The sequence below is a fragment of the Lytechinus pictus genome, chromosome 4 (assembly GCF_037042905.1).
Source record: "Lytechinus pictus isolate F3 Inbred chromosome 4, Lp3.0, whole genome shotgun sequence".
NCBI classification, from domain to species: Eukaryota; Metazoa; Echinodermata; class Echinoidea; order Temnopleuroida; family Toxopneustidae; genus Lytechinus; species Lytechinus pictus.
In genome coordinates this window covers 10,880,677-10,941,624 of record NC_087248.1, presented here as the reverse complement: position 1 = coordinate 10,941,624, position 60,948 = coordinate 10,880,677, and the positions used below count along the sequence as shown (strand labels likewise).

Here is a 60,948-nt window from a genome sequence, read left to right as displayed (position 1 = left end):
ACATATTAATATAGATTAGTCACCCATCCACCTATTATATTAGTAGGTCCTACAAGATTAAACATCTTCGAGGAATAACACTTCAATACAAATAAACAAATTAAATATCGCGCGTGCTAAATGATTGTTCGTGAAAAAGGGCACACCAGCTAACCAATCGGCTACTAGTTATATATTTATAGAATTTCTTAAAATAAGGACACACACCTAACTGTAAAAACGGTTAGTGGCATATATAAAACATAGTAGTTCCCGTGTATAATCGGGATTAATTAACAATTGTTTAAGATTCGGGTCATTCATCTTAAGTTTATTAAACATAATGCGTCTCTCCTTTACATATTTTGAACAAAATAAAACATAATGTTCAATAGCACACCTCACAGAGGCCGGAAGAGTGCTGTTTAATTTGAAACTGTGATTTGATGAAGGAGGCATTCCTCTTTCCGAGAAAAACCTTTTCTATATGCCTGCTTAAAAACATTATCATGAATAGCATATAAAAATCTACCATTTCTAGACGCATTCCAATCTGCTTGCCAGACACTTTTATAAAATGTCATGCGTGAGCATGTGAGTTCATTTATAGTGTTTGGTAAAACGATGTCTACAAAATTTTTCGCGGCTCCTTTCTTGGCAGCTTTATCGACGATCTCATTGCCGTTAACATCACAATGTGAGGGAATCCATTCAAAATTAATACAGATATCTTTCAAACTGAGTTTATGAATTTTGAATAAAATTTCATTAACAATGGAGCATTTAATGAAATATGAATCAATCACATTCAGTGCTGACAAAGAGTCGCAAAAAATTACAACTGAACATGGTTTATCAAAGGAGTCTAACCACTCAAGTGCCATTAAAATGGCCAGGAGTTCCGCTCTCATGACACTTACATTGGATAACCTGAAATACTTTTTTATTTTATATTGAGGAACATAATATGCTGCCCCCGTTCTAAAATTTTCCTGTTTGGATCCATCAGTATATATATGTAAATAACCATTCCACACAATTCCAATTCTTTCTAGAACGATAGCTTTCATCTCGGCCGTTAGCATATCTTTTTTTCTAATTATACGATGAGCACAAAACGACACAGGAGGGCGGGACAAACGCCATTCCGGGATTCTTGTTAATAAGTTGTCTTGCTTCTCTACAAGTACCTCATCACTACAGGCTCGAAGTTTGAAAGGTCTTTCCCCTTCCTTCCATTCGTGTCTGTTCATATGTTCAATGAATAAGTAATTCATAGAGACTTATCACGTATAGAGGGCGCTGGTTTCAATATTTACGAATACGAAATTTATTTCAGTACTTTCTACCCATCATCATGACTGTGTTATTTTGATATATCTATTTGCATTCGTTTTGATGAAAAAGTCTGAGAGTGAGAGCATGTTGTATGATATTTGTTCGCAGTTTATATAACATTCGTCAGCAAACGTCCTTGTGAAATGTTTTAAATTTTGTTTTTTTTGGCGAATACAGTTGCTATATCCATCCATCACAGTTGTCATTAGTTATGTTACAATTAAGTGGAACCAAAACCATATATCAGATGGGCCAGGACTGTGTGTCTGTTTGTTTTTAAAGGACAAGTCCACCACAACAAAAAGTTGATTCGAATGAAGAGAGGAAAATCCAACAAGCCTAACACTGAAACTTTCATCAAAATCGGATGTGAAATAAGAAAGTTATGACTTATTAAAGTTTTGCTTAATTTCGCAAAACAGTTATATGCACATCCTGGTCGGTATGCAAATGAGGAGACTGATGACGTCATCCACTCATTATTTCTTTTGCATTTTATTATGAAATGTTAAATACTCTAATTTTCTTCTAAGTTGTCAAGAGAAACAACGATCAATTTCTACCTGAACATGTGGAATTATCATTTTTTAATACTATGTTGTTCAGTCAGATGGGTCCTTATTGTCAAATCTGTAAAAAAAAATGATAATATTGTATAATTCAAACAATAAAGAAAAAAATAAATAGTGAGTGAAGGACAGGACATCATCGACTGTCTTATTTGCATGTCACCTAATTGTGCATGTAACTGTTTTGTGGAAAATAAGCGAAACTTTAAAATGTCATAACTTTCTTGTTTTACATCCGATTTTGATGAAATTTTCAGCGTTGTGCTATAGTTTGATATTTCTCTATTTATTCAAATGAACATTTCTCTGGGGTGGACTTGATCTTTAATTCTTTTGAACGAAGTCGATCCAGAGTGCAGTGGTTTCACGGTACACCCTTAAGCCCCCATCACACTTATTTCGAATCAAGCAGAATTGGCCTGAATGAAAGGACTATTGTTTGACCACCAGTTGGTCATTTAAATCTACTTCGAACACCGTTCAAAAATATCCCTCGAATGTTTTGAACATGACCAAAACCTTCGGGACGGCCAAAAGAAATGACAAAAATATTTCGAATGCACTCAGAATGCAGTCAGGATATTTAGAATGCCCCAAGAATGTCCAAGAACGTAGCACGAATTATCAATCTGACTCCATTGCAGTTCATTTTGACTAGTGTATGATGATACACCCGGTCAATTTACTGAATTTCAACTCCAGTTTGGTGAATTCATAAGTTCCTCCCAAAAATTTATAGATTTTTTGAATATTTTTTTCTTTCCAGCTTCTGCTTGATTCCTGCTGATTCCGAATAAGTGTGATGGGGGCTTAAACGCCGAGTTTGGGTGGCCCTTTTCAATACATGGTGTATACCCTGTAACCACCACACCCTTCTTCTTCGCCACAGAATTCTTTAGAAGATGTAGATCCAATATTTTCGACGACCGACAAAGATTATGTTATTCTTTCATGACTACCTGATGACCACTTTTAAGTGGGTGATTAGCTGAAAACATAAAATAATGATGACGAACCTTCAGGGATCACTTTCCTATAATATTTTGTCTTGATTAAACCTTATTATTGCTTTTTTTCACTACAGCATGGATCGGTGCCGTCTGCGCAGGACTCACATTCTTCATGGCCCCTTTCGCCAGTATCATCACGGACAAACTCGGTTGCCGACCCGCGGCTGTCATAGGTAGCGCCCTCGCTCTTGCTGGTGTCTTAGCCAGTTCGTTCGCAACCAAAATAGAACACATGTACATTACGTATGGATTTGCTATGGGTCTAGGCTTTGCCATCGCCTATCAACCCTCCCTTTACATCCTTGGGATATACTTTCAGAAGCGCTTAGGTGTCGCAAACGGCCTGGTCACCTTCGGCAGTGCCATCTTCACCATTGTCTTACCCATTGCCATGAAGGAGATCCTCAACAACCATGGACTTGGACCTTGCCTTTGGTTCCAGAGCTCCATCATCTTCGTCATGCTTGTTGGCAGTCTGACTTTTCGACCTCGACCGGAAGCGGTTGAGGTCCTGGACCTGAAGGAAGACTATACTTCCGTCCAGAGGACAGATGATGATAGTGACCTTCAGGAAAGTAGAGGATGCTGTAGGAGGCTGTGCAGGAGATTGAAATGTAGCAAGTGTTCTTGTAGCAGTATAATTGACGTCAGTATATGGAAGGAGAGAAACTACAGAATATGGGCCATAGGGGTCCCGCTAGGACTCTTTGGATATTTCGTGCCTTTCTTTCATTTGGTTAGTATAACATCACTTTGTGTGTCGATTGCTAAAGATGAATAAGTGGAAATTATTAAATTGCAAAAAATTGTAATAATACAAATAACATGGAGACACTCTGGCTGAAAACGAATTGATACGAGTCTTTGTGAAATCATTAATAAACTGACGATGGTGGAGACGAGGATGATATAATTAATATTAATTCCACGACACTTCTGAATTATCTACTTTCTGATTTTAGGTAAAGTCAAAAGTGTACCTTTTTAGTTAAAAAGATTTGGCGATTATTCCAAACACCATCTTGAAAATTCGCACTGAATAACGCATCGTAATAATGATAAAGCTATGGTGTACACTAGGTCGTCAACTCACTTTTGATTTCGAATGATTTTTCAGACCGTATAGTTTCTCAGCATTCCTTGACCTACACTTGGTGCAATTTTTTGTTCTGATATAGGAATCTGTTACCTCAACAGTCTATTCATCCCTTACAATTACAGTATGAACCAGTTTTTTTGTTCCTAATCGCAGGTGAAACATGTCAATGACACACTTCCTGAAGCCAGAGCAGAGGTTCTTATCATGTGCCTTGGTGCTACGTCGGGAATCGGTCGACTTGTCTCAGGATTCTTAAGTGACCATCCAAAGGTCAACCCCGTCTATATCCAACAGGTATGAACACAATGTTATTTCTACTAACCTACCTTTGTTAAATTATTTAAATAAACATTGTAAGTGTGCGCTTGACAATTGATTTGGAAATTTGCAAATTCTCAAAATCAGCCATTCGTCATCCAAGTTCGTATAACTCCATTCAGGGCAGAAGCTTGGAAATGTGTTGAGTGTGCTAAGAGCGGCATCCGAGCTGTTTATACAATCAACTGGTTTAATGCTCTTTTGGGGTACCACACGGCCAAGATCTCCTTCTTGGTATTCTTCTCTCTTAATTATTTCCTTTCCCTTTCTCTTACTTTGCTCTTCCTTTTCTCTTCTTGAAAAGCCATCGGTGGCGGGGGGCTGCCCCCTGTTGAGCCGCCCTGATTTGAAGCAATATAAATCAAGTATAGCTAAACCCGTCGCATATTTCTTATTACCCAAATCAATATGCAACATGATGTGGACCTACATTTTAATCCGCCGATTTTATTGCTTTATGAAATGAGGATTCTCCCTATAAATCGTACCGTAGAGTATTTTCCGAATTCCACATTGAAGAATAACAGTATTCATCAAAACACCGCCAACATGATAATCGCTTTTAATTTATCTTTTGTTTCATCAGATCGCCTTCCTTGTCATCGGCGTCTCGACAACGCTGATGCCCGTCATTCGAAACTTCATTGGTCTTTGCATTCTCATCCTCATTATGGGAGTTTTCGATGGTGCGTTCGTCTCGATGATGGGTCCCATTGCCTTCAATCTAGTAGGCCCGCAGAGGGCGTCCCAAGCCATCGGAAGTGTCCTAGGTCTCATGTCCATTCCGATGATGATTGGTCCTCCGGTAGCAGGTGACTACCTGATTTTTCTTTCTAAACACGTTTGGGTGTTTTCTCATATCAGGGTTCACTTAACCTTAGCCCTGTACTTAGAATAAATGTAGAGCAATGATGAAGTTTAAGATCACTTAGAAACAGCTGCTACTTTGTATATGATAACATGCAATATTGCCAGACTGTGTATGCTTGTATTCTCAATTTTAGACTGGAAAACAACGTACGAAAATATCTTACTGTGGTCATGATGGTCGTCACTTGTCAAAATATTATGGTGTCATTGACATAGAGGACAAGTTTTTTTTTTTTTTTTTAATATGAGTGTTCTGAAGATTCTCTGTCATAATTCAATTGAAATCGAGACGTAAGCAGCAGTCAATCCCAAACCTTACTGCAATGTTAGAGCGCCACCTTCATTACTGTTTTACTGATAAGTATTTTGAATAGAATGTAAATAATGAGCCTTTCTCCATTCCTTCTCCCAAGATTTGATTTAAAAAAATACGACATTGGAATTCTCCATTGTTGATACACAGATGAATATTTTCAGAGTAATGATGATAATAATAATAGCAGCTGGATTTATATATCGATTTAAGGATTACAAAGCGCAATAACACCGACTTTATAGCTCGTGCTGCTAATTTATCAGCAGCAGTCAGTGTGTCTATTCACAAGTACTCATTTCGCATGACGGGCTCTAGAACATTGGAAATCTATTGATAAATGCCCTTCATGACAATGAGCAACCAAGAAGTCTAGACAGCATTTTCCTCATGGACTCTGGACAAACGACATAATTTTTCGTCTGCTCCGAAACTTTGGACGAAACTGCTATTCCGGTTCACTAATTTTCGACAAAGACCTCCCAACAGTTTATTGTCATTTGACAGGCATTTTCAGTAAATTTACTGGATTCTTTAATCCGTCGTGCTTCGCGGAAGCGAACACATTCTGTTGATTGTTCTTAAACCAGACGGCCCTACTGAACGACAGTCCATGGACTGAGGTAGGTTCCGGTTTGAATTTAAAAAAATGAAATGAAAAGTAAAGTAAAATGATACACTTATGGTCCTTCAAATGAACTCAGTGCGTCTTTACTTCCAAAGCCCCGGGATGATTAAAATTAATCTTCTGATTACTTGAAATAATTCCAACGATTCACTTCCGATACGCGATAATATTCATCTCCCTCTCTTTCACGCCACAGGTTTGATTTACGACATGACCGGTACATACACAATCGCCTTCATCTGCTCAGGTGTACCTCCTATCGTCACCGCCTGCATCCTCTTTCTCCTTCGACCCGACTCGAACGAAAAGGACGTCGACGGCGAGAAGATCGACGCTGCCACAGAGAAAGAGCGAGAGGCAATGATGCCCCAGGGGGCAACATCGGCGATGGCGACTAAGGAGATGGAAGCAATGATGGGCAATGACTCCAGTGATGAGATAGCTGGGATAGGTAGGCTTCGAGGAGGGAGCACAGATGCAGGCTTCGATGACAGACGTGGTTTAGAGGATGACCGCGGAAGGAGGAGGAGTTACAGGAGAGATATTTTGTCACCAAGCGACACTCGCATCATCATGGAAAAACATGATTCGCATAGCAACGGTAATCATCATCCAAACGGCGTCCGTAGCAACGGAGAAATCTACAGATACGCTGGGGTCTTTACAGAGGGGTTCGACAGGAAAGGCGTTCCAGCCAATGCGTATGGACTGGAAGAGGAGGGGAGTAGATCGCCGTATGCGCAGCGGAATCGAAACCAAAGCAATCACCATGGTAATCAGAATGGGCGTGTCCACAAAGCCAAGGGTAACAAATTCGAGATGAATGGAATCGTTCACAGATTAGACTCTCACACAGATGAACTTGGGACTATGATCAACATCATGGACAGGGAAACTACTGTATAGACTTTCATCTTTGAAACCAAGGCACTGGTCCTTAACGTTGGTCCTTACTGCCAAGTTGTCATTGACTGACTGTTACTATAGTAACAGGTCAATGACCGGTTCTTTTCAGCAATCAGAATCAAGGATTTCATTGAAACCTTCAGGGAGTAACGAGTTGTTAGTGGTGACAGCAGTCATGAAAGGTGATCTTATGAAGATCTTATTCGCTTTCTTTCCATACAGCTTTATTATTTTGCCAAAAGTTGTACATGTATTTATGAACATAATCACAGAAACTGAGAACTGAGAGATTTGTATATAAAATAATATATGCCTGTGAATCGTGAGTAAAATGTATATATGTAATCATTAAGTATTTTAATTAGATTACGACGATGTGTACATTAAAGGGAATTTGATTGTAAATATATGCAAGATGCCTTAGATGGATACGAATACCTCCACCGCGCTTCTGTCGAAAATGATGCAAAAAAGGGATAGTGTGTGAAATCGTGAAGCAATGCGTCATCATTACGTTAGAAGTACCACCGAATAAAGCAAACTTGACAATTTGCTGCCTTGTCTCTTCATGGTATTCTGAAGGTTTAAATATTATACATGACTATTGTAGGAACATCTGGGATGTAGTAGCGGTATGACGGGCCGTTCATGCCACAAGCTGTCATTCACTCACTCGAATGGGTGAATGGTTACCATCACTCACTCGGGAGAGTGAATGATTGATGAGTTTTATCCAATCAGAGAGCTAGAGTCGTTATCGAGACCCCCCTCACTGAAGTGTTTGTACATTCACTCAAGTGGTTGTACATCCACTCGAATTGTGGATCCACTCGAGTAGATTTAAATCCACTCGAATGGATGTAAAACCACTTCAGCAAGGGGGATCTCTATAACGATTCTAGCTCTCTGATTGGATGAAACTCTTCAATCATTCACTCTCCCGAGTGAGTGATGGTAAAATATGTACAAATCATTCACTCACTAAGCATGCTCGAGTGAGTGATTGAATGACGGCTTATGACATAAACGGCCCGTCATATAGCGGGGCTGTTTTCCTTTTTTTTTTGGGGGGGGGGTGTATGATACTGATGAACAAGAAAGGACAAGAAAACCTAGAGGGTCCAAAGTTAATTTCAGCATTATTTGCTCCTCACAGTATATTCAAAATTCTTGAATTTCCACAATATGCAGTATACCACGTAATGAGTTAGTTATAAAATAACGTTAAGGAGGCGCGTATTCTGAAATGCCCCATGTTTCCTTTCCCTTATTTATCATATCAAAATGTACACAAGGTGTATATGGGATTTAAAATGTGTTTTAACAAATCCTTAATACTTGGAATTTATATCACTCCGGTAATTATTTATCTTTACTGCATAGTAATTAGTTTGAGTGTAAGTACTAATACCGACTTACACTTCATGGGTCACAATTTTTCTCTAATCTATAGGGCAATTATTCCTCGAGGGTTTTGTGCTATGAAGACATTATATTGTAAACATGACAGGAATGTTTGGAATAATTATTATTCCATGTGACAGTGTTCAAAGAAGATATAGAGACAAAAATTCATGTAGGATTTAAACGACTTTTATCATATATGTACATGGAATATCCATAATGAGCTATTTGCCATTTTCAATACAAGCGGGATATTTTTTAAAGTAGGCCTATATCTTTCGTCGAAATTAATCAGCAATGATTATTGCTCGTCCCACCGAACATAATCTGATGCTTCTGAATACCCTTCTTGTGACCATATATCTAAAAGAGATATGCTGCATTTGGGTTGGAATCCAATCACTTTGTGATAAGTTGTCTATATTACAGTGGTACTTGTATAGCATTAGTTACTTTCTTCGGAGACCGGAAGTTGTATTACATTTCGTCTAAAAGTAAAGAGAAGACGTTTTATTAAGTTATAGGCATAACAAGTGTATTGATCATTCTGTCGTATATCTACAATGTGCCTTCAGATGTTGTTTGAAGGTTTGCATGGTGGTTCTTCAGGAGATGAAGAAGACGGACAGTCAACCTGCCCGAAACGTCGAGTCTCTCTACTACTCATCATCTCTACTCGCCGACTCAAGCCAGCATCTCCTCATTAGCTCTACTACTCAAGCTGTTCTCAACTCATCAATCTTTCCTGGTTTACAGTCCTTTTCCGGACTACTTTCAAGAAAGAATACTCTACTCTCAAATCTCCACTTTCTCGCCTATCCATTTCTTCTCTTCTTCTATCCACTGTTTCTATAACACTTCACATTGTGTACCGTAAACCACATCAGCGAATGTGCCTTCAGTTATAATGAAATCGTATACTGATCTTCCATGTTGTATTTAGCTAGAGATGCTTTTAAATACATTTCCTATACAATGTGCAATAAAGAAATTCAGTCAAAAATATTTATTGCTTTCCGTAGCGTCTTCTGTCACGAATATTGAATTCAATAATCTTGAAAAGTTAGCGAGTGAGACACGAAGCATCATTTTTTTTAAGTTGGATTTCGATTGATTTGGATAGTCAGTGCGAGCTAGTGGAAACGTTATTGTTATCGCCTGACGAGTTACAAAAGATGAATAGGAAGACATATATATTATTTTAGATTATATAGATAGATGATAGATAGATAGATAGATAGATAGATAAAAAAAATACATATCTTCATTTAATATCAACAAGAATATACAAAAATATTTACCAAAAAAATGAAGCAAATACGGATGGAATGAAATACCTTAAAATATATACTGTAATACCATAAAAAACAACTAACTTTGCCCCCAACCATCTAATGATGTAACTTAATAATACTCAATATTGAATGATTTGCAGAAAAAAAATCACCATTATCATTGCATCCCTAATTCCATTTTACATCGAGCTACAACATTCATTTACATAATTATACACTTCACACACACCCTCACACTCCAAACACACACACACACACATGAGCAAACATACATGTATAAATATGTTTATGAACATTTATTGTTTTTCGCGAAATAGGGTACAAAAAAGAAGAATCTGCAAATCAGATTGATACAAGAGAGAGGGAAATTGAAAATAACTGGTACAAAATCAATCATGAACATTCACACCACGATATACACTCGCACCACACTAGGCACATCCTACCTGTTCACACTCAAATCTTTATTCACCTTCATTTCATCCCATTTCTGTAAATGTAAACTGAACTTGCCTGATTTCGTTTCCAGGCGATTTTCTTCCTCTATACAACCCGTAATATATTTCAGTGTATTTTAATGAATGAGGGTACCAGGCCCTCAGCTCTGGAATTAAAAATTGCATATTTTATAAATAAAATAACAGAATCAACTCATTTATTTCTATTAGAATTTCCAGGTAATCCTAAGAATATATATCCCTCCAATCCATAGTTCTCAATTCAACTAAACAAAAATGATCAATACAAAATGGCCACAGAGGTTTAACTTTCATGCATGATTCCGGTTCTGTACAACAAAACGAGCAGCAATTGAAACCAAATCTCTGCAAAAGTAATTATCCCCATGCACGAAATCAAATCTCTTAATTAAATGTCAATTAATTTCATTTTCAACAGAACAAAGTAAAGTGGTCGAAATAATTACAATGAACTTATACAGACAATATAAATTAAGGCATGCACACTCACTCACATGTGCTTATGTGTGAGCGCATATAGGCCTTCATCTAATTATTAAAAATCATATAAACATTGCAAGATTGGTCGATATATATTAGATGACTAGATAATGTGAGTGAGGGGGAGAAAGATTTGATATTTTTTGTTAAGCTCATAAATAAATAAAATAGTAATAAACACTCCATCACTTGCCAGACATAATCATTCTATCAATCTCACCTGAGAGGTAATGTAAGAGGATATATAAGAGGATAGGCCTATACAATGATTTTCTATTTGCAGGTCGCAGACCATTCATTTCCTAAGATTCTGGATACATAACACTCTATAAACACTTACCAAATTAGATGATAAAAAAATCTTTATTTGAACCAATGATTTTATGGATGAATACATGGGTAATGTTTATTCCTTTCTTTCTTAGCAATAACTATGTATCGAATTGCCTTAGAAACAGATTAAAAAAATAAGGAATAATACAAGGTGATTAAATACAGTCTCAAGTGCCTGGGGAAAACAACAACTTACATTATTTTCAAGTACTTCGTATAAGAGGCTCAGACGTTACTCGATTAACCGCATTGCAGATTGACAAAGTATTCTATATAGCTCATATGAGTCGGCAAATATCTTAAGAAGTAAACTTCTTATTAAGACTGTTATGTGAAACTATTCCAAGTAGTTTACAAATAAGTTTTAACCGGGCCTTTTCCAGTTCACAGATGTTTCTCTCTCGAAGATTGTATCCTTGTAATTGAAATACGTTGGTAAACCATGTAAACGGTCTGTTATACAACATTGATAACGTTTAAAAATAGGTCATTAATGTTGTGTCTTGGATCTATACACACTATCTATTACCTGGTTGGATTCAATGCTGTAGTACTTTAGTATAGTGTTTATTTTTTTCAAAATGTCAATATTTGTGAAATTTCTTTTAAAAACCTAAGGTTGTTTCATACGGAGCCCGGGAAGGGACATGGTAAAAATATTTTCATCTCGTTAAAACGAGATAGTTATCTCGTTTTAATGAGATAGTATCTCGTTAAAACGACATAGTATCTCGTTAAAACGACATAGTATCTCGTTAAAACGACATAGTATCTCGTTTTAATGAGATAGTTATCTCGTTTTAATGAGATAGTATCTCGTTTTAATGAGATAGTATCTCGTTAAAACGACATAGTATCTCATTAAAACGAGATACTATCTCATTAAAACGAGATACTATCTCATTAAAACGAGATACTATCTCATTAAAACGAGATACTATCTCATTAAAACGAGATAACTATCTCATTAAAACGAGATACTATGTCGTTTTAACGAGATACTATCTCATTAAAACGAGATACTATCTCATTAAAACGAGATACTATCTCATTAAAACGAGATACTATGTCGTTTTAACGAGATAACTATCTCATTAAAACGAGATACTATGTCGTTTTAACGAGATACTATCTCATTAAAACGAGATACTATGTCGTTTTAACGAGATAAAAATATATTTACCATGTCCCTTCCCGGGCTCCGTAGTTTCATACCACCAAAAGGCTTGCAAACAAAGCATTGATCAATACATGCGATTGAAGTTCACAGTCATGGATCCCATCTTTATAAAATAATGCCTGCATATATAGGCATGGACATGCAATATCTCGTGAGCAAATAAACTGATTTGAAGCTGAAAGTCACGGTGCAGAGAGCTAGAGAGAAGTAAGTTTCGCGGTTTTCAGGCCAAACCCTCCACCCTCAATCACCCTGATGGTTTATTTCCAATTCGTCTAATGCCAATTCGTCCAATTGCCAACTCGTCTACTATAATTTTGTCTATCATCAGTTCGTCTACTCACAAGATTGTCTACTTTCATCTAGTCCAATGCCATTCCGTCTAATAACCAGATGGTCCAATTGCCATTTAGTCCATTTATCATTTGGTCTGATTAAACTTAAGTGTTAATTGTGCAAACTGAATGAAAAGGAAATGGGTATTAGACCAACTGGTTATTAGACGAAATGGTAATAGACGAATTGGTGATTAGACGAAGTGATGATTGAACCAAATGGTTATTGGACCAAATGGTTGTTAGACGAAATGTTGATAGACGGAATGGCATTACACTAAATGAAGGTAGACCATGTGGTGAGTGGACGAATTGGCAATTTACCACACGATCACCGGGCTCAGTCCCTTTACAATGACGTCATAAAGAAAAAGTGAATCTGGACATAACGTACCTTGAAAATAATGACAAGTGGAATTACTAACACGGGTATTTTTAGTACAACTTTGTGGTGATAATTATGATCGTTTACATATCTGTTGTTTGGATTGATAACAAATCGAGCATGAATCTGTACAACATGTACGAGGAAGTATAAACATACAATGAAAACCATACGGCATTGCAAATATATTTGGTAATATTGATTTCGAAGACCAACCCGATTTTTTAATGTTATTTTGGTTCCCTCCCTCAATCATTCTTTTCCTTTTTAGAACCCAACCCCTATGTGAAACAGAATTCCAAGATCATTTTTAATTCATGATTTTGCCTCATAGTGTTTAGATCAAAATTTCTAATTGGGGCCCATTACAAAAAGTTTAGGTTATAGTTACAGCACACGATTATCATATTACGCCTATAGGGAGTTTTCGATCCCACGAAGCACGACGAATTCAAGAACACCGTAAACATATTCAAAATGCCCGTCAAATGACAATGAACAGCTAGAGAGTTTTTGTCGATAAATATGTGAATCGGAACAGCAGTTTCGTCCTATATTAGTTTCGGAGCTGACGAAAAATTGCAAATATGTCGTTTGTCCAGAGCCGAGGGCGGAACTGCTGTTTTGATTCACAACTTCTTCGACAAAGACTTCTTGGTTGCTCTTTGCCATGGACGGCATTTGGCAATACATTTCTTGAAGGACAAGTCTACCCTAACAAAAAGCTTATTAGAATAGAAAGAGAAAAATCAAGCAAGCATAACACTGACAATTTCATCAAAATCGGATATTAAATAAGAAAGTTATAAAAATTTAAAGTTTCGGCGCTTAATTTCTCAAAACAGTTATATGCACATCCTGTTCAGTATTCAAAAGAGGGGACCGATGCCATCACCCACTCACTATTTCTTTTGTATTTTATTATATGAAATATGAAATATTTTGATTTTCCTGTCATTGTCATGTGAAACAAAGTTTCATTCCTCCCTGAACACGTGAAATTCCATTATTTTAACATTTGTGGTTCAAGCAAAGGGGTCCCAATTGTCAAATTCGTAAAAATTGAAATATTGTATAATTCAAACAATAAAAAACAAAAGAAAAAGTGAGTGAGTGACATCATCGACTCTCTCATTTACATATAACTGAATTGAGCATAGAACTGTTTTGTGAAAAATAAGCGAAACTTTAAAATGTCATAACTTTCTTATTTTACATCCGATTTTGATGAAGTTTTCAGCGTTATTCATGCTTGATTTTTCTCTATTTATTTTAATCAACTTTTTTCTGGGGTGAACTTGACCTTTAAAACCGTTCTGAGTCGCGATGCGAAAACTCATTTTGTCGCAAGAGCAAATGTCTTGTTACCAACTTCAGTGCTCTACAACTTATGTTATTTAGATTGCCTTTATCGTTTATGTAATGTAAAGTTAGAAGAGTCAATTATTGAGCATGAAGGCCCCTACCATGATTTCCTTTCTGCATTTCTCTTTGAAACTGTACTTTCACTTGCCAGGACCATGGATACATTAACGGATGCTTTGTTTTGTAGTAGTGTTTATTATTATTTTATTATTCACTTCAAGTTCATACATACATAGTCTAGAAAATATTATAGAAAATAATATAACAAATTGATTGCATCTGAGTAGACACGAAGTCAAATAACATTATAGAAAATGACATTTTCGATGACCTTGCAGCTGAGCAATTAGGAAAGATAACATAACATTAAAAAATTAACATTGGAGACATTTAATTGGCATTTGTTCTTAATTTATCCTCTGCAGCATTAACATAATGAAAATACAGAAAATCATTCGATAAGTACCTCTTAAAGGACAAGTCCACCCCCAACACAAAGTTGTTTTGAATAAAAAAAAATCACACAAGCATAACGCTAGATATTTCATCAAAATCGGAGGTAAAATAAGAAAGTCATGACTCTTTTTTAATTTCGCTTAATTTCAAACAACAGTTATATGCAAATCTGGTCTGTATGCAAATAATGACTGCTGGTGTCCCACACTCACTATTTATTTTGCATGAAGGCCTATATGGCAGCGGTGTGATAATTAAATGCGTATCAAACCGATGGATGCATTTGTGTCAGTCAGGTCAAAAACTTGAAAGCGTCATTCTTTGGTAGCCACAATGGTCACGTGTTCACTTCTACCCATGTCACCATAGAAGACATTGCCACTTCTCTTAGGTGTGACGTCACGCATATACTTATATACGTCATCGATGAATTCATCGTGGTGTTCCGCAGGGATGTACTTTATCGGGTAAAATAGGCAACGTAATTGTTCTGTGTGTATTGCATATATAAAAGGTGAGAAATAAAATTCAATTAGGAGACAATTCAAATAACCATATTCAGCTTACATTAATTCAACCATTGTAAAAGAACAATTATAAAGACAAAAAGAAATGCAGTCTTCCTACGAGATCGAGGATTACGTTTGTCGACATAAATCATTTTTTCTGTTGAGCCTAATCTTATAAACATTTCTTTCAGTTACACACGATGCCGACCGAGGTGTATGGTTGACTTATACGTGGTTAAAATGACTACGGTTTATATTCCAGATTACATTTAAGTTCAGGCTCAGGTCCAGAGCAAATGTCGTATCATCTAGGTAACACTGTGGAATGATCCCCCCCCCAAAAAAAAAAAAACTGATGTGGACATGATATCCAGCATGCATGGCCTTTGAATCTGCTCCTGTCCGTACGCAGAATTTTTTCGGGGGGAGGGCAGGACTCGTAAAATTTTTCGAAGAATCTCAAAAGCGAGGGAGCAAAGCGACCGAGCTTGTCATTGAGGCGATTTTGCACTTTCCAAACTGAAGTTGAAGGATTTCTTGCACACTTTTGGTGATTTTTCTTTACAATTATCAGTAAAAAAAAAATAATAATAAGTTTTCTGGAGGGCAAGTGCCCCGCCCCCCCTTCCTTGCTGCGTACGGCCACAAGGCAAACTACTAGCTGAACTTACTTTTGATGTCACATTCCTTCCATTCAACCCAAGGGGATTGCTTCACCTCTGAATGTCTAATGGTGAAACCCACTGATCTCATAATGTCTAGAAAGCTCTCAGTGCTTTTTATTGGAAATACCTCGTAGTTGCACTCCTTGATACATATTTCGTGTGACAAAAAAGAAAGAAAAACAAATTCTTACAATGCAATTTGCAAGTGGGTAATCCACTCTAACTGTGTTTGATTTCGCAGGATCATATTCTCCTTTAATACTGTAGTAAGTTAAATAATTGGCGTACAGCCGAATGTATAATTGCGATTCCGATTTAAAAAAAAAGAAGATTTTAGCATCAAATCAAAGTGGAAGTCCATTTGATAATTGTGGCCACAGTGATAATAATTTTTTACTTCAAGAATGGAATCACGGTCGATTGGGAACTAATTTATGCAGATTCTCATTTCTAAAGAAGTACTGAAAAAAAATACACAGGTGCAATGCAGACTTTGATGGCGATGTGTGATGCCGGCAGTTATGGGAAAACTAAAAAGTGATTTGTGTTGAAAATGGATAATTGGTAATATATATTATATCCTATTTAATTTGATCATAAAAGATGGATATCATTATGGTGACATTGTGTCTTGAAATTTATTTTAGAATAAATAGTGTTAGATTAGACCAAATGGATAGGCCTGTTAGACGAAATGGGTATAGCCTAAGTGGAAATTTGACAAATAAACTAAATGGCATTTAGAATAAATGATTAGTAGACGAACTGGTGGTAGTCAAGTAGAATTAGACCGACCATGTTGGATGAGACGAAAAGGACTAGACGAAGCAGGCGTAGACCAATTATTGGCAATTTACCTACTGATCATTATTTCCAGAGAAAAAGTAATAATTTTGACCCTGTAGGCCTATAGGACGGGATTCTAATTAATATACCTGTAGATATTGCCCCCATTGTGCATGCTTTCGAATCCAAGCATCGCAAGTTTCACCGTAGGAACTATATTCCGTTAGGAGTTGACACCGTGTAACAAAGCCAAGGAGGAATAAACCACCAGGTTTAAGGCACTGGTAGACGTTCTTCAGTACATTATTCTTGTCGAAACACCAATGAAGAGTAGTCATGCTCAGGATTTTGTTGAAACTTTCCCGCCAATGCGTAAGATGAGCACCAAACGTCTGCGCGTCTTCTTGAAAGAATTGAATGTTGGGCCCCGAGTTTTCCAACTTTGCGTATTCTATCATGCCAGGAGAATGTCTAAACCTGCAAGAAACCAATATCACGGAAGCTTTTAAGGGCCATCGACTTGACGAGATGGCTATAGATATTTCATCTTGCCATGTCCACATATTAACGTTACTATGTCGACTCGGCGAGTTACGCTATCTCGCCAAGTTGACTTATAAATAGTTGTATGTCGACTTGGCGACTAAGTGAGATACAGTCTATCTCGCCAAGTCGGCCCCCAAAAAGTTGTATGTCCACTTAGCGAGTCAAGTAGACTTATAAAAGGTTATATGTTGTGGTGGCAAGATACGTCCACCACGTATCTCAACATGTTGACATACAACTTTTTAAAAGTCAACTTGGCGAGAGAGTGTATATCTCGCCAAGTCGATGGTACGTACTTCAAAGCTTCCGTGCAATATAAAAGTATCTCAATGGTAAACATGTTAATCACCTAACAGAGTCATATATTGTTTTAAGATGGGGCAAAATCCCCATGTTAGGTATTCAATGAAAATGAAACTATTAACGTGTAAAAAACAAAAACAAAAAAGCGACACCAAAGGAGAGAAACACATAAATTATTATCAAAAATGTAATAAATATAAACTCAATGTTAGATAGGGCGTCTACGGAAGCTTAAAAGCTTCCGTAGACGTCACATTTCTGTTTGTGGCCATGTTTTACTCAGGCGTGGGGGGGGGGGAGGGGGCTGCTTGTCCTGAGACACACAAGTTGCAACCTGAATTGGCCTACCCCCGTTTTGAGTCCGTACTGTAACATGAATGGCAGAAGTAAGTCTGATCGCTACCATGTTCATTTATTAATAGTAATTGTGTAAAATATGCTGCAATACACATCTTCCTTATTTCTGAACTCAGGTTTATTTGGTCTAAATTTGCGGTTGTAACTAATGATAACCAATTATTTTGACGCAAATCTTTAATAATACAGAATATATTAATCAGCTCATCTGACACCCCTATCATAACGGTTCGGTGTAAAAATGGTAGAGGTAATCATGGTAGAGGTAATCATGGCAGAGGTAAAAATGGCAGAGGTAATAATGGCAGAGATAAAAATGGCAGAGGTAATAATGGCAGAGATAAAAATGGCAGAGGCAATAATGGGAGAGGTAAACATGGCAGGGGTTATAATGGGAGAGGTAAAAAGGCAGAAGTAAAAATGACAGTATATATATATTGCCAGTCTTAAACCCCCAAGTAATGAATTGTCAAAAAGCCCCCGCATGTACATAGATCAAATAAGAAGTGCATGTCACCATTATGCATTGATGGTATCATTATGTCTTCATCGGCCTAACGAATCCGGTGGGGGTGTAACGTTCGGGCTTTTAAAAAAGAAATCAAAGGACATATATTTTTCATTCAAATTATCAGAAGAAAAATGATACTGCACTGTTCTCATTCATCTTTTCATAACATTCCTTTTTGTCTGGCTGGTTCTTTTGATCTAAACTTTGCAGGTTTACCGATAAAAAAGGAGGAAGATTAGACACGAGAGATGTGGAGAGACAGAGAGGGTTTTGGAGTGGGGAAAAAACAGGGAACATAGAGGGGATGCTTAGACGTTGAAATTGTCACGAACGATTGTGGTTAAATATTTTGTCATTGTTTCTATGTCGTCTGTACTACTGTATTCTTTTTAAATATTTGAATGACAATTAATAAGCATGCATTCCCAGGTTCGGCACTGAATTTGTAACTTATGAAAATCAATAATAATCTTGATTTGCCTGGTAAACCACTTTGGGGTCGATCGATGGTCTGGTTCAGATTCTTTAAATAAAATAATACCTTGGACCTTTACCACTGCTTCCAATATGATATTGAATATAAACGCCTTGATGATCATAACCCTTGGAAGCGGGAGTGATGTTTGGTATTTTGTACACCATAAGCAGCACCCCCTGGAAATTAGGCTGGTACAATAAAATGCAGAGATTTGACAGAAGAGGAAACTTTGTTTCTAATTTTTATTATTTTTCAGACCTAAATGAACTTCATTTATTGGAATAAATCCCTTTTTGTCATTTCCCCCCTTCTGAACCAAATCCCTTTTCATTTTGGAGTGAAAACTTTTTTCTCAGTTGGCTTTCTAACAAACCAGAACTGCGTATCTCTTTCATTTTTTCCTCTGCGATCTTTACCTTTGACATTTTTAACTCCGCCATTTTTACACTGTAAGAAAATTTCTACTTAAAAAAATAAAATTCCTGCAGAATCTCGAGAACACCTGTAATCTTACTGCACTGTGTAATCTTACATACATTTGTGTAAAGTTACAGAAAATTGGTATTTGGTGTTCGTAACCTTACAAATTGCAATAGAACTGTTTCCCCTTGTTTAAACAGACCTGTTCTGTAAAATTGTAGAAAAAAAAATTGTTTAAAAAATCTTCCTGTTATAAAATGATTTTGTTATTCTTTTTCTGTAAAATCTGTTTTTTAATTTTTCTTCTGTAAAATCTTGTTTTTTCCCAACAGTGTACCTCTGCCATTTTTATCTCTGCCATTTATGCCTCTGCTATATACTTCCGCAATTTTTACCTCTGCCATTTTTATCTTCGTCATTTTTACCGTTGCCATTTTTACCTTTGCCATTTTTACCTGGCACCATATCATAACTATCTGGGAAGAACAGCCATGATAGAATGCTGAAAGACATGAAAGAGCATATTATATATAAAGAAATTTACAACGGTAACACAATTTTAGCACAGAGTTAGTTGAACTAAGCTAAAGGTCAAGTCCTTACCAGAAAAATGTCCCGCGGGGGGCACTTCCATTAATATTGACGAGTGGATACCATGCGCGACCATGGGATCTCGAAAAGCACCCTAAACAAGTATTTTCCATATTCTGAAAATGCACCCCTTAACAAGTACTGGCGTGTGAAACCCTACCCTTAACAAGTATTGGAACCAAAACGATACTCTTCGCAAGTATTCCTTGAATTGAATTCGTAAACAAGTACAGCGATATTTTAATCGTTATGTCACGGACGTCGGTTTTACCTTTACCTACATCATCAGTGATCATTGGGTTTAGTACGGCCCCACCTCCCACACCTCGTGCAAATCGTACTTTAAACACGTAGTGTTGACTGGGCTCGGTGTAAAAATGGCAGAGGTAAAAATGGCAGAGGTAAAAATGGCAGAGGTAAAAATGGCAAAGGTAAAAACGGCAGAGGTAAAAATGGCAGAGGCAAAAATGGCAAAGGTAAAAATGACAGAGGTGAAAATGGCTGAGGTAAAAATGACAGAGGTATAAATGGCCAGTCTTGAACCCCCATGCCAAAAAGTCCAAAAGCTCCTCCATTTACAGTAGATTAAATAAGAAAGGTTCTGAGAAGAAAATAAGAATTATAATGTTTGACTAATTGAAAGGGTAACATTTTTAAGTCATACTTTAGATCTTCTGCACCAAATTGATAACACTTGAGTTGGTATTTCTTTTTTTCCTGGACTTACATGCACGGCCCTCTCATATCTCGTAAACCCCTTTTCCTTTTTAGTGCTGATCGACTATCGTTGCCAAAAAGTTTTGGTCGTCTTTGTAGCAGTCGTCTTTACTCACCAGTAACTGAGCTTACTTGAGGGGACAGCATTTTACACAATCTCCCAGAACCGCATCCAACATCGAGCACGTCGTCGTTTTCATCGAAATCGATCCACTTCATATCTTCGTCCCGAATCCGATTCTGGACATAAACCGAGCTAATCGCATCGTAATGTCTTGCCATGTCCACCGTATCTGTATTCATTTTTATTTTGCTATCAAAATAAAATATTTAAAAATCACGACATATGTTACCTCAGGCGATGGTTTGTGTAGGCTCCACTACACTGCACTACCGCTAGGGTAGGTTTTAGTAAAGTGTACTGGAGCCGACACGAACCATTGCCTGAGGTTGACATAGGTTGACCATGGTCCAGTGACACAAAGTTTAGCACTTTGTTTATTTAAAAGAGCAATTCTGATTGTTTATTTAAAAGAGCAATTCTGATTGGTTCCTGCAACGATAACCTTGAGAGGTCATTTCGGTTCGCGAATTAACCTTTGTGTTAGGGGGCTCAGTGACACAATTCAAGGTTTCGATAAAACGCATATTTGAAATCACAAATTCTCATTGGTACTCGGTCATTCTTCACAAAACGTGCCTATACAACAATGATCTTGATGAGCCATTGAAAGTTTGTGGATTTATTGCTATTCAGAAATGTTAGTAATCCCTTCGCAAGCGCTTTCCATAACGCTGAGAATCTTTTTTTCAAAAGCCCTTCATACCAAAGCAGTCTTTGTAGAAAATAGCAGCAGTGTCGTCCTGGACTCTGGACAAACGACATAATTATATTTGAAATTTTTTGTCCGGTCCCAATCTGAACCTCTAGGAAGAACAGAACCTTTATATCAATGGCTCTTAATAGATTGATCCATCCGTATATTTTGTATGTGCATGTTTATATATTTATATTTAATCTCATATCTTGTGCAATGCATTTTTTTGTGATTTTTATTCGGTAATAAATAAAACCAAACCTCTAATCTGTCCATTGTGATTTGACGGGCATTTTTAATAGATTCTGATCGTTGCAGAAAGCGTCTACGAAATGGATGCTAGAATACGCTACTTTTATGATAGTACTCCATATCACAACAGTTTGGGGGTATTTATGATCTCATTCGACGGTGTCACAACATTTGCTCCTGCGACAGTTATTAAGGTCTTAATATCTTAGAGGGCATATATAGGGTTAGAGTTAGGCTTGTACAGAGCTTTTGGTTCAGAATAATGTAAAGATAAGGATTAGGATTTATTTAGTTTCGGAAGTTGGATTTTATGTTTGGCTTATAGATGCAGATTTTCCATCGGAGTAATTGTCGCCGGATCAAATGTCCTGGAACCCATGCAGGGAGAATCGCCGTAATGCATAGGGCGCCGGGGAACTTTTTTTTTTAAAGTTTTTTTTTTTTGTTCGGGGCGGGGGGGGGGGGCTGACCATTATCACAATCAGATGGTAGTATATACTTTTTGTACATATTTATTGAACAATAATGGTGGGGGTACTGTAAATGTGTGATGTGGATTGAATTTACTGGCTCTACTTTCGGGGATTACCATAATGTAAAAAAAAACCCGCAACATAATGACCTCGTCTAAAAACTAGGTCCGATATGAATCTATTGCCGGTAATATATTTCCTTTCCTCTTTTGAGTCAAGGCCAGTCATTTAATGTCATTTAACAATACTTAAGTTTAGTCTAACATTCCAATTTTCCAGAACTCCACTGACAGTCGATTTTCTTTGTTATTTTTTTTTTTGGGGGGGGGGGATTTCTGTAAATTTATAAACTAGAATCCTTCCCGAAATTTTTTTTGATAGCTTTTTGATACTTAGATTTAGTGATTAGTCATGAGAAGCAGTGAAAAGCATGGAGTGTGGTATTATAAAATAAATAAGGAAGAAAGAAATGCAGATAATTAATTTTAATCGAGTGTATTGCTGCGATATACATTTTCATGTAAAATCGCAAATATCAAGCAATAAAACACACTTTAAATAATGCCCTCTTCATCATTATCATTTCAGGGCATACACATTCGTAGCAATGTGATAATGAATTGAAAATTTTACATCCACTTACAAGCAGTAGAGTTATGAGTAAAAAATATTTGAGGAGGCTAGAGATGGCGTATTGAGATTTTTTTTAAGCTGTCAGAGAGTGAAGCGAGCGAGCAAAAAAATTAACTTTTTAAAACGAAAATCTAATTTCATGATAGAGTCTGACATAATTTTCTTACAATGACATATTTCACCCCTTTTCCTTTCTTTTTATTTCCCTTTTTCTTGGTCCTGAAATAGTTGGGGGGGGGGGGGGTTATGTCCCATTATCCCCAACTGTACCCCCAATTCTTACAGGGAATGTACCAAAAGCTTTAATCATACATTACTTGTGTAAATGACCCTTTTTATTTCCATCCCATGGCGATATAATCAAAATAAGGGAAAGCATTATTATCATATCTTTTCAGCAATGAGGGTTCGAACCTGCCTAACACGGAAGGTTTACAATTAATCGCGATATAAAAAGGGTAACTCAAAATCATTGTTGCACACGCATTCTTCAAAATACTTACCAGAACCAATGAGAGTTGTTAATTCATATTGTAATCCATCCCAAAATATTGTGATGTAGGGCTCATGTCATGATCGCACCAAACATTATATTATAACACCTCCTATTATAGAATAACAATTACCGTAACCCGTAACTGCATTCCAACAATTTGACCAAGGTAATAATGTTGACAAAAGCTGTATAAACGAATACAAGATTGTGATCATCAGTAGGGATCTTATTTACAGTCACGAAGATATCTACTCCATTATTTCATGACAAATGTCCTCTTAGCCAATTACCTGGAGCTATTTCAGTAGCTTGTAACGGATTTCTGGTTGATTTTGGTTGGTTTGTGAAACAGGATCCTGGAAGGAAGGATATCGCGCAAACTAAATAGACAGTGCGCCAGGGCCTTGGGAACAATTTTTAGATATATCGTTGGGAGTGAGGGGGATATCATGCCCCCTATATTTTTGTTTAGATTGAAAAATATGAAATGCAATAATGGCAAAAAAAAACAGATTTGGTCGATTTCTAACAGGAATATAGATTTTGTAAAACGTATCATACTGTATAATGGACTGAATATAGCAATTACATACCATGTACATGTACATATATATTGATGCAATTTGCAATCTGAAATAACAAAGAGTACCCCTTTACTTAAACATGCAATTACATTTACCGGGTTCTTCCGCTTGAACTTAGGTGCGTAGGCGGATCCTTTAGGGCGGCTAAGCATGGGCCGTCCCACCTCCTTTTGGCGGTGCAAATAAAGGGGGGAAGGAAGAAGAAACGAAGATATAAAAAAGGACAAGATAAGGGAATGAGAAGATGAAAAGAAAGCAAAGGGAAAAGAAAAGAAGTTAACAATAAAAGGAGCAAAACAAGTGAAGAAAGGAGGAAGGGAACAGTTGGCGAGTAACAAAATTGTCAGTTTACTCGATCAAAACAAAAATTCCTCTCGCGCTTCGCGCTCGCATTTTTAAGGGGATACTAATATAATAATAATAATGATAATAATATGCATTTATATAGCGCCATCTATCTAGAAATATTCTATTCCGAGGCGCGATGTTATTATTATTATTACCCCGGCTTTAGCTCGAGCTTTCTTTCAGCACTCATGCATTCAATGAATTAATCCTGCCAGGTACCCATTCACCTCACCTGGGTTGAGTGCAGCACTTGATATGGCACCAACGAACGTTCGTTGTATGGTACTTAATTTTATTTCAGGTCAATGGAGAAGAGATATTTTAGCCTTTGCTCCTTGATATCTATCTATCTATCTATCTATCTATCTATCTATCTATCTATCTATCTATCTATCTATCTATCTTTATGTCTCTCTTTCTCCCTATCTCCCTACCCTCTGTTCTTTGCCTCTATTTTATGGGCATTCAACACTTTCCCAAAAGGGACATCATGCCGCTTCAACTGCTGTAGGTGCACATGAGGACAGTCGTACTGTTGCTCATGATAAGAAACCATATCCATCAAATTAATTAACGAATGAAACCATTTCAAGTAGATGTTTACCTCTCATAATTTCTCAAAATTTCAATGACAAAAACATAATTATCGAAAACGAAATCAATAAATTAACTTACTGAATGCAAACCTTTATTCATTATCCTTGAAACAAAGTGTGTTCTCGATCATGTGGGCAAATTGGGCCTCACCCTAATAGCGCATTCTCACTGCCCGGTGCGAAAGTTTGGCCTTTCGTAGCTGATCGCGACAAAATTGATTTTTATAATCAAAACGATTTGCCACGACTGACCTCAATATCTAATGAGACCTGACACGACTACATACGATTACTTCTCGATTTAGATCATGGGTTTGGTGAGGTGCCGTCGCCGAGTGGTTTGAGGCGCCCTAAAACGTTATGAAATCTGGGGTTCGATTCCCGGCACGGCCCTTCACCGAGGCATTTTAATCTACATGGCTCTTTTATCTTGCTTCAAATAGATAAAAATGCTTTGTGCATTATTGATACCAACATGTGCAGGTGTTTGTTAAATCGTGGTGCGGATCGTCACAGAGGGAACTTGGTACAAAATGTTGTTATGCTACAGTCACGAACGAAATGGGCTCCTCCCATTCTGAAATAACATGATAGAACTGGTCGGTCTGAAGTCGGTTTCATAAAACTTGTTATAATAACAAATTCACCATAACATTTAAATCTACTGAAATCCTCCAATCTGATTGGATGATAGTAAATTTATTATAAAAGTTGTTCACTTTCATTATAAGGAGTCTTTATGGAATGGGAGTCAGGAGTCAGTTTCGCCCATGCGAAGGTACCATCGCATTGGTCCGTCTGACCTTGGGGCCGTTCCATAAAGCTGTTCGTAAGTTAAGAGCGACTTTAGGAACGACGATTTGCCACGCTGACGTCACAATGGATGAACAGGTGATTAATTAGCTGCGGGTATGAGCTGATTTTTCTCATCTTCTGCACTTTAACTGCAGATCCGATGCGTTATTTCATGAAGCTAAATAAGGGAATTATTTCATGGACCATTAAAAAAAATTATCTACAATTTCAAAATACTTTACTCTGCAGTGCTACCAAGAATCACGAATATTACCCCGAGTTTAAATAAAATGGTAGAGTGGTTTTGATTTTTTCTTCACATAGATACAAAGCATTCGGCGCATTTTTGGTGTTTTAAAAAGCACATTTGCTCTAATAAAAATGCTGATAGTTTAAAAACAAGCACATGAACCCCCATGTTTTAATGTTTGTACCTCTTAGGTATACCTTCCTCTACAACTCTGCAAATTTTGGTGAAAATGACATGGATTTTGAATAAAGTGCAGCATTTATTGTACGTTTGTAGTTTGTTACTGAAAGTTTACATTTTTTAGATTGGGATTTTGTTATCTTTTACGCCATTATTAAGAACTGACAGTGCTGTTAAACTTACAATTGCAAACAAATAGCACTATAAATAGATTCTCCATTCTAACGATACAATTATTAACTCTCTTGCAAAATTTGATGACTTTTTCATGTATTTTGACTGAGTAATAGAGGTTTAAACTCATTGTAGTAATCTTGGGCGGTCTAAAAATGCTAAATTCTTTGAAATGCGCAATTCTTAAGAACATCAATTTGGGTGAACTTTGAAGCTCTATAGCAAAAAATCAAGCACATGGACCTATGTTAATTTTTGCATATTTCGAATATTAAGGTTCTAAAGTATCTATGTGCAAAGTTTGGTGAAAATGACATGGATTTCACTTTAACTGTGGAACGTCCTTAAATCTACTGAAATCCTCCAATCTGATTGGATGATAGTAAATTTATTACAAAAGTTGTTCACTTTCATTATAAGGAGTCTTTATGGAATGGGAGTCAGGAGTCAGTTTCGCCCATGCGAAGGTACCATCGCCAATGGTGTATACCATTTACCAAAAGAAAGGATCACCAGTCGCTCTTATCTTACGAACAGCTTTATGAAACACCCACCTGATAAAAGAAATACATCATTGGTCATGTTTAGTAAGCAGGCACGGACCCTGATCGAAACTTTGATCAACAAGTGGGTCTCCACGCAAAGACTAGCGCGCAGAAAACTTGCTGCTTCAATTCAGGCCTTCAGTACACATATAGGCTGCACATTCAGACCCGTAACTTGAGTGAAGGGTTTGCACAGCAGACTAGGTGGAAACCGGTTAACGAAATATGAGACTCGAAGGGAGTATATGTCCCCGTTCTCACTATACTTTCTACAACTTACTATTTTATTGGAATACTGTTCAGGAAACCAGTTTGGAAGATCGCTTCCAAGACCGCTTCGACCGTTCTCATTACACGTTTAACTAGTTTCCTGTAAATCCGAGTTTTAGGACGGTAATGAGAACGGGGTCTATGTCGCAATAATGACGTCATGCCTAGAGGAAGTTAGTAAGACGTCAAGAAAAAATATCTGACCTAAGGGTAATGTTTGTCTCTATATGTACATCGTTTGTTCCTGTGTCTTATATGTGAGGCGGATCAGTGAAAAAGTGTTCACAAAGGCGTCGATTCATCTGGGTCCCGTAACACAAAGGTTAGAGATTAATCGTACACTTTATTTTTACGATTAATTTTACGTTGTAGTCAATGCAATCAACAACAAAAAAAAACGTTTACGATGATTGCTAGGCATTGTGTTACGGGCCCCTGGACATTATGATAGGGGAAAAGGACGACACTGGAATAGCGCCTCATCTTATCATATTTTATGTGAATGTGCTTCCAGAGGCATGCTATAAATTAATATACATGCATGTTTTCCTCTTCCGTGATGATGATGTTATAGGGCATAGATTGTATTGAATTTCCTCATAATAAATCATGTTACACCGGTTTTCGATACTTAAGTTTGAATAACGACCATGCTAACTTGAAGAGGAAGAAATTATAAGAAAATGTGTATATGAGGAAGTTATCAAGTAAAGACCTTGAAAGTGTTTTTATTACCCGAAAATGAGACGAAATACGTGACATTGTTGAACACGTGATATACTCTTATATATCTCAACATCATATTACGTACATGTAAATGTGGCTTTTCATGCACTTACTAGCTGAAGGATGGAATATTAATATGAAACTACCTTCCCGCGTTCTTCCAGACGATTTTTTTTTAAATAAAAATGACTGACCAGCTTTCGATTGAAAAGGGGAAGCGTCCTTTGATTATTTTCACCATGCATGTTCATACTGGACTTGTTTTTTGTAAGCTCATTTTTCCTCTGTAGTATATCGTCATTATCTAATATGACTGGATTGAATTTCGTCTTTCTATACACCATAATAATTCGATGGATGTGAAGGTATGAGTGGCATACGAATGAAATAACAATCGTATTTCGACCGGGATGCAGAGCCTACACAACCCATTCAGTGTTGCCAATGGTTATCAAATTAATTCGAGAAGTGCAATTACAATTTTGTCAGTGACTGTATTTCTGCGTCATGAACATCTTGCAGACACAGAGAGTCAATTTCATTAACTTGCAAGGTGAATATCTGGATTCGGATGCCACTACAAAATGAATAGGGCAAGGTGGTTCATAAAATAATAGCCAAATTTCATTATCCAAATTGGGATTTCTGTCTGGTTGTGACGGATTACTACGCCTGGTGAACTTGAGATACTGCTGTTTTCATCGCTGACTCAAATATATATATCTAAACGTGTCTATACATATCCGACGGAACCTAACCTTGCCTCACCAGGCACTAAGCCAAAATCTTGCGGCAAGCGGCCGGCTGGTTGTCAAGGAAACAACGAGGCCTGCGGGGATAGTGGGTATATCCTTGCATTACAAGGTGCAGATACAGTGCATTCCTCAAGACATAATACTGTTCGGATTTTGCTAGGATATTATTGAGATATTTTCAGAATCACTGTGAACTGATAATTGTTTTTATAGGTCATTTGTCCTAGCCAGCATGAAATCATTCGGGAAAGATAAAGCTTCGTGAAACTGTTTCGTCACTAATGGGTCACTCTTGTTTATTTTGTCATCACTTCACTGTTGTTTCTATAGCAACTCGTATGAACTTAACTTCTAATAACGAACTTTTGTTTTCGTGCTATTGGGCAGATGATCGATAGACGGTTTCCAATGATGTCCCCTTCTGACTAAAATTGAATAGTTAGAAATGTTTGAACTTGTTCTTCTAATGTTCTCGCCTTTCCCGTTGGATTCGGTAGGCCTGTACCTTTCGCGCAACATTTTAGCAGGAAGTGCATCTTAGACAATTTAATAATATGTATACACCGTATTGACTGACACGACACAGGGTGATTTCAAATGGTAGCTGCGCGATAAGTGATAGCTTCCTGACCGTCATGATTACTGAGACATACACTGATATTGAGCATGACAGTCACACAAGGTAAGATACCTGTATGTTTAACTAATGCGATCCAGGGTGGTTGTAACGGAGTATATTTTACCTTGAGAAAACACGGATATGAACCACCCATCAGAAAGTTATTTTAGTCAGTTTTGTGAACTTGAGGTGCATGGTCAACAGTGGTATAGAAGATCATCAGAACGGTGCGGGACCATAAAGAAAACGGAATACACAGGAAACGTCAGCTGCATGTGTAATTATCTCCTTAAATTGTGTCTGCCTGTTTTGTGAACTAGGTCACTGCACCAGATTCTTTGCTCATCGTGTGCATGTTTGACTCAGTTTGGGAGATTTTGAAATGCATTTCACTGTAAACTTGCATAAAAACTCAGTAACGAATTGGATGAAGTGGAAACATGAATAACACCATTCTTGTGCACTTATCTCATTAAATTGTGTCTACCTGTGATGTAAGCTTGATGATACAGTCAAAAACCGTATAGACCATGACGATTGTCAAATACTTCTTGATACGCACATACCATTGTAAACTAGAATGAAAAACACCGAAAACTCCATAAAGAAGTGCATAAAGTGGAGAAAACAGCTACATTCTAGATACTAATTATTACGATTAAAGTTTGAATTGAAGTTTATCCGTTTTGCAACCATAAGGTCATCAGTTCGTGATCTCACCAGAGGATTGAGTCAACGAATGACCTGAAAGTTGAAATTGTGTATTCTTCGATCTATCGGACACCTTTGGATAAAAAATGTGTACAAGAAGGGAATTTAATGCCTTTCCGACCTCATGAGTCAGTAAACTGCCATTTTGTTATGAAAGGTGAAGTGAAGGATTTGCTGTGACTCACAGTTCAGCTAAGCCCGATGTATTTTAAGATTCTGTGTTTCACAATAAGGGGAAATAACTCAACGCCAGCCATTCTTTAATCATCGCAGCGACGTGCACGATTTTCTCTAAGAACTTACATTTTGTGTAACTTCGATTATTCATTTTTAACCAACAGAGTACCTGAAATATGTTTAAAACGTGACGTTGAAATTATTACGGGATACACTGCATATATTTGGATTAATAGTTTAAGAACAGAGAGATCAAAACCGTTGCAAGGAGTATATACTGGCTGTGTCATGCAGTTTTAAATATTGAAATATGAGTTATGTGAACATAAGGGTAGTCTATGAAGTCCATATGGCAGAGCGGTTGAACGACCAAAGAGGAAACAGTTGATGTGAAGAAAGTTTACACCGGATTTGGTGATATGAAAATAAAGACTATATTTATCAGCATTGTGAAAATAACCACGAGTACTCAGTGCCTTGTCGTCGTCTGAAATTATAGAAGAGGGAATTCTGAGTGAAGTTCACATACGGCTAACCAAGCAAACGGCGAACGAATTTGTGAGGAAGTTTTAGGTGTTCAGTCTGCGCCATGTAAAGGACAAGGTAGGAAAGAAAACCCATTGCAGGCATGGCTTCTATGACGACTGAATACTCTCTGGAACTGGACACGCTGGAAGATGATGTTCCATACAATTCCTCGGACTACGTCACCGGGATGGTCACACCCTTATACATCAGTCTCATCTTCATTATTCATACTCCGCTATGGATACTCACAGTCTTCGGCAACTCCCTGGTCGTGCTCGCCGTTTTCCGCGAGCGCAACCTTCGACAACCGACCTACGCCCTGATCGCCACCCTTGCCGTCACGGACTTAATCTTTCCCCTTTTCGGCTACCCGCCGTCGATATACGCCGTGATCGTGGAGAATCGGTACACATGTTCGATCGGGACTCGGAAGTATTTCTTTGTGTTGACATACACCTGTGCAGCGGCTTCCTTCTTTCACATCATAGCAATCACTTTCGAACGGTATATCGGTGTGTTGAAGCCGTTGCGATACCATGATATCGTTACAATGAAACGCATCGTTCTCCTTGAGGTGTTCATATGGTTGATGAGTCTCCTGATCGGTGCGAGTGCCGTCTTGAAACCAACTGGCACAGATACCATGCGGCCCGACTGCAAGGAAGCAGGTTCATCGCCCACCTTTTCGTTCGTTTCCTTCATCCTATTGACGCTGGGGTTCCTCGTCATCACTTTAATTTACCTACACATCTACCGGATCGCGAGGGGCCACTGGCAAGATATGGAGGCGGAACGAGAAAAATCTTTTGCCCTGGGAAATAAAAAATCTCTAAGATCCGACAGCCAGAGCAGCAACGACGCCAGACAGTTCAAAGCCACAAAGACAATCGGCATCATCATTGTACTCTTTGTCATATGTTGGTTGCCGACGGCCACAAGGTACTTCTTCGAAGGAATAGGGGTATCCGTCCTTATCAATTGGACAACGTGGATTGTTGTCAAGCGAAGCTCGGAGACATTCTGGCTCTTGAACGGGGCCATCAACCCGCTTGTCTATGCCAGGAGGAACTTGCGGTTTAGGAATGCTTTTAAAGACATTATCAAGTGTTTAGTAAAGAGGTGTACGTGCTCTACAGAGTCGAAATCTAGGGAATGTTATATGTCCTCCTCAAAGACTAGACCGTCCTTGTCGTCGAACATTACACTCGCATGACCATGAGGCTGTTCACACCGCAAGGGGGGACCGTGGGCGGACCGTGGATCGCGCTATCGTAGCGCGATCCACGGTCCGCCCATTGGCATTCGCCGGATTCACACCGCAGTGAGATAGCGCGGTCTATCGTAGCACCCCCTTTTTTGAGAGGTCCTGTTGCCATGACGCGTGACGTCATGAGGTCAGAGCGGTCAAAGATTTCGCGCGCTATTACGAACCCGTACTAGTTAGTTGAGAGCTCGATATCGCTGTGCCTATTATTCCCCGCGTGTAGAACGATGACTTCCGGCGTGCTATCGTAGCTCGGGTTCACACCGGCAGAGATAGCGCGATCTAGCGCGCGCTAGACCGCGCTATCTCTCGTGGACCACCCCCAAGAGGTGCTCCAGTGGCACGCCATTTTGGCTCGCCGTGGCTCGCTGTTGGGCGGACCGAAACGACGTTGTACCTTCCACACCGCAGAGATAGCGCGATCTAGCGCGCGCTAGATCGCGCTATCTCTGCCGGTCTGAACAGGCTCCAGGACTACGTGGTTAAGGCAACATTAAGATCTGAAGCACAAAGTCTGTGATGACATTTCTTCTTACGACTTGTAGTATGCCCCGATTCTTTATTGCATAATTTATGGTTGATCAACTGTCGATCAATTTGTATGAAATAATACCACATGCCATACTGGCATTCGTTTTTTTTTTTTAATGTACATAACTCACTGTTCATTATTTCAACCATTCATCGCCAACTTATCACCTGATCACGTATCTGACACTTTCAATGCCATGCAGGCGAGGAATATAAATTATAATTAGAAGTGAAATATGCATAAAGTATAAGAACGGGTGCCACCTCCAGAAGCTGGCGATTGTCAGGTAACTGACGGTCTCGCAGTACCCGCCCGTGAAAAACTCGACATACTCCGTTTAAACTTGAAGGAAAATGGAATTCAAATCAATTCGTTTATTAAAGGTATTGGAATGTTATGTATACAGAATAACAACCGATTCATTCTTAAGAAGCTTGCGATTGACAGGTAACTGACGGACTCGCAGTACCCATTCCTCCGTGAAAAACTCAACATACTCCGTTTAAACTTGAAGGAGAAATGGAATTCAAATCAATTCATATATTAAGGGTATTGGAATGTTATATATATGTATAAAGTATAAGAACCGGTGCAATCTCAAGAAGCTTGCGATTATGACAAGTAAGGGGCTATAACAGTACGCATTTTATAACTCCATGGTAATCTCGACACCCTCACTTGCCACATAACACGTAAAGGCAACACGTTACGAGTGGTCCACGATCCGATTTTGGAACAAATTGCATTTAGCTCATTTTCTGAAAATGTGAGTGAAAAGTATGTTTTTTTTATTTGAGGCTCAAATTAGCTGTAAGAATACTGATATAGTACTTTCGGATAATTGCAAGCCTTGACATGTTAATGAAATGCACCTGATGAAAAGATCTTAAATCATGTATCATAAAGTCAATTAGTTTCAAATCGTAGCCAATCGTACGATTGCTATGACGTCATTATGTCTACATTTTAAATTCGCTTTTATTTCAATAAGGATGATAGCAAAGTCACACAATTAGGTATTCGTTCGATGATTTGCAACATTACACAGGAAGATATTTCATGTCTCAATTTCTACTACGTTTTATTCCAAAATCGGGTCGCAGACCAATCGTAAGGTATACCGTTGTCTTTGTGCATACTGTCCCAGATTTAGTTGATTTTAATTGGTTAAATGAATTTCCGTTGTTGCTGCGGTGTTTTGTTCTGGATTATTCAAATATGGCCCTAATTTCGGTATAAAAGATAATATCCTTGACATGTTAATGAAATGTACCGGATGATAAGATCTTAAATCATATATCATAAAGTCGTTATAGACTTACTTCTTTGCATTAGTTCATAAGACTGTAATATACATGATATACAACAGTACAATTTTATGTGCAATGAACGTTGTCTAGATAGGACAATATATATGACAGGGGAGGGTACTCTGCTAAACATGTAAATTAAGTTCCGACATTTTTTATCACTTTTATTTAAACGTTTTGGTGTGAACACTTTCATCGTTAGTCTTCAGACAATTTTTAACGACATTATTAATACGAGCCATTTAAATTGAAAAGAAAAATCAAATTGCATCTGAGAGTGATTAAAATCATTGTTTAAATCACAAGAAGAGTGCATGCAAAATGTGGGTCCTTGTTGAGATTGGACATTCACAATGAGGAGACAAGCAAGAGAGATTAAGACGGAAATCTGAGCATTGTAATTCAAAAGAGATAGATAATCCTCCATAAAAATATTTGGAAAAAATCACGCCTCTTTGAATCAATATTTTGAATTTAAAGATAATCATAGAAACACCGTCTTATTCTTTTTCCTTAAATTTCACACTATGTCATGGGATTTTAGGGAACTTTACAAAAACTCCAGTACTTGCTCTTTCTTTTTTTATAAATTTGTTTAATATGTTTAATAGGTGTTTTCTCTTCTTTTATCATTTCAGTAAGATGATAATGTATATTTATGGATGCCATGGAATGCATAATAACTAAAGTGTTTTCAGGATCTCGATTATCGGATCTATGGTTAATTGATCGGATCCCATTGCATTCATCAATAAACTTAATAAATCTAAAATTAAGATTTGAATTGTGTCGTAAATGATATACCATTTTGAGTTTATCCTAATGATGTAAATTGACCTCATGGAAATGTTGTTGGAAATATGAGAGAACATAAATGTAGTATCAAGTACCTCTTCATAAGGTGAAATTGAGATGTGAATACAATTAGGCAATCAACAGATCTGTGGTATTCCAACCATGCGACTATTTGAATTGAATTTATTTAAAGTATTGTAATTTTAATGGATTTCGCTTAAAATAAACTTCAGTAATGACACTGTGAACATTCGTATGCTGGTTAATCGCTGGTCAATATATACAATTGAGGTCAGAAGTTTACATACACCCAGGAAATTGCCAATTAACACTTGCCAAGCATCATAAAATTTATTATATCTTATAAAATATTTGTGCTATCAAGACGAATTTGATATCAAACAAATGAGTATGTCATGCCCCTTCATCACATTGCTTTGTCATCAGGAGCTGAAAAATATTGAGGTGTCATTTCCCCAAAAAAATTTCCATATTTTTAGACGAATCAAAAATAAAAACTTGACAAAAACATTTCATATTTATGCTAACTACTTCTCAACACAAACATATTAGATTACACTTTTTTGTTCAGTGGTGACATATCGTGATAGAAAATGTAATATAAATCATAGATTTGAGATATATTATTTCTATGAAACGATGTTTGAAAATATAATAACAAACAACAGAATACATTTGGGACGATTTTTACTTTTTTTTCTTCAAAGGAAATTCCACCTGCAATATGCTTTTATCCCAACGGCATCCCAATCATGTGAAAAAGCTTAATACGCTCTTTCATTTTATATCAAATTCGTCATGGTATTATGTATATTCCTGAAGATATAGTAAATTTTACAATGTTTGGCAAGCGAACGAATTTCACTGAATTCCGTTGGTGTATATACAATCTCAAATGGTTTAGTAACGTAAATGCCGTAGCAATAAAATCTTAGATTTTAAAAGGAGCGTAGCTCTCTCTCTCTCTCGACCTCGATCCGTCTAACTCTCACATCGTTTTATATCATCATGACTAAGCTCTCTTGGCTACCTAAAGATTTGGTCTAATAATGAATATTTGATTCATAAAGACCATAATAAGAAGTGTAAGCATTGTCCTACCCTACTGGAAAGGCTTTATGCTATTTACTGATCTTCTTTTCAAGAATTAATCTAAGATGTAGGCCTATACTTTTCAAACTTCAGTCTTTATTTAGGACTACCCTTTAAAAAAACACGACAAAAATCAGCTTGTAGCGACCAATCGGGGAAAATGTGGTTGAAAATATTTTTCCGCCCCCCCCCCATCCATTGGCAGAAGGCTGGATCCGCCCTTGTGTCCTGAACACTTTGTCCACAGTGCGAACATATCTTTACACTGTTGAATTTGAGCGTTTTAGCAGTGAACACACTGTGATCACACTGCGTGACACTGTTCTTTCCAGCAGGGAAGGAAGGGTGTTAGTGATGTGTATGTTATACACCATAGGCAGCACCCCCTGAAATTAGGTTGGTATGCTAAAATGTAGAAATTAAACCCCAAACACCTTCATTTTTAAGCGAAAACCTTTTTTTTTTCTTTGCTTGTCATTTTTTACACAAATCACCTTGATTTTGGAGTGAAACCCTTTTATTTGCTTGTCATTTTTTTTCTTCAATTCAGCACCCCCTCTTCAAAAATCGTCCCCAGGCCCTTGGTGTAAGACCAAGTGGATATTGATTAGGCGAAATGGGTCTAGTCTAACGGTAAATTAAAAAACATGGTAAAATGACAATTATCCCTAATAGTGCTTAGTAGATGAATCGGTTGCTGACAAACTAAGGATTTAAACACAATATAAGACCAAATAAAAGTAGACAAAGTATTTGTAAGGCAAATGGTGGCTTCCAAAATACCTTTGGCTGCTATTTCTTTGCAAAGGGTTGAATTTCGACATGGAATTGTCCAAATAACAGTTATGGTTCCATGAGCCTAATTACGACAAACAGGAGGGCTAAAGATATTCATTCGACCCAACCCATTCGAATTTTTTTCAATTTGATATTGCTGATTGACAAAAGTGGTACTATGAACATAATTAAAAATCTAACACTGATTCTAGAAACGGTAACTACTGAACTTCCTTTGCCCAAATTGGGAAGATCAAAAATTACTTTGGAACTATTTTTTGACTGGCGGAAGAATTAGGGCTATTTTACTGTTTCAGTTGATAAATTTGATCCCATCATAGTTATCTTCATAAATTGCGATTTATTTTTAAAATGAGCTGGCTACGATACCCTTCTTTGGTCAGATATGGAATGTCAGATATATATTCTATCCAATGGTAGTAAACATTCAACCCTCTAATTTCACGTTTATTTTTCATGAATTTTTCAAAAGTGCCATTTTAACACACAAGTCTATGGGGAATGTTTTACGCGCGTGACACCTTATGATAGTGCAAACTGTCGACAGATGGCGGCAGATTGCTTGGAAGTAATCTCCTCACTCATTCCTTTGGGCAAAGTATACGACAAATCTTAAAATAAGTAGTGGGAAAGGTCATTGATGTTTACGATTACCGATGTACAGCTCAGCCCTCATGTCGAAACACCATGTGCATTATAAAATGAAATCGCATGCGCAAGTTCGGGGCGGGGGCTCGGAGGGGACGGTTACCAATGTGTAGCTCGGCCCTCATGTCACTCAAAACACCATGTGAAATATGAAATGAAATCGCATATTATATTGATTGGATGAGGTGATGAAGTGTGTGTCGAAGGGTGATTGAATGTGCGTTTATTAACGTGTGTGGGGGCGTGTGGGTGAGGGTGTGTGTAAAAATAATGATGAATTTTTAAGGATATTATGAAGATAAATATGAAACTGATGGTGATGATTGACTGTGATGACGACGACGATGATGATGATGATGATGATGATGGTGATTATGATGATGATGATGATATTAATGATGATGATGATGATGATGATGATGATGGAGATGATAACGATGATGAAACAGAAGGTGGTGATTTAATAGAGTGGTGATTTGATAAGTTGGCGAGAAAAATTATGATGATAATAGGGGACTTTAATACTGCGGTGTGCAGTTCACATCAAGTTCACTTCTCAGAGATTAGAAAATTCATGCAAAATAATTATAATTGCAGACGGAATCCTATAAAATCGATAGAAACAAAATGGCAACATAACTTTTCTATAGTGAGGCCAAGCAGTACATTTATGGTTGTGTGAAACAACATGAAACACACACGAAACTTCATGGTGCCCTTCATGTAATGTAATGTAAGTGATGCAGATTTTGACCGTCAGTCCATGGAGCTAAAAAAAAATTAGATACAGTCAGTGTGTTGACGACAATGGTAATTACGCTGCTAATCAATTTTTTATATATTTTTTTTTTTATAATGACGAACAATAGATAATGTTGATTTTGATTTTGAAAAATGATTAAAAATAATAATAAGAAGTGACAAATATTATATATTATAATGGTTGTGATATTGACCTTCCAAATGTAATATGTCAAAGCTTATGACAGTAATTTCGAGATTCCTTTTCTGGCCATAGTTACAAGATCGATCGTGATGGCGCTCGACTTTGTATAATCCAGAATGTGCTTTACATTATCTTTATCCAAATATCTGCCAATACAGCTAGTCATAAATTTGTGATTTTAGTAAGAAAACCGTGGCGTAATGACTGAACAAAACAAAAGGAATAAGGGAGCCCTACATGGCGTATCGGGCAAATTTTGTATAAAAATGTTGCGAACGAGAGAAGTGAGCGATCCAAATTTTTTGCCTTTAATAATAATGATAGGCATTTATATAGCGCCATCTATCTAGAAATATTCTATTCCGAGGCGCGATGTTATTATTATTATTACCCCGGCTTTAGCTCGGGCTGCCTTTCATCGCTCATGCATTCAAGGAATTAAATCCTGCCGGGTACCCATTCACCTCACCTGGGTTGAGTGCAGCACAATGTGGATAAATTTCCTGCTGAAGGAAATTACACCATGGCTGGGATTCGAACCACGACCCTCTGTTTCAAAGTCAGAAGACTAATCCCCTGGGCCACACCGCTCCACGATGATGATGATGATATTAAATAAAAAAACTTTTTAATACAAAAATCTAATTTTGTGTTAAACCTTGACATAACATTCAGAAAATAATACCCTATGCCCCCCTTTCCTCCTTCTTTTTCTTATTTGGTCATGATTTTTTTTTTTTTTTTTTTTTGGGGGGGTTACATGGCCCAAAGCCCCCATCTGTACACCAGTGAGAGAAAAAACATTATCTGAAGGAGCAATAAGGAAAGGGTGCTGTGGGAGACATGTAAGGAACGACATAATTCCTCTTCATGTCGATAAGCTCGATAGAAACAAAATCAATGTCAAACATAAGGGCTATATTTTTCGCACATGTTTCATTAGATATGTGACATAATTATTAAAGCACCAACATGAAGCTGTATATTTGGTGTCCAATTAAACCAGAAAAGCTCTATTTATTTCATTTAAAGAGAATTTTTTCTTGATAAATCATTTATTAAAGCATTTTGACTGCCAAAGAACGATACCGAGAGCATTGAATTAATGCGTTGTATATCATTTCGCCTTTTATTAATCTTTTATCCGTATAACGATTGAGAAAAGTTGTCTTGTACACATATTTATGAGAAAAAAAACTTTCCCGGCAATATCCATGCACATCCGTCTGACACAAATGGCAATTTTGAGAACGATCCGTTTTAAATCTTTCGACCCAACAAACTTTCCGAAAATCTAACATGTCTGAATTTCAAGTCATTGGAATAGGCATATAGTATTAATTAACGCACTAAATCAAAGGAACTTGGTGTAATATTTTGTTTAGTTGAAGATATTTAAAAGAATGGTGCAAATACAAAATTCAATATTTTGAAGGCAACAAAATAGAAATCCACAATATTCACGTGTTTTCTGGACACCCTGTTTTGGCCTATCGATCCACCTTCTTCTTCTTATGTTGGTTGAGTGGCGATTAGTCATATTTGACTATTGTCGCCATTGACTCTATCTATAATATCTCACTTCTCACATAATGATATTATTACCAATATGATGTACACATATATCGTGTTTTTTGTGTGCATCCTTCTAATATGAAAAAGATAATTATAGTATTATACAAAAATTTGTCGTAACTCTTGTCAAAATGGCATATAAAATATCTTCACCAAAAACAAGCCGCTATCTTCAGCCCACGCTTCTATCATTTCTATCATGTACACATGATAAATGAAAAGCAACCGAAAAATGTAGAAAAATCAGTGCGTGCGAACAGTCACGTATAAAGTTATATTTCATCGATGAAATATGTATGGAGTTAATATTTACTTATCAAATGTAAAGAGTCAACAGGGCTGTAACGACAATAAAGGAGACTGATAAGCTTCAGTTACACTATAGCGTACATATCCGACAGATGGTTAACATTACCTAATGGAACCTGTAGAATGAAATTTATTAGATTTGTGGTCGATCTTGCACATGTGACAGGGTTTCAAATAAAAGTACCAGAAACAGATAAGAAATCAAAGTCCAAAAAGGTAATCGGGACAATTGTGCTCTAAATTGTTTATTTGCCAAAGTTCGATTTTATTTTACTAAATAATTTCATCACTTCAATCGTTTCGCAAAGATAAAGAGGATATTATAAGACTTTATTCGAGGAATCTGATTTTTTTTTCAAGATAATGCGTAAAATTTATTTGCATTTGAAAAGACAATGATGACTTTCAGGAATGATTTATGAAACGAAAGAAATTGTTTCTATTTTTGATCTAGCAAAATAGAATATATCATACTGAAGAAAATCCATAGATAACGAAACTATATAATTGCAATAGTCTAATACGAAAAGAATGTCAGTTTTTTTGTAAACGAAATTTCGTTATTCGAAGAAAAGATTGAATTTAAACAAATCAAGTTTTCGGCTCTATGAATATATCATTGGTGTAAATCTGGGTGGAGGTAATATCATTATTGAGTTGATGTTTATTTTCATAGATTTGGTGCAGGCATCTAAAAACGAAATGTCATTTCTCGAATGGTCTAAAGGCCTACATTGTTTATTACGTGTTCTCGGCCAAACGAAATGTATTATCAAATGGACATTTGCAGTAACATCAAATATAATAAGGTAATTAGTATCGAAAGCCTTCAAATCTTAAGTCGAGTTTCGATCACCAGATATTAATATACAATCGAGCAAATCTTTTGTACTTTTGAGAACACCTAAGTGTCCACAAACAAAGTGGTGTATGAGAGATCGAAAATAGAACTAAAATTAAGGGAACCTTGAGCAGGCTCTTAATCGTTTCATAGAAGAGGTACAAGCTAAAGAGTACTCATCAACGAATAAATGAATAATCAGAAAGAGATGCAACAAACAATAATAAACATTTAAAAATGGGGGGATCCGACAATTTATCACCCATCGGAGGTGAAAAGAAAATGAAGAGGGTGTTGTTAAAGGTCAAGTCCACCCCAGAAAAAATGTTGATTTGAATAAATAGAGAAACATCAAACTAGCATAACGCTGAAAATTTTATCAAAATCGGATGTAAAATAGGACAGTTATGACATTTTAAAGTTTCGCTTATTTTTTCACAAAACAGTGATATGCACAGCTCATTGAGACAGTCAATGATGTCCATCACTCACTATTTCTTTTTTTATTGTTTGAATTATACAATATTTCATTTTTTACAGATGTGACAATAAAGACCAACTTGACTGAACAATAGAACAATGCCAATTCCACATTTTCAGGGAGGTATTAATCGTTGTTTCACTTGACAATGAGGAGAAATATTCTTATAATAAAATACTAGTACAAAAGAAATAGTGAGAGGATGACGTCATCAGTCTCCTTGTTGCATACCGACCATAGGATGTGCATATAACTGTATTGTGAAATTAAGCAAAAATTTAAAATATCATAACTTTCTTATTTTACATCAGATTTTGATGAAATTCTCAGTGTTGGATATTTTTTGTTTTTCTTCAAATCATTTTTTGTTGTGGTCGACTTGTCCTTCAAAGTCAAGATGGATCGTGGGAACGTTTTTATGAAAGTTGTCAGTACTGACAATTTTTCTTTCTCCGACTGTTACCATAGAATCAGTCAGAGGCCAGAGCTACTGGGCCGATCAAAACCAAGGATTCGACTGAAATTGTCAGCGCTGACAACTTTCATGAAACACACCCCATATTATCAAGAATAAGAGAACTTAAAAAAAAAATGAATAACCTGATAACGGGCACTGTTAATCACCGACTATCACTTAAGATAGGAAAAAAACGCATGTATATATTTCGAATAGGCTGCTTGATTTGGATTTGGCTGTAGTGGGAGGCAAAATACAGTTATTAACATAATTAACGTCAACATTTTGTTTGCATCTGAAAAGGGAGATCGCCATCGTCATTGACACCCTTTCATCTATGCAAACTTGCAAAGCAAATCAAAACACTTTCTCATGCCTCGCTGCCCCCTCCAATTATTTATAAAATTTGGGACCCGCATCAGTTTAGGCGCTTTGATTCCTGGAAAAGTACCTTTGCCATAAAAAATTATGGCGGCTTCTACTGATGACGATTAACAAATCAGATTGAAATCATCACCACTGGACTGATTAATCTATCTTAAATGATTTCCTTCTTCAAGATTCTTCCGATTGCTGCTTATTGAGCACCCTTGATTATTGTTGTCATCACTTCCAACGATAAATTACTGGTATTGGAACTGAATCCTAAGATGGATTTTACTTAATGGTTCACTCTCGCTATTAATAACAAAAGTCTGTCAGAATTCCTACTTGGCGGCTTTAGAAAGTTGGTCTGTTATTGAAACCAAGACATCAACAAACTTGGAAACTATCATCATGATAAATTACGACGGTAATCGTGTGTATGTCTCTATCTGGACTTTCTTAGAATATAATAAACGTAGACCCTAGGCTCGACGTTGTAAATGTTTTACATACAAACATTAAACCCCATCACAATCACAGCATTGAGGGTCAGTTGTGCTGAGCCAGGGTTCCCCCTCATTGCCATGACATGCTGTTTATACAGATTCCCTAAAATTACTTTTACTGCTTTCTAGACTATATTGCTTATGTTAAACCAATACTAGCGGCAATAATGTCGCTACTGCTCTTGATCATCCTGATGTCCCCTGCTGCACAAGGTTTACACCGGGCTGAATTTCTGATCCAGCCTTACCGAGTTACTGTGAAGGAGGGTCGACCTGCAATATTTGTTTGTTCTGTAAAAGCTCGGTCACCATTCGAATCAGCGTCAGTCACTTGGTCGGATAACTACAAAACATACCAGAATTTAGATGCGTCTATCTTGATCAGCGAAGAACTGAATTCGACAGTGGTAACCTCTAACCTCCAACTACTGGACACAAACCGCCATTCTCGGAAATACTTCAAGTGCACGGTATCCATCCGTTTCGCAGATGGCGAAGATGTCTCCCTAACGTCTCCTCTGGTTGGAGTAAATGTCCAGTACTTCTTGGAGGAAACGGATATGGAGTGTAAAAGGTTCCCGGACCCTGAATCGTTCTACCGAGAAAATGAGAGAATTACTATCGAGTGTCAAGGTCCGAATACGAATCCACCTATCACTCTTAAATGGATGTTGTGCAGCCATCTGAAATCTTCAGTTACAACCCTATTAGGGGCACAGGACTCAACTAGAAATGCCGACGAAACACTTATTAGGAATACCCTGAGAGCAAAGCCACAGCTCCATGATAGGGAAATCTGCTGCATTGCTACCAGTTCTGCCTTCGAAGGGGAACACGTCAATTGCTCTCTAGCACCTTTTAAAGTCATCCATGCCCCTCGTGTAAAAGTTACGACTGACCGAGATTCGTTGACACCTCCTATAATTTCAGAGACAAGACTGAGATGCAGAGCCAATTCCTTTCCCGAGGTCAGTGCAATGTCCTGGTCCTGTGATCCCCCTGACGCTTTCGAATCATGTGAGTCTTCCAGTCCATATCTGGATGCATCCTTGACAATGCCATATCTGGAAGGTACTGATGCAAACGTCACAGTGACATGTTCTGCAATGAATATTGTGGGTAGCGATGAAAACACTGTTACCATTGATGTGAGTTACGTTGACTTGTCTTCTCTGAAGACTTGCCAAGAAAACGAAAAGAGTCCCAACTCTTCTTTGACTGCAAACGGAGAGGTCATTGTTAAGGAGTTAGAAGAAGTCTTGGAGAATGATAAGGAGAAAGGACAGTCCGTAAATAATGATACAATCATAAATAATCGTCTGGTCGTCGAAAGGCAATGGAGATCTACGAGTGATGTCTTCCATTGTTCATTTCAGAACAGAAATTACCACATTGTCCCCAGGGTAAGTCGGATTATATGGTTCGTCAACGGTTCTCGTGTCCAGTATCATGATCACAATGCTAAGGACCCTCTCGATTGGCAATTGGTGCTCCCTCGCAGATCAATTGAAAATACCGAAAGAGATATGCATGTAGTAGCATGCGAACTAAGAAGTCTGGAGGAAAATTACATAGCTTCCTGCATGTTCGACTATTTCACTCGAGTAAACACTGACACACCAACAATCACAACAACAACCACAACAACACCAATAACAGCACATAAAATGTTGCAGACCTCTTCTGTCACAGATGTTGAGAACATCCCCGAGAAAAGGACGCCAACTACAACTAACTTTATATTAACGAATTCTTCAATAGCGGCAGGGCATGACAAGGAAAAGTCATCCACTGTAGTTTCAAAGACACATGCAATTGCCATATTGAAAGACTCTGACGAGGTGACGAGTTCTACAAGAGGGTCTCTGAATATGGCTTGGATGCTGGTGGTAGCCGTCGTCGTAGGATTTACTCTCCTTGCCTGTGTTATTGGTGTTGTCTTCGCTTTCCAGAAGGTTTGGAGCCGATCAAGGAACACCCTGAATATGCTAGACGGTGTGTATCATACGACATTGGCCAGGTCTTTTGCATCTCCACCTCGATCCTCTCCTGCACCAGAACCTAGAACCAATGGCCACGTGGAAGACGAACCTTTGTACGCCACTCCTGATGAAGACAAGATGACCAATACTAGGAATGCTTCAAGGAATTACCTCCGACGAGCACACATCGCTTCTTATAATTTTGATGAGTCTCCCATTAAATTTGCTCCGCCGATGGAGTTCCGGAACTCATGCTACAGTTGTCCAGGAAGCTTGGACTCTTCCACCGCAGAGGACGAAGCGTCGTACATCCGCAACTCGTATGAAGGAGAGTATAGTGATATCTCGTCGATCTCGGGATCAAACGTGTACGAGAACAAGAATGTGGTCCATCTTGGAGCCTCCGAAAAACAAAGTGCTTACTACAAGTCAAAGACACTCAACCTGGATGATCTTCAGACTGCACAATAGTTTGATGATTTCTCTCCCACTGCTGATGATTGTCTTAAAGTGTCACGGAGCTCCAACATATCCAAGGAACTCTAACACATAGTGAAACTTTGGTCATATGGTCTGTGCTTACTATATGGTTACCCTTGGTACATAATACCATTCAAAAGAATACTCAGACTGTGTTTTATTAACTTTTGTGAGATAATTGCGATTTTCATTCAATCTTTATTGCAATTAAGATTGCGGAAACCATTATTTGTTTTCATACCTTTAATGTTGTGATATGAATGTTGTAAGGTATTTTACAAAATGTATAGTTCATACAGTATCGTTAGACTACATACCAAAGCACTGTATACTCGGCAAGGACAAATGACCTTTGTAAGATAGTACTTGCGCTGGCTCTATTTAAAAGGGTTGTGGCACATTGACTTTAAAGAGGGAGCGAACTGTGTGGTGTCTCTCATTCACTGTGTGTTATAAATAGCTAGTCTTAAAATATACGTTTTGAGATAACTATTGATAATACAGAGAAATACAGAGAATAAATTAGCTAGTGAATCGGTGTGATATCGTTCCAATGGGCCTAAATGACAAGACTACACTGCTCAAAATGTTGCATTATGGGTTAGCAACCTGGCCAGATTTGAGTAGTTAAAGACTTGAGGAGGCTACTGGTTCGTGTCTGCTTTAAAAGAACTGAACCCACTTAGAAGGTGATTGTCAAATTAAGAAATCTATTCAGAGCTGCGGAGTCTCAGGACTTTGTAAAATTGGAAACCGGTTTTGCAGGCTGTAGAAAAATAATAACCATCTTAAAATTGGAAGCGATGCTTCATCGAGAGGTAATAATTCACCATTCTTGATTCCAACTTTTTAATCCAAATTAACACCTCTTTTGTTTAATTCAGCGCCCATGATAACTATATTTAGTTGCCAGCTTATATTCATTACTCTTATAATATCGTAGCAATCTATTTTCATATTATTTAAGCAATAGTTGTAGGCCCGTTCATGATGCATATACATAACTATGTCATCGCGGTGAAAACCCTTTAATCACTTGGTAGTTTGTATATAGTAATTACGAAAAAAAATCAATTATAAAGCGTAGTTTATCTCGTTACCTATCACAAAAAACATTGTCTGGTACCTCACCTCGCCTGGGTTGAGTGCTGTACAGTTTGGACGAATTTCCTGCTTATCATAATGAAAGTAATGTGCGATCGTATGGAAAGCCGTTTACATTTATTCACATTTTCTGATATCAAGAAATCGAATTCTTGATATCAGAAAATGTGAATAAATGTTAAAACGGCTCAAGAATTGAATTCTTGATATCAAGAAATCGAATTCTTGATATCGGAAAATGTGAATAAATGTTAAAACGGCTTGTCATACGATCGTGATGATCTGTTTCAAAAGTGAGGGTCAGAGCCACCAGACACAAGACTCTTGTATGCAATTCATGATTACGTAATTTTTCATGTAATCATGATATTGTATCATAATGCCGTAGTAGGTGTACGTCACCGTAATATAAGTACGATGTATTGTATCGAACGTCTTGGTTGGTATTACCTTTCATGTCCTTAGAATATTTGAATGGTAATGCTACCTTAATATATAATTTATCAACGATTATCCAGCAAGGTTACTAAGAAAAAAATATATATAACTTCCCAGTTATTCTTAAGCATTTATCTGAATTATTGTTCGATATGCAAATAGACACTACTTGTTTTAGATCGACGAGCACATTTTACTATCCAAGTATGGTGACAAAATCCAAATTGTAATTCTTTTTACGGTCAATGGCAAGTGGAAAACGAAATTTGATTAATAATAATGTGAAGAAAAAAAATCGAGGAGGCACGTTTTTTATAATCCATCAATAAAATATGGTACATTGCATTTAATACGACTATTTTTATTTCAAAGAGATGTGGATGAGGGAGATGCACAATTTGAATACTTAGAGGCATGGTAGTTTAAATATGAACTATGGATAAACAGATTAAGAGAGTGGAAACAAGGAATGGGATTCTCAAAGAGAGAGTGTGTTGGATGGGTGAAGAGAAAAAAGGAGACAGAGAGTGGGTGAGATAGAGAGATGAAAAGATGAATAGGTAGAAATACAGATGAATATATCGATACATAGAAAGGGAAAGGGGGATGTTAACATGATTATGGACCTTTTACAAAGGTAATCTACAAATATGGTTTGATAATCAAGGGAATAAGTTGTTGCTAACGGCTAATCAATGGAGTAAGTTGTTAACACATTTGGAGGCCAAATATTTTCCTTGCTGCACTCCCTCGTCTGTAAATACATACGAAAATGGGATGTTGGCTTCTGATCCGAGACAAAATTTGTAATTTTTGAGCTCCCCGAAAGTTGTCTAAGGTAGACTAATTATAGGCCATAATAAACGTTCCTGATTGTCGAGTAAAACGTGAATATGTAGGTGCATGATGATTATTGAGAAAATTAGACATTATCTACCGAGTAGCTACGATGACTGCAATGATCAATTCTGTCATCAATATCAAACTGGGTCATGACAGGTATAATATATCTGTCATGACCCAGTTTCCCTTTTGTGTTACATAATTTATTGCATTTTATATCCACGGCGCACACTCTCGCATAGTAACCCAACGAAAATCACCCCTTGAATATTATTGAAACTAAACTCTCTCTCCTCTCTCTCTACCGCCCCCCCCTAAAAAATGCATTCATATTCCAATGTTAAAGAAACGTGGTAGAATGCATAAAACAAATTTATGACATAAGTCATCAATCGACTCACTATCACACTCACCCACACTCAAATTATCTCCACGCGCACTGTCCTCTAAAACACTCTACTGTACATACATGTGATAGGTCATTATCCAAATCACGCGAAACAATCTATACCCAGACAGTTGCAACTTCGTGAACACAAGCACACACTCGTACCCACCTCCCCCCCCCCCACACATACACACACATTCCATGCGTACTACAATTTTTTTTTTTTTTGCATTTTGGATTCGGTCTCATCTATCAGATGGAAGTATATTATTTAACGAATATTACGCTTAAAGCCTTAAAATCATCATTGTGCACGAACAAATTTCTGCGAGCTTTACACCTCAGTCACATTTCCCCTACGGCGCCAAGCAGTGAGTGGAAAACAGCCGTTTTAATTTTTTATTCAAATCACTTATATGTAGCTGGTCCAAAAATGTTTAAACGGCTGTTTTCGACTCGCCGTACGGCCGCCGTAGGGGAAATGTGACTGAGGTGTAAAGCTCGCAGAAATTTGTTCGTGCAAAATGATGATTTTAAGGCTTATACTAATCAGTCGGGTCGCGTGCGCGTGCGAAATCACTCGGGTTTTAGATTTCGATGCTTCTTCTTCTTCGATGCGGGTTTTTTTTTTTCTTACGGTGTCGTCAACGGGACAAACACGCTGGGAAAATATATTGAAATTCGAGTTTCGTTTTAAGCCGGCAAGTGCCTTAAATAAAATGTACTGGCCTACTGTTTTAACATAATCACATTCCACATATTTGACCTGATTTCTGTTGAATTTTGTGTACATCACACATCATTATCTCCCATTTACTCCAACATGTACTTCTCTTTCCGCACACTCGATTTTGATCGTGTGGTACTGAACTGAAGTTATTGGTCACAAACACACGAACTTCTAAGGTCCGGGTTGAGTCAGGTCAAATATGTGGAATGTGACTATGTTAAAACAGTAGTCAAAATTCGCTTGTTTGTTATGTTAAAACTGTAGTCCAATACATTTTATTTAAGGCACTTGCCGGCTTAAAACGAAACTCGAATTTCAATTTCATTCTATTTTCCCGGCGTATTTGTCCCATTGAAGACACCGTTAGAAAAAAAATCAAAAACCCTAGTGATCTCGCACGCGCACTGACGATTAGTATCAGCTGATTTTAACGCTCCGCCAAAGAACAAGGCAATAAAACGAATGAACCCCTGCTGTACATTTTTATTATTTATTGGCATTTTTTATTCATGGAAATAAAACATATATATTCAACTTGTTTGAACAACCTTGCTACTGAAGTGAATATTTTCACCCGACGTAAACATAACTTTCGGTTGTTTGTGTCAGTTGGATCTAGGGAAAAAACATAAACTAAAAAAATGTAAACAAACTTCATTTGAAACCTCTCCAGCAATTTTCTTAATTCCTTTTTTTTTATATACATGTATTGCATGCATTTTTTTAGGAGTACGAATTTATTCACATTTTCTCACATGGCAATACAAAGAAAGGGGGAAAAGGATAGCAAGGAAAGAATCAAGCCTATTTCAAGCGGTTACCACTATAAGCAGATATGTCGCGATGGACTAATAAGGCTGTGTGTGTGTGTGTGTGTGAGGGTGGGTGAGTGTGGGTGTGAGTGGGTGTGTGTGTGTGTGTGTGTGTGGATGGGGTTTGAGTATGGGTGTTCCAGTAGGCCGCGCACTAGATATGTAATTCACCTTTGTTAGTATCAATCCCAATACTATAACCCATAGTTCACTATTGTTTTTTTTTCTTTCTGTTTATAACAATCACTGAATAATCTCGCTGATGGTCCATTTGTCACAGCTTAACATGCCGAGAACGGTGAAAGTGATAAAGGTTAATATGTTTTTGCGCGAAACTCTATTTTCCGTCATTCTCTTTCCTTCATCGTTTCAGGAAACTCAGTCTTCGTAAGTGTCTTTGTTTCCTAAGGTTGTGTCTCCGTCAGGCCTTCTTGTCTTCTTCCATCTGGGTTCATCGGTTGCATCTCCACTTGTGAAGATTCCTTTAATATCTTCATTTTACGAGGTCTGTATTTGACACGTATAAGACATAGGGTTGCTATCAACGCACACGATGATATTACAAATAGACTGATAAAGACAACTGTAATATGATTGATGGTATATTCTTTGTAGATATAATGATCGCCGTATGTCGTTGGAGTGTAAGTGGAAGAATCAGTGACAAGTTTGCTGTCATTTGTGAGTTCAGTTAACACTGTCTTCCCTTTACTCATTAGTATGTTGAGAGTTGTTGAGATGGGTGTTACTGGTTTTGTAGTTGATGTTGACTCAATTGTGGCGGATCGCGTAAAGTCCTTGCATTCCCCGGGATCCGTTACATAGTTAACCTCATGAGAACAGCATCGGATATTCTTCTTTACATTCATCCAAAAGACACCAGTTACTTTGGTAGATGAAACAACAGGTGCACTCTGAAAGGTAGCTTTTTCACCATCCTGGTAGCAAATGAGTTGAGCAGCCCCGTCGCTTCCCACGTTTGCTTGACAGTGGACCTCTCGTAAACCAGCATCATACGGAGATATGGAAACAAAACAAACTGCTCTACTAGGTGGACGAATTACGTCAAGAAACACATCGAATGTTCTCACCTCCCGTTTGACCTTTCTTCTATGACTTGAAACAACCCAAACATATACACCTCTGTCTAATTCTGAGATGTTGAAAATATGCAGATTAACACTTAAAGAACCTGCTCTCCATGTGGCGCTTACGATAATTCGACCCATTTGGGTTGGATTCAAAGCATCCGGGTTCATGGTTCCATTGATATTAAATGGGTCATGGATGCCTACTCTGAAGATTTCCCAGGAGTGCTGAGAATCGTCAGTAAATACATACGAAAATGGGATGTTGGCATCTGATCCGAGACGATATTTATAATTCGTGGACTGCCCGAAAGTTTGTCTCAGATAGACTAATGTAATAATTATAGAAATGACAGTGCATCTATTGAAGAAAACTGCATCCTGGAGCCAGGCCATAATTGACGTTCCTGCAAGAGTAAAACGTGACAATGAAGGTGATGATTATTGAGAAGATTAGACATCACCTAAGAGTTAAAACAACTATTTGAATGACTATAGGAAGTTACAATAGTCAATTTGCTAGATAGCAGAACATATGATGAACATGTTTGTAGTTTTAATGTTTTAATTTTTGGCAGCTTTAGGCAGGTAGGAGCTATCGCAAGAACATAATGTGTCTCGTAGTCGCCTTGAATCCAGGGATGTATACGAGGCCGCCTTCGAGGTAGCCTCTTGTCGAGGCCCTGGCGGCTGCTTCCCGAGCGAAGCGAGGGATTTCTAGGCCTGGCGCGCGCGGCGCTCTGCTTCGCTCTCTCTCCCTTGCTTCGCCATGTTCGATCGGAAAGCAGCCGACAGGGCCTCGACAAGAGGCTACCTTCGAGGCCATTTTTGCCCTCATTGGTCTTTGCCTCGGTCCGAGTATGTGTACAAATTATTTTGGATAATGTTTTCTCCAGCGGCCTCGTGACTCTGGAAGTACAGGACTTGAATATACCCCTGCCTGAAACACTCCAAGAATTTTGAATAACAGTGAAACACAAAAATCTTAGGTTATGAAAACAATTCTCTGTTTTTAATCTCATATAGGCAGGCCTGTTGTCGAATAAAATCGATTCAAAAGTAAAGTTTTCATTTCCACAGTGATAAATGTAGAGATAAAGAAAGGAAAAAACATACCATTTTATAATTCTCAGGGATTGTTGAAGTTGAATCCGATCAGGATCTATCTCGTTCTCTTCATAACGACTTCATTGCTGTGATTCCCTAAATCGTAACTGACTTCCCTCCAATCTACGTATTTAGAAATAAATTTAGTCGCTTTCGTCATGTGATTCGTGTCAAAGAGCATATGTGATAATCTGATAACAGAATTTCGTGATCAATATCTAATGAGTAATGAAAATGAAAGATTACAAATGTATTTGATGAGGTTAAGGTGCATAATTTTATGTACATTATTACTTTATCATTTTTATTTTAACTTAATTTGAATCAGTAGGTTATCAGGGGTGTATTTTATATCTCGATTATTAAGGGAGTGATCTGGTTTGGTGCGGACCCGGGGGGGGGGGGCACTCAGTATATAATGCATAGTGGGTATGTGCCGCGGAGGGGACCCCCATTTTTACACCCAAATTTCCGTTCCAGGGCATAGCATTTTCATCTTATTAAGAAAAAGAACTAAGAAAGCCGCTCCGAAGCATAGCATTTTCTTCTTATCGAGAGAAAAGAAGAGAGAAATCCGCTCCCAAGCTTCGCATATTATTCGTTACGCCGTTCCGGTCGCATTGATCCGCCACAATGAGCTGCAATTTTGGTGAAAAGCGGCCGGTGAGCGCTGTCCGACCATCGCCTCTGCGCGAGCGCACCCGGCGCCCGTGCCGCTGGGATAGCTGCATATACACGTACGCCCGTTCCATAGGGATGCACACGCAAGCGACCCGTTCCAAGGACCCCCGTTTTCACAAACATTTGTCGTTCCGATGCCCGTTTCGAGGACCCTCCTTTTTACAATAAGCCCGCTCCAAGGCCCCCGTTTTTTGTCTCGCCTGCGGCACATACCCACTACTTTTTTGGTCGAGTGCCCCCCCCCCCCCGGGGGGTGCGGAGAGGGAAACCGATCGTTGTTTCTGTAAACATTGAAATAAAAAGCGAAAGATGTGATGTTTTTCATTTCTACCCAAACCATGCAAACGATTGTATTGCTGAAATTAAAGAGCCACAACTTTTGATGCATGATTGTATGTAATCAGAAAATACCTCTAATGAGCATCTGCGTAATACCTTGGTCACACATTTGCTCTACGGCGGCCGTACGGCGAGTCGAAAACAGCCGTTTTTTAACATTTTTTTTCCAACTACATATAGGTGGTTTGAATTAAAATCAATAAAACGGCTGTTTTCGACTCGCCGTACGGCCGCCGTAGAACAAATGTGACCAAGGTATAAGCGACGTATAGTTTCAATGGACAGCAAGCTGGCGCCGCTTGAAGCGAGCGCGTATGTCCAACAGCGCCCTCTTGAATTATGGAAATGTATACCTATATCTGACATACATAATGCACCCACCCACTATCATACTCTCGCACGTTCAAATCAACTTCACGCTCACTGTTTTCTTAACACTTAAGCACTCATCCATATGAATGTAGATAATTTGGTCACAACCCACATTACGCTCACAATTACTTCGCAAAAAGAGGCAATTTCGTGATCATAAACACACACACACGTTTCAGAAAATCAGTTTTATTATCAGATTTGCACTCAGAAAGAATGAAAAAATCTGTCCCATAAACAGATTATACTTTGTGAAAGTCCTGGCGATTTAGATATTTACAAAATGGGGATATTTATATTCGGACATTTGTTATAAGGATTCGATCTTTTCTATGAGTTGTCAGTTTTATTGAAAACCATGCACTGTCCATTTACATAAAGTTTGAAAAAATTGGTGGGCACAAATATTATGATGCCGATTTTCAAAGAAGAAAGTGATAAAAACGAATTCGTCGTGCTTTACATCTCTTCAATTTCTTAATTTTATAATTTCTTTGATTTTTTTATTCATAAAAATAAATAAAATACACCGCAACTTGTTTCTAAATAAATTGCTATACCGGGATACGTGGAAAGGATTATAGATTTCACCATAAATGTATAGGCCCTAAAATAAATAAGACATTATTTAGGAGTGTGATTCGTGAGAGCAAGACTTGCGTTGTTGGTTAGTGTTCTCTTTGATGAAAAGGTTATTACTTGTTAAAGGTTCATTTTCAAGTCGTCTCTTCTAAAGACATTCCACTGTTTTGATGAAAGAGGTAACGAAGGGGAACTTTGGCTGAAAAAATCTTATCACCACGATCACCATGCTAATGAGAGGCGGTTGAATAAGGAAACCGTATTTGCGGTAGCCATTTTGTAAACTCCAAGATAGCGCAGCTATATCAAGCTTTTTCTGTTTCTCAGGCCATGAAGGTAGAATGTAGTACTATAGTCACTGAAATAGAATGAAGCTCAAATGTTGATAAAATCATTCTTATATAAGGCAGCAGAAGAACGGATGACGGATGCCATACCCGGAATGCCATATAATATCAGCATGTGCAACGTAGGCTAATTGAAAGCTGTAGAATTGAAGAAAACGGCCGTTAAATGTGACGGGGAGATTGAACACTGTGCTGTTACTGATTGCTCATTCCATTACGAAATAATAGTTAACAAAGGGTTCTGGAAAAACTATACGTAGTCGTATAGTGGAATAGACCTTCAGCATCCCGTCGGTTCACTTGTTAATTTTGTTGTGCTCGAGTCCCGTTTTATTTTTATTTTTTAACAATGCTTCTGATTGCGGTTAGTGTTGGCTTTGTGCTTGTGATGTGTTCCATATCACTGGTCCTGATCATACAGAGGGCAACGAGGCAAGGTCGGCTACCCTTTAACAGGCATCCGGACACAGTTCAGTTTACAAACCTTCAACAAGGAATCTTCCCTAACCCAAAATGCAGCAATTCTGAAGAGCCCGTCTATGAGCAGCCTCGCAACTGCACAGTCCGCAGAAAGTCCTCTGCCAAACCTCTTCCACCACGTCCGAAGCAAGATATTAGCGAGCTGAAGAAACTGAAGGATGATGTTGATCCTGAAGGCAGTTGTTCAGATGGCTACTCTGGAGTATACGAAGATTCATCGCAGGGTACAGATGACAACAACACGTCTCTGGTCTCAAGTAGTGAAACATCAAGTGCCACCCAATACCAAGAATATGCCGAATGCGATCGCGAAGATGATTTCCTTCACTATGACAACCAACAAGTGGTAGAATCCTTCATTGGTGATCGGCAGAGCTCCTACAACTGGAACAAATCGTTGGCATTCAAGGAGTTCTATGAGGGCAGTGTAGAAGAGAAAGTTAAGATGTTTGCGTCAGAGGGGTCCCTCCCGTCCGGAATATCCAACGCATTTATCTCGAATAAGATGGGATTAGATGTCAAGCTTCATATAGTTTTGATATTGAAATCATTATACAACTTCCCTTTTCCCCAATGAAAAAAATAAATAGATCGGGGTTGTTTCATTCCTCAATTCTGTTCAGGGGAGCGTTTCATGCAGGCGCGGATCCAGGGGGGGGGGGCATAGGAGGCACGTGCCCCCCCCCCCCCCCCCCCCGGGGGTGCGGAGAGGGAAACCGATCGTTGTTTCTGTAAACATTGAAATAAAAAGCGAAAGATGTGATGTTTTTCATTTCTACCCAAACCATGCAAACGATTGTATTGCTGAAATTAAAGAGCCACAACTTTTGATGCATGATTGTATGTAATCAGAAAATACCTCTAATGAGCATCTGCGTAATACCTTGGTCACACATTTGCTCTACGGCGGCCGTACGGCGAGTCGAAAACAGCCGTTTTTTAACATTTTTTTTCCAACTACATATAGGTGGTTTGAATTAAAACCAATAAAACGGCTGTTTTCGACTCGCCGTACGGCCGCCGTAGAACAAATGTGACCAAGGTATAAGCGACGTATAGTTTCAATGGACAGCAAGCTGGCGCCGCTTGAAGCGAGCGCGTATGTCCAACAGCGCCCTCTTGAATTATGGAAATGTATACCTATATCTGACATACATAATGCACCCACCCACTATCATACTCTCGCACGTTCAAATCAACTTCACGCTCACTGTTTTCTTAACACTTAAGCACTCATCCATATGAATGTAGATAATTTGGTCACAACCCACATTACGCTCACAATTACTTCGCAAAAAGAGGCAATTTCGTGATCATAAACACACACACACACACGTTTCAGAAAATCAGTTTTATTATCAGATTTGCACTCAGAAAGAATGAAAAAATCTGTCCCATAAACAGATTATACTTTGTGAAAGTCCTGGCGATTTAGATATTTACAAAATGGGGATATTTATATTCGGACATTTGTTATAAGGATTCGATCTTTTCTATGAGTTGTCAGTTTTATTGAAAACCAAAAGTTACGAGTGTGCATGCACTGTCCATTTACATAAAGTTTGCAAAAATTGGTGGGCACAAATATTATGATGCCGATTTTCAAAGAAGAAAGTGATCAAAACGAATTCGTCGTGCTTTACATCTCTTCAATTACTTAATTTTATTATTTCTTTGATTTTTTTATTCATAAAAATAAATAAAATACACCGCAACTTGTTTTTAAATAAATTGCTATACCGGGATACGTGAAAAGGATTATAGATTTCACCATAAATGTAGGCCCTCAAATAAATAAGACATTATTTAGGAGTGTGATTCGTGAGAACAAGACTTGCGTTGTTGGTTAGTGTTCTCTTTGATGAAAAGGTTATTACTTTTTAAAGGTTCATTTTCAAGTCGTCTCTTCTAAAGACACTTCACTGTTTTGATGAAAGAGGTAACGAAGGGGAACTTTGGCTGAAAAAATCTTATCACCACGATCACCATGCTAATGAGAGGCGGTTGAATAAGGAAACCGTATTTGCGGTAGCCATTTTGTAAACTCCAAGATAGCGCAGCTATATCAAGCTTTTTTTGTTTCTCAGGCCATGAAGGTAGAATGTAGTACTATAGTCACTGAAATAGAATGAAGCTCAAATGTTGATGAAAACATTCTTAGGGCAGCCATGGCAGCAGAAGAACGGATGACGGATGCCATACCCGGAATGCCATATAATATCAGCATGCGCAGCGTACAGTAGGTTATTTGAAAGCTGCAGAATAGAAGAAAATGGCCGTTAAAGGTTTCGGGGAGATTGAACACTGTTCTGTTCCTGATAGCTCATTCCATTACGAAATAATAGTTAATATAGGGTTCTGGAAAAACTATACGTAGTCGTATGGTGGAATATACCTTCAGCATCACGTCGGTTGGTTCACTTGTTAATTTTGTTGTGCTCGAGTCCCGTTTTATTTTTATTTTTTAACACGAATTTCATATTAAAAACGAAGGAAATTATTAATAAAATAAATGTCACTATCAACATGATCAAGGGTATGTAGAAAGAATATTTTGGAATATTTTTTGGACAAACGCATTGATTGGAGGAATCAGTTTCTACTTTAGATGTAGCAGAGTAACTGGTAATTTCATTCTCATTGGGTGACACAGACCAAGTTTTTTCACGATCAATTACGAAGTTGAAAGTTGTTGAGAGCGGTACTCTTGTCGTCGATCGTCTAACATCAGGTTCAATGACATGAATGAGGGCGTCTTTTATAAAGTCATTGCAATCTCCTGGAACCTTCACGAAGTTACCTTCATGCGAACAGCACCTAATAGCTTGCTTTGCATTCATCCAAAATACACCCTTCACATGGGTTGATGTTTCAAGAGGTGCACTCTGAAATGTTGCCTTCTCGCTATCCTGGTAACAGACGAGCTGTACCCCTCCATCATATCTATCACTTTCTACTGTTGCGACGCAATGAACTTCACGCCAGTTAGATGAATAAACTGATAGACGTATTACACATCGTGCTCTTCCCGGTGGTACTATAACATCTACAAATACATCAAATGTTGAGACCGAGGGTTCTACTCCACTCCCATGGCTCTTCACAGCCCATATATATACACCTCTGTCTAATTTCGTGATGTTGCGAATATGCAGATGAGCACCCAAATAATCTGTCCCCCACATAGCGCTAACAGTAAATCGCTCTCTTTGTGAGGGATTCAGAGCATCTGGTTTCATAGTTCCATTGATATTGAACGGATCACTGATGCCCACTCTAAAGATCTCCCAACAGTGTTTATAATCATCAGTAAATAAATACGAAAATTCGATAATTGCATCATTCCCGAGACGGAATACCTCATCAGCGACAACAGTTTGTCTCAGATTGACTGATATGATGATAAAGACAGTAACCATGGTAACGATTTTGTGACACAAAAAGGAATTCCTTGAAACCAGTGCATGCTGATAATGACGACGTTCCTGAAATAGGAGAAATGGAGTGGATTGTAGTTCATAATTGAGAAAATCACTGATCAGCATAGATACTTAACAAAAACTAAAATTGAGATACAGATATGGCTAAGATAAAACCCTATAGTGAATCATGAATAACCGATGGTGTTATATGGCAACGTCTTAGGAATGCTGTTTTATTTGATATTTCGTTTTTCTCCGTCTTTCTCCGATTTTAATTTGCTGAATTATAATGAAACAAACATATATACATATACGTGCAAGCGATAACCTCTGAACTAGGTTTATTGAGCAAGAATACAATTATACCAATATGGAATGATTTAACTTTTCAGCTACAGATACAGAAAACAAGTAGGGGTAACAGTGGTTGATAAAATGGTCTTCACAGATTTGACTATCAATTACAATATTTTATTTGATGCAGAAATATAGAAGAAAAAGAAATACATACCATCGTCTAATTTGAAGCCTCTAAAATGAGTATCCCAACTCACTGTGATTGATATATGATTTTCATGACTGTGAACACATAGATCCCTTGAGTAGTATCTTGTATAATGTCAAAATCCATTTCCCTCCAATTCCATGTCGGTGTCATTTCGTCATAACAATCACGTGAAAATCTAAAGAGCACTTACAGATTTCATGGCGAACTTTGATGTTTGACTAAGATATGCAAAATTATGGTATTTGTAAGATTAAGATTGTAAATATTGAATATGATTTGTTTTTCTCTCAACGAGGATCGAAGGGTATGTTTGTAATGATTGATAACAACTATATGATTTGTTGTGATGAGTGGATTGGGGTCGGCTTTTGGGACGATGTGGGCGCCCCAAAAGGGAATTTGGAGGTGGCAGTGTCATTTATCTATTCGTATCTTGTGCAAAATATTATGTCACCAATTAGTCACAAATGTTGCCATGGTCATGTATGTATGTATTTGAGTTTTTGTCAGAAGTGTATCAATCATATATGATTATTTACGTCTGGGACCGACCTTTAACGTCACCATCCGAAAGACGTGACCAGGGTTCGAACCTCGAACCTCTGCATCAATTTGTAACTTCCCTATGATGCATGGTCAGGTTGTGAAAGGGTCTTTTCACACGAATTACGTGTTTTTTAGTTGATTGTTAATGATGTTCTCGATAAAATCAATGTTAACAAACATTTATAAAAAAATGCATATAGCATTTCCATTTATTTGAATACAGGATAAAAGAGCAAAGTCAATTAAATGCACTGCTCTCGGGAAGACTGAGGTGCTGTGGCCGGGGATCGAACCGCGGGCTTTCAAGTGTCAGCCAGGCGCCTAGACCACTCGGCCACATCACCTTTAAACCTTTGCGCGCTGATGTTGCAATCTGGCACATTCGTACAATTAAATTCAACAATCGTAATAATTAGTTTTCTCCCCTACCTTCAAATTAGATAATGCAGATTCTATTATTTGTCAAAATTTGACTCGGATGATGAAAGATCTAGTCCCTCTGTGTATGCACGATACGCATTACTGATAAAATTGGAGTGTGTAAATTAGTGAGAGAACATTTTCCACTCTTGAGAAAGTGATCTAAGTTAAATGACTTTTTATTGAATTGTAGACAGGTTAACTACATTTTATACCATATGGTTTCGACTAGCAATTTCATTAATTTCGTTAATATTTTGGAACACATTTATCAAATCGCAAGCACAAGTACAAACGAACAGCAAAATACATAATTTATTACAACTATACAAGGGTGTATGTCTTGTCTATCTTCATGAAGTTTTGGACTTTGCCAGAAAGGGTTGTTAAGGTCTTAAACTGTAAACTCATGCTATACCGTAACTCGCTCCCTAGCTTATTGAAAATTATGTCCAGTGTGCGCGCGCACTGCCTCCGTGTTGTTTGGCACCATTTGTTTGTACACCAACGCACCGGATACACGCATAAGATCCACTGCATGTACACGTACACGATCGATCACCTATGATTTTCTCTAAATGAAAAATATGCTGCACTTTTTTTTAATCTCTTATTTTGTGATGAGAAAGATGTTTTTTTTTTAAATGGACAACAACCCCCCCCCAAAAAAAAAAAAAAAAAAAAAAACTTAACCAGTTGAAAAAGCATAACCCATACAGAGTGTTTGTGCGTGAATATTTTACAAATTAGATTAACATACATTTAAAAAGTAAAAGCAGGGGCGGCTCTGAACATATTTTCGTTTGGAGGGGGGGGGGGCAATTTTTTCTGACACTTTTCAACTTCTTTCAAATTTCACGATAAAACATTATACACAATTTTTTCAACCTTAAATGGCACTTGTACCAACCTTATGGAGTTGTATTTTGCACCCTATAAGTGAAAAAGGTGCAAAAAAGCACCTTTTTATCATTATTTGCAACAAGAAATGCTCGTTTTCACACTAAAAGGTGGAAAGTTGGGCATACGCCTTGACTTTGAATTTGGCATAACAACTATTAAAATTTCCTATGGTTGCAAGAAATAGACACCCATATAAAGAGAACAATTTAAAAATAAAGGTATAAAAGAAATAACGCAGTTCGAACGGCTTCGAAAAAAATAAGCGCTTAATATTTCAATTTGTGCAAAATGTAGGCAGTGCGGCCCCGTCTGCATGCATTTTCGTGTACCGTATGTTTGTTTCCTTCGTTAAAATATACACTACTTATTTTTTACGTATGTTCAATTAATGTAAACACCATTCAATGTCACAATGCATCGACTTTCCGATACGGCCATCCGAAATGTTTAGGTAATATATTGGTTGGGATTTTTTACCTGATTGCTAAGAAAGCATGAATGCTTGTAAGCAAGCAACCAGAGGACCGACGGCTTAAGGTCCTCTCCGAAGGACCTGGTAATGAGGATTAATGCCTTACCAAAGGGCAATAGCGCACCAAGTGTGAATCGAACCCGGGTCACCGGAATACGAATCCCCCGCTCTACCGACTGAGCTATTAATCTAAGCTTTTAATCAACGTCTGACGTTGATCTTGTTTTGAAACTGGTATGGTACCAATAAATCAAAATAGAATGGTCATCGCCATAAAAACTAATCAATATGCAGAACTTCAAAACAGTTTTATGGGGAAGATCGGTTTCAAACCTCCATCAATCTCTTTTGGGTTCAGCTTATTTCCACTTGAAAGAGTTTCGAGGAGAGAATGAAATATTCCTAGCG

General features: G+C 37.8%; 5 protein-coding genes across 6 annotated transcripts; 3 read left to right on the top strand and 2 right to left on the bottom strand.

Annotated features, from left to right (window-relative positions):
• The first annotated feature begins 2,965 nt into the window (after window positions 1-2,965).
• Window positions 2,966-6,937, top strand: LOC129259036 (monocarboxylate transporter 10-like). Its single transcript, XM_054897306.2, is given in 5 exon segments — window positions 2,966-3,632; window positions 4,149-4,289; window positions 4,900-5,125; window positions 6,321-6,764; window positions 6,767-6,937. Coding segments are annotated over 5 exon segments (1,521 nt in total). The 5' UTR covers window positions 2,966-3,008; the 3' UTR covers window positions 6,853-6,937.
• Window positions 6,938-14,971: 8,034 nt separating this feature from the next.
• Window positions 14,972-21,045, bottom strand: LOC129258446 (juvenile hormone acid O-methyltransferase-like). Its single transcript, XM_054896718.2, has 4 exons — window positions 20,742-21,045; window positions 16,852-17,179; window positions 15,923-16,058; window positions 14,972-15,232 (listed from the first exon to the last, which is right to left on the bottom strand). Exons 2-4 carry the CDS (start codon window positions 17,158-17,160, stop codon window positions 15,057-15,059), a joined length of 621 nt encoding a protein of 206 aa, XP_054752693.2. The 5' UTR covers window positions 17,161-17,179; window positions 20,742-21,045; the 3' UTR covers window positions 14,972-15,056.
• Window positions 21,046-29,042: 7,997 nt separating this feature from the next.
• LOC129259037 (octopamine receptor-like) lies at window positions 29,043-31,769 on the top strand. The gene has a single exon (XM_054897307.2). The coding sequence runs from the start codon at window positions 30,656-30,658 to the stop codon at window positions 31,766-31,768; it is 1,113 nt and encodes a 370-aa protein (XP_054753282.1). The 5' UTR covers window positions 29,043-30,655; the 3' UTR covers window position 31,769.
• Window positions 31,770-42,663: 10,894 nt separating this feature from the next.
• On the top strand, window positions 42,664-46,838 carry LOC135153973 (uncharacterized). The gene has a single exon (XM_064098967.1). The coding sequence runs from the start codon at window positions 42,664-42,666 to the stop codon at window positions 44,947-44,949; it is 2,286 nt and encodes a 761-aa protein (XP_063955037.1). The 3' UTR covers window positions 44,950-46,838.
• A 6,198-nt stretch (window positions 46,839-53,036) lies between these two features.
• Window positions 53,037-58,320, bottom strand: LOC135153954 (uncharacterized). Of its 2 annotated transcripts, XR_010293445.1 has the most exons (3): window positions 58,203-58,320; window positions 56,288-57,754; window positions 53,037-53,927 (listed from the first exon to the last, which is right to left on the bottom strand). XR_010293445.1 is itself a non-coding variant. In XM_064098912.1 (2 exons), the coding sequence occupies exons 1-2, from the start codon at window positions 58,203-58,205 to the stop codon at window positions 56,687-56,689; spliced, it is 1,071 nt and encodes a 356-aa protein (XP_063954982.1). In that variant the 5' UTR covers window positions 58,206-58,320; the 3' UTR covers window positions 55,608-56,686. The 2 variants fall into 2 exon arrangements, 1 of the variants encoding a protein (XP_063954982.1); XM_064098912.1 differs by lacking the exon at window positions 53,037-53,927 and having other exon boundaries at window positions 55,608-57,754.
• Window positions 58,321-60,948: the final 2,628 nt, after the last annotated feature.

Coding starts and splice junctions, on each gene's coding strand:
- LOC129258446 (XM_054896718.2), bottom strand. CDS start 17,160: ATGATAGAATACGCAAAGTTGGAAAACTCGGGGCCCAACATTCAATTC. Junction 16,059..16,851: donor AATGGGGGCAATATCTACAG/GTATATTAATTA, acceptor ATATGTATCAAG/GAGTGCAACTACGAGGTATT. Junction 15,233..15,922: donor GAAGGAATGTGACATCAAAA/GTAAGTTCAGCT, acceptor CAATACACACAG/AACAATTACGTTGCCTATTT.
- LOC129259037 (XM_054897307.2), top strand. CDS start 30,656: ATGGCTTCTATGACGACTGAATACTCTCTGGAACTGGACACGCTGGAA.
- LOC135153973 (XM_064098967.1), top strand. CDS start 42,664: ATGTCGCTACTGCTCTTGATCATCCTGATGTCCCCTGCTGCACAAGGT.